General features: G+C 38.6%; 1 protein-coding gene across 2 annotated transcripts; it reads left to right on the plus strand.

Annotated features, from left to right (window-relative positions):
• Nucleotides 1-773: 773 nt before the first annotated feature.
• Nucleotides 774-18,875, plus strand: MFAP3L (microfibril associated protein 3 like). 2 transcript variants are annotated; one of them, XM_079306178.1, is made up of 3 exons: nucleotides 774-1,084; nucleotides 12,461-12,862; nucleotides 15,652-18,875. In XM_079306178.1, exons 2-3 carry the CDS (start codon nucleotides 12,580-12,582, stop codon nucleotides 16,512-16,514), a joined length of 1,146 nt encoding a protein of 381 aa, XP_079162304.1. In that variant the 5' UTR covers nucleotides 774-1,084; nucleotides 12,461-12,579; the 3' UTR covers nucleotides 16,515-18,875. The 2 variants fall into 2 exon arrangements, with proteins under 2 accessions (XP_079162304.1, XP_079162305.1); XM_079306179.1 differs by lacking the exon at nucleotides 774-1,084 and adding an exon at nucleotides 1,119-1,647.
• Nucleotides 18,876-72,089: the final 53,214 nt, after the last annotated feature.

Consider the following 72,089-nt stretch of genomic DNA (forward strand, 5'->3'; position numbering starts at 1 on the left):
AGTCTTAACCCAAGCTTTCCTGGTAGTTTCAACAAATGCTCTCTCATCTGATTACTCTTCCATGAGCAGAGGAATTCAGCTACTACTCCCTGGAAGCAGTCAAGACCAAGGTCCAAGCCTGGCTATAAAAGTACTACAAACATCTGGAAATACAGACCTCCATGGTTTAACCCACTGGCCTTGCCACTCAGCTGAAGGACGCTCTGCATCCTCCTCTTCTGAGAGTGGCACAGGACAGCATCGGCACACACCAGGTCCCTGCCACTTTCCTGCCTGTCCACATACATCCTAATCCCCTTTTTGGCAGCTGCATAGTTAGCACAATCAAATCCAAGCACATTTGCTCAGGTTAAAGACAACTTTATCCTCTGTTGACAGACCACTTAGACATCTATACTGTGTCAGCTTCTCACAGGCTGAGACCTCCTCAGACTGAGCTCAAACCGGAGTTGGGTGCTGCAATCCCGTTAGGAATAAAGCCCTAGGGGGGAAGCACGTGTGCCATTTCTCATAAGCACAGCATTTTGGTTCTCGAGATTATCTAGGCGTGCTGGGGTATTACCCTTCCCGCAGCACTTGTTCCCGCAAGCGTCTGTGAGCGGGGATGCGGTGACCGGCGGGCTGTCCCGGACTGCCGGCCCGGAGGGGCTCGCACCCTGCCTTGCCCGGCTGGCCCGCTGGCCGCGAACGGCCCCGGTCCGCCTCAGCCCCGGCCGAGGGCTCCACCGCCCCCCGCGGGCCCCGGGGCCGCCCCCCGGCCCGGCCCCGAGCATGCTCAGTGCCTCCCTGACCTACTTTCCCCGCCGGAGCCGGCAGCGGCGGAGCGGCGGGAGCGCACGGCACGGCACGGCACGGCACGGCACGGCACGGCACGGCACGGCACGGCACCGGCACGGCGCGGCACTGCGGCAGCGCCGCGCTCCGCCCGCCCCGGCCCCGGCCGCGGCCGCGGGCCCGGCCCCGGCATGGTGCTGCGCGGGGCGCGCTGAGGGGCGCGGCGGCGGCGGGCGCTGCCGCGGGGCGGCGGCAGCAGCGGCGGCAGCGCGGCGGCGGCAGCGAGAGAGCGGGAGCGGCGGGCGGGCAGGTGAGCGGCGCGGGGGGCGCGGGCCGCGGTTTCCCCGGCGGGAGGGCGGCGGTCCCGGGGCGCGCTGCCCGCCGCCGCCTCCATCGCCCCGCCGCCGGCACCTGCCGGCTGCCGTGAGCGCTGCGCCGGTCCCGGGGCCGCGCCGAGCTGAGGAGCTCCGCGCCGAGCCACGGGCGCGCTGTCCCGCCGGCGGCCTCGGCAGAGCCCGGAGGCCGGAGCGGGTCCGGTGCCGTGCCGGGGAGCGCTGCAGCCCGGGCAGCCCGGCACCGCGCTTCCCCCGCCGCCGCTGTCGCTCGCGTGGAGCGCGGCATCTCCCCGCGCCGCGGAGCGCAGTAATGCTGTGTCCAGCGGGAAAGTTCAGGAGATCATTTCAAATCAGCACCGAGTTCTGAAGGAAAGTGGGTTTCGTTGGTCAAAAAGGGAAAGCTAATGATGCCAAAGCTTTGCTGGAGCCTTGCAGCTCCTGCGCGCAGGATGCTCGCTGCTGTCCCGCCCTGGGAAGGGGAATGGGAGGTGACACCTCAGTGCAGAGACCGCTTCGATGGAGCAGGCTTCAAAGAGAGGTTAAGTTGTGCTGCCTTTAAATTAAAATAAAGAATGCCTCCTGATATTTTGCGTTAATTACCCATTTACTTCACAGGATAGCCTCATAAGCTTGCACTCAATTTCATAAGTGACCTGAGGGAACTAGAATCTTACACTTCAGAGTGGTCTTGAAATAATCTTTCAAATCCTGCTTGAAAATCCTTAACAGAGTCAACTGGAGCAGTATCGGACAAGGGAGCTTAAGAGACCAGAGTGCCACTGAGCAGGCACTTTTCTAGTGCATTTGTCTGGAGAGTCTTGTAAGAGACTACACTTCCTAACAGCCCTCTTTCATTTGTTAAATTGAAACATCTCAAATGGAGCTACCCTGATAACCCCACTTGGGGAAATAAAAGTACCAATTGTGGTAAAATCCTAATTGAGACCTCATTTGACACGTTTGTCTGAAGGATTGTAAAATTATTTTAAAAGGAAGAACACAAAGGATTTAAGGGGAGGGGGGATGTAGCACTTCAGTTCTTCAGAGGCATTAAAACACAAAGAGTTCCTCTTTTCACTGCAGTAAGACAAAATACGGCAGATCTTTTTTCAGTGGAGATGATGTTTTGCATGGCAGGAATCCTTTGTCTGGCATAGTGTGTACAGTTAGCAACAGCACCTTTGATATACTTGCAGTTGCTGTACTAGGAATTCTTTTTTATTAGAAATCTGTCTCATTCAGACTGCAGGATATCAGCATCAGTTGATGCTGAATGCAGCTTACACAGCTGGAGTGCTGTGTACACATTGTACACCCTTTTTTTTTTTTTTTTCTGAAGAATCTGGAGTTTTCAGAGGTCTGGACAAACACAAACAGCAGAACATCCACAACAAACAAAAAAAATGACGCTTTGCGTCCATTGCGTATTTCCTGTCCTGAAGGTTCATAAAGTTTAAAGATAAAATCAGTCACTCTTAAAACATTTAACCCATGGTTGGAGTGTGGTAGTGAATTCTGAAGTGATCTATATTGTACAACAGTTGTCTTCCTGCCCCATCCTGTCCCCTTTGCCTCCCTGCAATTAGACAGATCCTGCACTAGTTTGGAGGAGGAGGAGGGTGGAGTTGGCACAGAACCTGGCTAAAGTGCATTCATTGCTTTAACCAGGGGAACAGAACCCAAACCCAGCCAACAGAGGGTCACATTTGTGGCACAATGACAGGGGCTTCTGAGGAATTATTTAAATGAAAAAAAAAAAAAAAAATCTCCATTTCAGTTCTTGTCTACAGAGTTTGGAATGTGGGGCTGGCATTTCTTTTATAGTTTAAGCTTCTTGCCCAGTGTAAGGCACCAGTGAGATGTGGATGCAATTTACAGCAGGGAGAGTAAGCTTGCAAGCAGCTAAAGCAACCTGTACCATGCTCTGCTAGCAGAGTCTTCTTTCTCTCTCAGCAAAGTGCACCTTCTAGAAGTCTTTGCAGGCACAAATGCCTATGATCCTGCTTTGAGATGTCCTGGATTGTATCAATATGTCACCAGAAAACTGGCATAAGACTTCCTGGAATTTTTCATTGCTGCAATTCTGAGCTGCCATCCATTCATGCAGACTTTTGGGCTTTTGCATGCATCTCTCTGTATCTTTAATTTTGTTATTTAGTTTTGACAATTAAAAGAGTGGCATTTTTGGCCCATGTACAGACCCACCTTAGAAACTTCATTTCCAAGACAATGGAGAGGTTATCACTTTTCACCTATTACTGTGATTAAAATAATCCATAGCAACATTTTAGAGCATTTATCAGAAATAACAACCTCTATACAGATGTGTGTAAATAACTTTTTTGGAGAAGTGCCACTATATTGGAGGAATTTCTTATTGCATTTAGAGTAACCTACCTAGACCAGACCTAATATTTAATTGACATGGGTCTGCCACACTGAGAGTTTTATTTCAAGAAAAGATTCTTGATGATATTTTTAAGTCATGCAGGGGCCAGGGCACTGCAGCAGAGTATGGGATGCTGAGAAAGTTATGTGCCTTTACTGTTACACTTTTTAATAGTGTAGACATAACCAGCACACAAGTCTGAAATTATAGAGGTTCTTTAGTAAACTCTCGAGGGCCTTGAGATAAATTATTGCATACACACAGCAATATACAGTCATGCTTGGAGAGAGTTGTTTGGGTACAGGCAAGATTAAGTTGCTGCATGATGCAAGGCAAACTTGTCTGAATCCATCTTCCTTCTGTCCCCTTTGTTACTTGTGGAGGAAAGAGGTGCAGACACCTTTAACCTGAAATAATCACTTTCAGTTGCAGTCAGTCATGAGCACTTAGATTCCTTTAAGTTCCTCCTCTGACAAGGTTAATCCTGTCCTAATCATGGCATCTATGTGTAACCTTTTTGCCCTGTATCCCAGCAACCAATAAACATGAAAGCAAATCATTAAAAATTATATCCATCTTACAATTCTATAGGGATAGGGAAGAATTAGGCATTCTCTAACATTTTTTCTCTTATTCTTTTTTTCTTTTATGTTATAGGTAATATGGGAGTCTTTTGCTAAAATAACATCATATAAGCTATATCAGTGCATTGAAAACATTTAATTGTTCAAAATTTAGAGTTTAAATAAAATTTTTAGCCTGCAAAGCCCTTAGTATCTTTGGTTAAGGAAAACTTAATTTTTAATTTTGTGTTATATTTAAGTGTCCTCCATCAGGAATTTTCCTTCTTCCTTTGGAAAAAGAAAACAGCTAGATGTGCTTAAGGGATGGCTGTCTTTGACAAACAGAGCTCAAAGGAGGAAGGGGAAGGAAGTGAACAGGGCCACATTCTGCATTGCTATGTTCTTAGCAGAGTCTCATAAGCCTTGGCAAGAGCACATGATATCCATTGCATTGGCTGACTTTGGTTATTTAAACTGTTGGCAGAATAATGCTTTGAGTGCTGGAATAAATAAAATATACAAGGTGCATAAAGAAAATGAAAGATACATAGAACCTGGGAAGGCCAGGCAGAGCTCTGATGCACATGGAAGTGTGGGAGGGATTCCCTGTGTGTCTTCATTGTTCCTCCTTTCTCAGCAGAGGGAACTGTTAAGCATTGATGCACCTGCATTTACTGCAGCAGCAAACCAGCAGCTATACTGAAAGTTTGCAAGAGACTCTTAAAGCCATACAAGTATTTCTGGAATAAGAGCTTTGTATACAGAACTATACTGAATGGTAATTGTATGGCCCCTAAATAAATACAAAGATGGAGTAAATCTAGATAATCTACATAAATAAAAATTTTATTTTTTAGAATAAAATTCTTCAAAGTATTTATGCCTAATCAAACGTAAGATGGACCTTGAAAAATCTCCAATATCGATAGTGTTGAATTTGCTTTATGATCTGGGTAACCTACAACTCAGTAGGACATTTTTACTACAGTACCTGCCTTGATGAAAATCAGCAGGCTTCTCCACTAAATATAGAGCTTGGCTTTTGCTGCAGTCATTAAAATACCACATAGAAAGAAAACAGATTTCTCAGTCCATATAAGAGTGCACAACAGAATTGCAACTTTTTAATGAGAAGTTAAGCATCCAAGTTGCCTGAGTGCTTTTGTTGCTTTAGTGTATTTTGCAAAAAGCTGATTTGACACAGCAGAGATGATGGAATTACATGATTTTCCAAAAGGGGATTTTCCAGAGGTTTGGCATTCTTAAGGTACTTTTAAATAACCTCTCCAACAATTATCCACCCACAGTCTTCATTATTTTTTAGGTTAATGCATTAGCATCTCTGAGTGTTCGTTGACATAAGGAGAGTGCACATCAGACCATTCAGAGACATGGTTAAATCAATGGGTCCATTCAAATATTTAAAGTGAAGTTCTAGGATGCCATGTGCTTGATGTTTTTACTTTTTTTTTTTTTGCAATAGTTTTGCCATACTGAAATGTGAAGTAGAATAAAGATAATAGAGACATGAAGCAGATAAAGACAAACATGAAGCAGATAAAGAGAAACAGAGGAGAAATTTACAGTAAAAAAATTCTAAAACATTTACACACTGATAAAAGCAACATGAAAACTCTTTCATTGTACAGCTGCTGAACAGATAGCCTTATTTCCCTAAATGAAAAGCATTAATTTTCAATTGCACTTTATTGCTGCTCTCTTGCTGCAGTGTCTTGTTACACTATGGAACTCTGAAACTAAGAGAATTATTATTATGATGCTTCTTTGCATTGTTACCCCCTGTAGTGTTGTGTGTGTTCAGACCTAAATAATTTTAGAAGACAAAAACTGATAATGGCTAAGTTTTGATCATGTTCTGCCATTAATGGTAGAATAAGCTACAGCCCTTGATTGTCTTGATTTTTCCACTTTTTTTTTTTGTTGTTATTTATCATTTGTCACCTTACTAAACAGATTGACAAATGTTTGTCTGTAAGAACTAACCAATGCCTGCAAAACATACAATTAATTTATAGCCCTTTTTGTTATAATTTCTTTAAGACAGGAGTGCTAGAAAAGGTCTCCAGGTTGCCATACTGACAGCCCTTCCTGTTCACTGCCCAGGGTTATACACTCAGAGGACAATGCATATATGGAAGTTAAGTTCCCCCATTCATCATAGGCTGTCATAATCTGTAAACCTGTACTTGTACATTATACACAATCTCTCTCAAATCTTAATAGATTCCCAGCCCTCTTTTATCCTGTGTCAAGAAATTGAGACAATCACCTTGAGGGAGATGCTTCTCCTCTCTCCTTGTGAGACCTCACCTGGAGTACTGCATCCAGGTCCGGGGTCCTCAGCACAAGAAAGATGTGGACAAGGTGAAGCAAGTGCAGTGGAGGGCAACAAAGATGCTCAGAGTTCCTTTGGCTGGAAATACGTCTTCTCTAAAGAGATGTACGGTTCTTAACATGTAAATACAATGCAGAAGGCCACTTTTTTTTTTTTTTTTTTTCAGGCTGTGGTTCACATTCTCAGCTGTCTTATTGTTCTAAAACGCTTTTACTCAAAAAGTTATGAAGGAGATCATGAAGACAATTTCCTAGCATCCTATATAGCAATTTTTAAGATCAGACATATTTTATTCCATTGTCTTCCCCAAGACAATTCTTGTATATGTGTTTCTGGTGTATTAGAGTTTCTTTAGGTTGAGGGGGCCTCTGGAGGCATCTGATTGAACAGGCTTTTCAAAGCAGGGCCAGTGTATACCAGCTCAGTTAAGTTTTGAACTTCTCAAAGGATGGCAATTCCATAGCCCATCTGGGCAGCCTATTGCAGGGCTAGACTGACCTCCTGCATAAAAGTTTCTTTCATAAATATTCATAAATTATGTTGTTGCAGCATGTGTCCCTTGTCTAAATCTTCCACAGCACATCTCTCAGAGGAGCCATGTCTGTCTTCTCTATACCCTCCCACCTGGCTGAAGGCAGCATGACACCAAGTGACTGAGCACACATGGCCAGGGCTCAGCCCTCTTGGGAGCTTTCCTAAAGTTCCCAGGCAGCTGAAGGCAGCTGAAGATACTAAATAAGCATATAGCTGGGGGCTGCTGCCCAGTTGGGAAGCCCCAGTCTAGATGTGCAGAATGAAGCTCTTCATCTTACAAACATGACCAGCAGGTGACCTATTCAATATAGCCTGGGAAAGCTATGAAGCCATGAAGCTATGAAGGACTGAAATCCCCCACTCCAGGAGAATGAACAGAGCAGCTCTTCTGGAACCAAACATTAATATTTTATCAACTGACAAATAAGTAGAAAAATAAGTCAGAAATTTTCTGCTAGTTGTAAATGAGTGACATTTCTTTACATCTGCATGTCTGGATCCCAATAATTGGACCTTTTCAGTAGGTGGTTCTCACTCATAAGCCTATGAACTGGCAGTGAGCTTCTCACCTGTGTGGCTTCAGTTCCTTAATTTGCATTTCTGTTTCACTTACACCTGTTCACTTTTACTTTCACCCACTCTTAAAAGACATTGCCTGTGGAAACAAAGAAAAGTAGCAAGTAGTTTTTGAATAATAAAAAATCTAGCGTTAATTTTGTTTTGTAACATCAGCCTTTATACTTCTTTTAGACAAGTGAGAACTAGAATGAAAATAATTTAATTTTCTTGGTCACTTACAAGACAAGGAAGATAGCATTGAGATGTTAAAGCTGTAGGAGTACAATTTATGCATTATGCAGTAAGCTGGCTTCTTGTGCTTCACTTATGAATTGAATAACCTCACAGTTAATAGGATTACACATTATTCCAAGAACAAGAACAGGCCAGTCTTACAGATGTGAGCAAGCCAGGAAAAGGTATGCATCATTGCCCTCCTTTTCTGTTTTTTTGTGCACTGTCATCACGTTGTTCTGCACAAATGCAGCACTTACAACCATGACCCTGCACCCATAGTAATTTTCTTTGGTGCCAGTAGCATGGGAAGCAAACACATCTAGGACGTGAAAAAATAAATAGTCAGAACATGTCTCTGATTAATGTTCCTAGTCAGTCCTAGATGTATCTTCTGTTTAGACTGATGCCTGATTTTGGACAGAAAAGTTGTAACTGCAGCTTTTGTCCACATTTCACATTAATAAGGATTAAAACTATCATACTGCAGGTCCGTTTTTTTCTGGAGCACATTCCAGGAGACTTCACTGGATAGAAATGCATAGAGAGCATGCTAGAGCTGGCTGTCATGTCACTTAGAAGAAGAGCTTGTCATGTGTTCTCACGTGGCTTAAGTCTTTCCTTGGAAGTTAATCTCACAAGCAGTAAATCTGTTACTTTAATATTTTCAATTTACACCATTTGGGTTGGGGAATTAAAACACAGAACTATTTAATCTATGGGCCACTGGCAAACATTGTTGAGTAGTAAATGTTGCTTCAGATACAATACAGCAGGAAAGTTTCCCATATACATATTCTAAATGCTGGAGGAGAATTTCGAGATTCCTTTAATTCCATCTTCAGAGGTAAGCCTGTGCCTGTCTCACAGTTTTGGGTGGAAAACAAAGCTTAGAATAGTTAAGAGTATTCTTTTGCCATTTCATGCACCACAGATTAAAAAGTTAAAAAAAAAAAAAAAAGAAGAAAAGTATATGTAAATATTATATTATATTATATTATATTATATTATATTATATTATATTATATTATATTATATTATATTATATTATATTATATTATATTATATTATATTATATTATATTATATTATATTATATTATATTGACTTTTATTTTTTGTAAATATTTTAAAGGTAGTTAATATGCTTTGGTGATTACATTCTTTCCATGACCAGAAATTATCTCTTTGTTTATAGTGACCTTTTCATGGCAAAAATGCTCTGAGACTCAATCTGTTCCTACAAAGTGAGTCTTGGGATTGCAGATGTCCTCCTTCTTTTAGAGTACTGTGCTACTCTCAGTCTTGAGGAGTTATTACAGGAATCTTTGTTTCAGTCTAGTCAATCCAGCTTTTTCTGACCTAGGTCAGATTAAAAGGTTACAGTTTTGGCTGCCTTCAACAGGTTTATCATGGGTCACAGCTAATTGCTGCCTCTTGTGGCCAAGATCCTGGGTGACAGCACTGTACCCACTTCTCCAATACTCTGGATTCTCTTGCAGTCCTATTTTGGTCTCAGTCTTCTCTCCATTTCGTCGTGTGATTAAACCATAACTCATTGTATCACTTATGTTTAGCCAAGCAGCTGGCTCCCAGATCTGTGTTCCCTAATATCCTCAGGCTGCCTATGGCAAAGTAGGAGGATAGGAACTCTCAGCAAATCTTCCTTTGCATCAGTGTCTGGTTTGAGCACATTTTCTACCCTTTCAGTTCTCTTTCTGCTTCTTCCTGCTTCCTCACCTGACTCTAGCATTTTTGGTCATGCCCAGCAGGTTTACAGAGAGTCCTGGACATTCGGGTCCCAGCATGGCCACCCTGTAACTTTCTTGTGTCACCTTCTTTGCTTTCTTCCATCTCTTTTTGTTTCCTGGTAACATTGGAGAGGATGCCCACCAAAGGAAAGATTGCCTACTGCTTTGTAGTTGCCCTGGGAACATTGGTCTAAATTTTTATTTTAAAACACCATTCTTCAGAGAGATCTGTCTTCAAACTTCCCTCCAGGTACTTCCCTGGATGGCATATGAAAGCAGCAACCTTCATTTCCAAACATTTAAACCTACTGCCTGATTATTCCTCATATTAGCCATCAAATTGTAGTTATTTCAAATAGAAATGTGTCTACAGAGGTATTTAGTGGTTTGTTAATATTCTACATTCCAGGAAGATACATGAGAAAGTACATTCCAAGGAGTAAGAAGGAGTAGGTAAGAATCTTACACAGCAGACATAAATTATTCATCTCTATTTCCTGAAATTTATGGTTCAATTTTGGGCCAGAATGAGGTAGTCACCGTTGCCTTCAGACAAATAATGGCCATGCTGTCACATTTGCTATCACTACACAAAGGTACAGTTCCTGCTTTCACGCGCTCTGCGTTCAAAACAGGTAAACACGCAGAATAGGCAACGCCCTGCTGCCATCACACCTTCCAAACTCTGCCCACATCCCTGAGCTCTGTGGAATCAGCCTTGAGCTTCCTAATACACTGTTGGTCCCTTCTTTACAGGTTTTTGTTTTCAGCTGCTGGGGAGATGCTATTTCACTTCCCTCTGGAATGCAGATTGCTCTCCACAATAAATACTTTATTTTGATTGCTACTGATTTTTCTGCTGTAAAAATATGTGATAGACACAAACGCAGTAATAACAAGCCCCAGACAGTAATTGGAGCACAAAGCTTAATCAGTTTATATTGTTATCTTTTGCCCTTCCCATTGTCTTAATCCAGCCAGCCTCTGTTCCTGCTCCTTTGCCAGGAAGTGTGATTTCAGCTTTTGTGTATGGCGCAATGCAGATTTGTGACACTGTACAGAAACATTTTATAGACTGAATATGTGTAATCATGAAGAATGTCAGTCTCCAAGGTTAATGGAGTAGTAGAAATGAGATGCCAGTAGTTACTGAAGTGAATAGGCAGAACTGAAGGTTTTTTCCAAACTGCTGACTCAGACAGAGTGTACCTTCAAAAGCACAGACTCTACATGCTTTGCATAATTGGAAATAGATTTCTGAATTCATTGTTTATATAGCTTTTTATGACAAATGAGATTTGCATATTAATTTAAAGTTAAAAATTATTCTCCTCTTCAAAAGAAATACTTCCACATTCAGTAATTATAAAAGCAAAGCAAAAACAAGAACAGACTTGAAGCTGGGACAGACCTCTAAATCATGCCAGCAGTTTATCTAAAAAACATAGGTTTTCATTTCTATTAACGATTCCTCCTGTAAAATGGAAGAATTAATTTGCTTTTTCAATAACACCTGCATCTATTTGTATGAAAGCAAGTTATTGCTTTACAGAGAAGAGAGGATGCATAACAAAACAACCTAAATCAAATATTACCAGTGAAAGACAGTAATGTTGCTTTCTTTCCTTTTTAAATATATAAAATAAGGAAGGGAATTTTCATTTGTTTCTTTTTATTTTAGTGTTTCCTTTATATATGCCAACAGTTATTTTGTATGCCAAGGCAGATGAATTACCATAGGTCAAATGTATATTTAAGGAAATATAAACTTTTTGAAATTGAAGTGTTCATTTGGGGAAAGTTCATTAGATACTTTCCTGTATTTGGATTCCAGGTAGATTCCTCTGTCTAATAAATTTCACTAAGTTTAAGTTATGTACCTTAAAAACACATGAGTAAAACCAGTATAGTTGGACACTCTGTGATTTTAACATGATTTGTGGCCTTTAGACTCTTGAGTGAAATTTTCCAAGGTGCTCATTTTGAGGCCAACACTGTGCCCTCAGTACTGAATGCCAATTGTGTTCACTGGGAGCATAATGAGGCCAATAGAGAGCACATTTATAACCCCCCCCCCGCTGCTGTCCAGAAACTGAAATCACTGCTTCAGAAAGGCCTCATTGTGGGTGATTAGTTGAGGGAAAATACTGAGGGAGAGTGTGCAAAAAGTACACAGGCAAAATGCTTAATGACACATAAGGAACAGAAAAGTCCTAACTTCATTTTTATCTCAAAGGAACATTAACCATAATCATGTCACTAGCAAGTACTCTTCTTTATGAATCTGCTCTAAAAATAACAACACTGAAATTACTTTATCAAGCATGAAATACCCTTTTTTAAGAGTAGTGTTCCAGGCTTTGTTTATCTCAGACAGCAGTAGCTTATGAAAAATGAGTGGTCTAAGATGTTTTTGCTGTATGTGCTGCTGTGTTTGAGAAAAAAATGTGTATGTCAAGGATTCCAGCTTTAGATCCAAAATCCCTTCCTGGAATTGTTCGTTCTTACACCACGTTTCACAATTCACCTAAGACCATGCACGTGGTAGAGTTGCAGCACCAAACTGGCAGTAACAGCTTTTAATGTTATGTCCCTCCATTTTTCCTGTTGATTTTGCAAATAGTTTTTATAAGAAAAAGAGAGCAACCAAAGAAAACCCCAAAAAAAAAACCTGTTGAACTTTTGACATAAAACTGTGGCTGCTACTGTAGCTAAACTGCTGCTAAGTGTGCTAAGTGTCTAGGTGATAAAAGCCTTCTCCTACGCCTGTCACTCTGAACAACACCATTGTCAGGAAAATGTATGCATCTTTTTCCAGTAAGGATAAGGACTGTGACAGCATTAGCATTTAGACAAGACACTGTGCTGATGATTGTGAAATGCATTAATGGATGCGTCACTATTTTAAAAGAGCATATCTAATGAATTGTTTATACGTGCCATCTCTCTGTACTTATTTATTTTATAGGTTATTTTAAACATAAAATTGCACAGATCAAAGTAGAACTCTCCTGTGACCTGCTCACTTCAAGGACCCACATTCGACAGAACCAGTTCCCAGCCAGTGGTGTACACCCCTGAAGGAAAATGGACATACTGAACAGCCGCCACTTTTTGTACTTTCTGCCTACCACACGCCTTGTCATCTTATTAGCAGCTTTGAGCACTGCTGAGGATGTGAGCAACAGCACTTTCAACCGCACTGACACACACACGGGGGCCGCGCCGCTGGTGACCTCCCGCATCGACCACATCATCGTCAAGGAGGGCAGCAGTGCCTTGATCGACTGCAATGTTCAAGGCAGTCCCAGCCCACATTACAGATGGTACAATTCCAATGGCCGCCTGCTCCAAGAGGAGGAGAATAAAGGTAGGATCTCGGTAATAGCACTGATGTAGCCTGTCCAGAGACATTTCTGATTTCAGCAAGCTGACAAATAACCCGAATTTAATGGCCTGGCTGTGGTATTTTCCTGTGTGAAAATAAATGAAAGCCTGGTGGCAGTTATAAATTTTTTATGCACACCTTGGAAGAAAACAGTAACTTTTTATGTGTTATTTATAGCAACACATAGCAAGAAGCTGAAGCAATTAACAGAAGGTGTAGACAGGCCTCTTTTCATTGGAAGACTTCGGGTTTATTTCTGTTTCTCATTTTGTCCTCCTTTGTTCTTCTCTGGCACCCAAAAAAGATTAAAAAGCTGTTTCCCAGCTCAAAGGAGCATTCTCATGACATATGAACTCAACAGAGTTAACTCCCTGACATGCCTGCTGTCTTTATGTGCAGTGACATGGTAGTGTGAGACATGGAGATGCCCTAAACAACCTAGTGCAGAACCTATATAGGGCAGCAGTCAGAAGGACAGGCCAAATTTGAGCCTTCTGGCTTTAGTTAAGACTCTTCAGTGCCATTTGCCAGAGACCATAATTACACAAGCTTATTTTCCTTAAATGGAAGGTTTGGGTGATAATCCTAGTTCTACTTCTAGGGAGTTTTTGAGGGGAGTGTGGGTATGTAAAAGGTGTTTTTCTTACGTAATCCTTCCATAGTGACTGCTTTGTTCATTGCATGCTGAAATAAACTCCTAGTTGTAAGATAGCATGCCTAACTAATGGCTGACCTGACAGAGAACTCTGCTGTGACGGGAGAAACTATTGACCCAGCTTGATGGGGAACAGCAGTGTGTAAGAGCTTACTGTGTAATTGGTTATGTTTTACAGTACAGCAAGTTAGCATTTTCTGAGTAAAGCTAGAGAAAGGAACTACTTGAGCTACTAAGCAGACTTTCAAACATTTGTGTGGTTGTGTCAACATACAGTGATTACTGTGCTGGAGTGTTTTGCTAAGGTTCACTAATAGAAGTTTTCCCCATTAGTCAGGCATCTAAATTTAGGTCTTTGTGTAGTCAGCTGAGAGGTAACTAAACCAACATTTAGGTAGGTGAGCAAAAATTTTTATCAAATCTGTAAAAGGTGGAGATGTAGTATTAAGACAACATCACTTTAACTTAGAATTTCAACAATGCAATACTTCTTTTAAGAGAATGTCTTTCTGTAATAAATGTTTCCTAGCTTGAGACCTTTCTTTGTGGTGTTAATTATGGCATTGAATTGTTATCAAAACCCAGCAATGATACCTTTTCTAATTATTGTTTTCTTATGTGGTCAATATGCCTGTCAGGATCCACTGGCACAGACCCAGTCACTGAGTCACAGTTCAATGCCATTATGTCATTTCTACAGCTGGGGCCAGGATACATCACAAGGCATCTTGTTATTTCACAATTAATAGAAACCTGTTTTGCAAAAAGGACTAGCATTAAAATTCAAAGAAATACTGAGCAGCAAATATTCAGCATTTTTTGCTATGCTGGAAGTGGAAGAAGTGTTATCTGTTACAGATGCTAATATTTCCTCTCTAAAGGAGTTTTCCTCTGAATTTGCCTAACTTTAGCAGAAGGATTTTTTTTTTTTTAATGTGAAAGTCTGATTTAGATTTTACTTTTATTCTGCATTTTTTAATTTAAGATGATTCAGCTGTTTTCAGGAATTATGCTAGGGTAAAAAATATTGTTTCAGTTAAGTTAGAATTTCTAAGAGGATAAAAATATGTAATTAAGAGCTGTCTGCACACATGAACTGAGGCAGGGATCTTGTGGGAATACTTTACATAGGCTTCTGCTGGAGATAATGTAAGAAAACTAATTTGGGTAAGCCATGCTTAACTAGAAAAACTTTGAGGAGCAAAAGTCTTCATTCATTACCAATATATAGTGGCAAATACAGTAACTACATGCATCTTGAATCACTTTAGCAGTAACAGGAGTGATGGCTTTTTAACATGTTGTTTCAAATGCAGTTTCATACCTAATCTGTTCTGCTGTGCCAGGTTCAAAGATTATGAAGTGTTCATGTAAATGAAATGTATATGTCCATGTAGTGGACAAACTTATCAATTATTATTACATTGATAGAAATTACTTTAAAGGTAAAAGAAGTTCTGTCTTTTTGTGTAGAGGTTTTTACCAAGAAACAAGGTGTTCCCTGTCATGGCTCTAGTCCTCCCCATCTATTTTACTCTTCCAGTCCTACTTCCCTCTCTTTAAAATCATGCTTTGAAATCAGTTTCTCAACACCTCACAGGGCAGGCAATGTAGTATATGATGTCTGAAACCTTAGGGTTTTTGAAATTTCCATTAACAGAATTATATGAGATACTGTAACAAAATGCCAAAAATAACCCAATTGTAAGCAAATGCATTGTCAGGGAACAAAACAGGTAGGGTTTAAGTAGGTTTTTCTGCCTCACAATCCCATTGATCCTGTTCTTTGAAGAGGTGTGACCTGTGTTTGGGAGGCTCTCTGGAGTACTCCTGTCTTTGTAACTTAACTGACCACAAGACTGAGATAGAGGTGATGCATATTAGCATTTTTTATGAGACCCTTTTAGGGCATGCTCTGGCTACCCAGAGTTGGTGTCAGGGATTTGATAATAACACAGCTAGGATGTCAGGCCTTTATGATGGTAAATTCTTTGTCTTCTTGTGAGCATTATTCTGTTCTTCCAAAACCTGAAGCCAGTTTGATAAAGCTGATATTTAAGACTATGCTGATTGTGTGACAAAATACTTCTAAGTTACTCTGTTTGCTCTCCAACAGGAAAATGGTGGTTTCTTGACAATGGGCTACTAAACATCACCCGCGTGTCATTTGAAGACAGAGGTAAATACACGTGTGTCGCATCTAATAGGTACGGCAGTGTTAACAATACTGTGACGCTGAGGGTTGTTTTTACCTCTGGAGATATGGGAATCTATTACATGATTGTCTGCCTTGTCGCTTTTACCATCGTTATGATACTGAACATTACTCGGTTATGTATGATGAGCAGTCATCTGAAGAAAACCGAAAAAGCAATCAATGAATTCTTCAGAACAGAAGGGGCAGAGAAACTTCAGAAGGCCTTTGAGATTGCAAAGCGTATCCCCATTATCACATCAGCCAAAACGCTCGAGCTTGCCAAAGTAACCCAGTTCAAGACCATGGAATTTGCTCGCTATATTGAAGAGCTTGCTCGGAGCGTACCTTTGCCACCTCTCATCATGAACTGCAGGACTATAATGGAAGAAATTATGGAGGTTGTTGGTCTGGAGGAGCAAGGACAGAATTTTGTACGGCAGGCAGCAGAAGGCCAGGAAACCACTGAGACGGATGAGCTTTATATGATCCCGAATGCTTTGACTCGCAGTGAATCTCCCACAGCTGACTCAGACGCTTCATCACTGCATGAGCCACCTCAACAGATTGCAATAAAAGTGTCAGTTCACCCATTGTCCAAGAAGGACTGCGTGGATGGTCAGTCACAGGAAAGCGTGCAGTTGGACACCAAGGAAGAAGACACTCTTCAAACACCAGCACTTCCTGCAGAGCCCCCTCCTGAGCCTTCTGTTGAACTCAGTTCTGATGACACAGCATTGGCAAATGACAAAAATACATGTGTTATATATGAAAGCCATGTATGATAGTTACTCCTGAATCTATGCATAGCAGGAAAATCAGGTGGAGCTCTTTTAAAAATACATATTGTACTTGCCGCTAAGCCTTACCTGGAGACTATCATAGCAAAAGCATGTAAGTGGATTATTTGGCACTTTCTTCTCAGTTTGAGTTTAGTTTACCATGATGTATGGCAGAGTAATTGCTATTACATTACTATTAATTGCTGGTTTTGATTAGGAGTATTTCCAAGAAACATTTACCTCAGCATTTCCTAGGTTGGAGTCACCTGTAGTGGCCTCGTGGAAGTAACTGGTAGTCTTTGATGTAGGACACTTGAACTTACTAAACATAAAACTGATTTCCATTTTCCTCCTTCACTCTCTTTATCTCCATCTATTACATTTTTGCAAATATTAACATGTGAATTTGAAATATTGCCCAAGAGGCAGCACTCCAGTAGCCAAATAAAATCCTAATAGATCCCATTTACAAAACCTGTTTGCTCAGCTGCATTGTGATTTAGAGTGCTATTAAAGAAAGTTAAAATGTTTCCATTTCATTTGAGACCACACTGCTTAGCCACATGGGAAATAGTTTTCCCTTTTTCATGGAACAAAGATGCCAACGATCATTTGTTTTGCATGAAGAAACAGCTTTGAGGTATATATTACAGATGAGAAACCTGTAAAACATCTTACAGAAAGTTGCAGTTCAACAGCTCTGCAGGGTATTTTTGCATACATTTGAGCATTTTTTATGTTGCCAGAAGTTCACATGGCAAACAGCTGCAAATATGCAAGATGTCTTGTTTTGAAGTAACTTGGAAGCAGTAACTATGTACTAATTACCAGAAGATGTGCAGGTTCCATAACAGTCCTGCAAATGCTGATAATCAGTTGATGACAAGGCTGAAATGGCAAAATACCCTTTTATTTGATGTCTTAATTTTGAACAAATTCATATATTCTGAAGACCAAGCCTAAATATAAGCATCAGTTTGAGAGTGTTGTATCTGAACTGGAAAAAAAATATAATCAAGTGTCCTATAAAATTACAAAGACAGTCATGTAAACTGTTAAATATATTATATAATTGTGTTGAGATTTTGGGACCCTCCTACATGTAGGACGTTCACTGCTGGAGTACATGTGACTCCACCCCAGTAAAGCTTTAATGATTGCAGCAATTGTGGCATTAAAAAGATCAACATTTCTGCCAGGAAATGCCAGGAGTGGAAGGCAAGTGGCCATTTGTCTTGCAGGTAGACAATAAAAAGGACCTTCTCTGCAGTGAGTCTGGGAACAAAGCACTTACAAGGAGTTTGTGTAGGGTTAGTAGCATATCACTTAATTACCTGATGCATTTAGTTTGGAACTAATGAACAAACTATCACCTTGGAGTGTTTAAGAAGGATTGTAGTATAAATATAGATACTTAAAATAAATCTGGAATCACATATATGGTAGAAAAAGAAGTCTCTTAGGTCTGTGGGGAGATGTATGGATGGCTCTTTGGACATTTTTAACGAAGCAGCCACATCTCCATAAGGTGTCTTTTGGAGGCAATCAGTTATATTAACTGCACAGGTTATCAAGACCAGACAAAGTCAATGTTGCAGGTACATAGAAGAGCCCTTGATAATGAACTGAGGTCTTATGTCAGCTTCCTCATATGAAAGCTTAGAGCCTCACCAGCAGTGCAATACAGGAATACTCCATGACTTATATAGGTGATGCAGAGAAGGCTCCATATTTATCTTTCTGTGGTTATTTAAAAAAAAAAAAAAAAAGTTTAATCTTCAGATTTTACAGCCAACTTGTGAGAAATGGCAGTATTCCAATGTCTCATAATTTTTTTGTGCTCACCACAGTGGCAGGTTTCTATACAAAATGCATTTGCACATGCCCAAAAGGAAACATGCAAGGGCAAAGTTCCATTAGGAATGTGACTGGAAATATTTGAGTTCCAGAGAAGCAATATAAATGTAAGACAGAAGTTAGTTTAAGGGAATACCATAAAGAACCTCACTTCTGACCAGTGTGATTGACAATAGTATGATGCAAACATGCAAGTTAACTACTTGTCTGAGTCCAAAGGATATTTCTATTTAGTGTTCACATCAGTTTTTCAAGTTACTTGACTTGCTTCTGATATGAAAACAGACAAGGGCAGAAACAAAAGCAGGAACTTGCACTAAATCCTTTAATTCACCTTAACCTTCTGAGAAGAGGTATGTTGAAATTTCTGCCTGTCCAGCATTTACAAACAATGCCCATGCATTCTAAAGTTACCTACCTGGTGCCCAACTACGATTGCACAGATAAGCAAGGATATTCTCCTTGAAAGAATAAAAATAACTTCTAAGTTACACTTTAAATATTTTTTTAATAAAAATGTTTATTACATTATTTTAATTTTAATCTTTTTAAAGTATGAAGTTTTACAATAGAGATCAGACCCTTATTTCTATGGTGTTCTGATTCTGACTGCTTCTCACAGACTGTTCTCCAGCCTCTTTATTATTTATTTATTGAGAAACATTTGAGAGCAAACAATCCCCATGGATTTCTTCAGTATCACTGTGTAAACTTCCTTGAAGATAAAAACGATGTTTTTCCCTAGAGGTTGCCCACAAAGGGCTCGTTTGAAGTACACACCAATGCACAGTGCAAACCACATACAAGCAACAGGTACTTGGATTAGATACATGCAATACATGGAGTGCTGGATTCCTGCTGTTGCAAGGTCAAAGGGAACCCTGAATTTTCTAGAGCTGGAGTCACTCAGAGCTGAGAGTTCACAGGCAGGACTGCTCCAACCAGTCTGAACATTTAGCTTTGTGTTATTATCACAATAAAAACTAAACAGCAATGTAGCTGGAGAAAATACAGATTTTATACAGAACTGAGGCTTCTGGTTTATGTGGATTTTTGGTGGTTTTGTGTCTGCTGCTCAGTATCTTATGCATCCATTATATGACACTTCTAAGCCTAAAGATTTTATATACTTTCAGGAACTTCCTTTGCAGAAGACAGATGAGAAGCAAGACCCAAACCTGTCTTTCCTATTCCAAAATTTCAGGCTGTGCTATTATAAAGTATGCAATTATGTCTTGCAATATTTCTTAGCAAATGGCTACTTTATGGTCCAAGAACACAATTAACAAACATAAAATTAATAATGGCTCTAAGAAGACATTAATGCTTGCATTGTTACATATATTCATGCACCTTAAGCACTTCAGGGGCATTAATCTGTTCCCATCATTGGACTATGCACACTTTTTTTAGATTTTTCTATTTATTGTACCACCAAACACTAATGGTTCTTAAAGCACTCAGAATCTGAAAAATCCAGCCCAACTGAAATTGCATTCTAAAAGCAAAGGAACGCCAAGCCAGGCTTAACAAGGAAAAGAGATTTGCACAATATATTTATACCATTTTTAAACATTTTTGCCAAACTTCATGAAAGATGACTAGATTTCTGCAGCAAAATAGATCGGTGTTGGATTTGAATTTTACACTTACTCATTTCTTGGTAAATATAAGACCATACTAATCAGATTACTTAAACATAGTATTCACTATCTGTTTTCTCAGCATTTTCTGTTTGAGTTGCATTTGTTTGCTGCTGATCCTTTTTTTGTTCTCTAATTTGAGATGTTTTTGATGAAACTTACCCTTCAGTTACTTGTTGTCTGTCATATAAAAAAGTTAAAAGAACCCATAGACCAGCATTTTTGTGCAGGTTTGTTGGTATTTGGTAAGGCACAGATGTGCACTCCTGTGCTTAAAAATTACTGTATAATCATAAGACTTGCAAATGGCATATACGGGCAGATGTTGATTTTTTTTTTAAATCAGTGCCTGTTTTATTCTAATGTAGATACTATGTCAGTTCCTTAATTTGCAGTTACCTTTTGACAAAAGTACTGTAACATATAACCAGGGCTTTCTGACTTTCAGTTTGGTCAGATTAACTAATTCTAGAAAGTGTTAACAGTATCAGATTTTCAAAGTTCTCATGGGATGTCTTGGCAGCATGCTATTTTAAGAGTTGGCCTCTTACTTATGCCATATTTAGTGGGACAACTGAAAGCTTCTTAGATGCAAAGGAAATGCTTGCACTAAAGTATTGTAAGTTATATTTCATTTATTATGAAATCCTTTTTGATTTTACAAGAAATGTAAGACAAATATGAATGTGTTCTTTTGAGAAGCGGTTGCTGTATTTTGATTTAAATAACTGTTATGATTTTATAGCTCATAGCTGTAAACCACAAGGAGAAAAGTTCATGCTGAAGTGGCAAAATGAAATGTGATGTAGCTTGTACATTGATCATTGTTTCAATAAAGAATTTGCACAGAGTATGCTGAGTTGGTACACATTCAACAAAATATTTACAGTGCTGCAACACCACTTTCCCACAGAAATGGATATTTAATAGGCTACATCCTCCACTAATTTTTGGAATAACTAGCTGAAACCTTTTCTATGTCCATTTTTTTCTCTCCTTGTCTTACCTACCTATACTTTCTTCTGTCCCCAGCAGCTCTGCTGCGCCACTTCTCAAATGAGAACAGAATGAAGTTGGTTGTCAGGGCAAGTGCTTCTGCACCCCAGGCACCTCTGTTCCAAACTGACCTTTTATATGTCCCCAAATGGATTTTTTTCCCCGAGCTGTACCAGGCTCTAATGCTGTGTACTATATTTAGTTCTCTGTCTCCCAGGCCCAAACTGAGTCATTTTACTCTTCCAGTTAAGGCTAACTTGTGAGTCTGTGGTATCACGTGTAAGTCTGTAAATTGGGCAAAGACAGTTATGTAAACTGAAGCTTAGTTGCCAATTTCTTATTCAAAATCAGAATGTATGGCAACAAATGATAAGTGTGGCAGACTTGGGACACTCAAGTTATGTTGTGAGAAGCCCTTTCATACCACAAGATAAGGCAAAAATTAGAAAAGCCAGCCATAAAGAATGCATGTAAAACCTTGCTTATGATTGGAGTGGAAATTTAGCATCACTATCAAATAATTTTTTCATTCTATATCCAGTTTCTTTTTTGAGAACAGATTTCTGTTACATCCATCCTAACCAGAACCTTTCCTAGGTGGCCAAGGACCTTCAGCAGGACAGTAGTATCAGTGTTATCAAAAACAGCCTTTTCTCCCTTACCTGACATTTAAAAATTGTTCTCAGTACTATTTAGCTATGTATCAAATGCCAATCACAGACTACCACCCTGTCCTGCTGTGGACCCACACAGTATGAGGTGTCATGTTGAAGATGCAGAAGCTGGACCTTCTGAAATGTATTTGCCTTGTTTTGTATAGGTTTTGATTTTATCACACGATAAATCATTCTTATTTACTAACAATTCAGGCCCAGTCATTCTCAATTGATAAATACAGAGAAGTAAAACAAATGCCAGAAAGATTTCCTCCTTTCTGAGGCCACTTACTGCCTCTGCCTCAAGATTAGCACTGATTGACAGACAGCCCCTGAGTTGCCTGGGTATCGTTTAACTCCTTCCTGCTGGTGAATACTATCTTAGTCAGGAAACTGAACTCCAGAAAAAAAATAAATACCAGCCAGAAAAAGAAGCTCCCTTCTAAGGAGACACATATAGATCCTGCCTATTTAAAATACTTTGCTATCCTTCTGCCTAATATGTGCAGAGTAAACAGCCTCAGGAAAAGGCAGTAAAAACCTTTAATTTAAGAAATTTAAGATTAAGATGAAAAATATTTTTTGCTCACTGAAAACATCCAGAGGTGATTTATCTTCAAATCATATTAAATTCTAACTTGTTTTATGACAAACATACTCATATGAAGAAAAGAATATTCCTAAGAACAATGACATTTTCACTCCCAATATCAAAATAAATTATCACAAAACTATGAAACACATTTCCCAGTCCTTCTCTTAGAATGCCTTTTATCAGGGAAGACACTTTCAGTCCTTTTTATGGTTCTGTCTAGGTGACTGCAGCTTCTTTATGGGTTTAATGGAAGTGCATTTCTTTTCTGCTGTCTTCTTGGTTAAATATTCTCTACCCTGTGTGATCTCCTTTTGTGAGATCAAAAAAGAAATCAATATTCTATTGAAGATTTATCTTCTTGTTTTATTTTCCCAGTCCAAAACCTTATTTGTGTTTTGTTTTACTGCTTGGACTTCGTTTTGTTTGCCTTAAAATTCTTCACATTTTAAAATTAATCAGAGGATTCTAGTGGTTTTTTTCAGTTAGTTGCCGGTTTTGGGGCTGAATTGTTCACACCTATCTCTATAAATTCAACTTTAATTATGCAGACATACAATTAACTACTCCCAAGTTGGTGCAAGGTGAACTAATCAACAGACTGCAGCAGATTTTTTGTCGAACAGTATAAAGAGAGCAGTTAAATCCATAATTCCCAAGACAAGTGGAATAAATATCATCATTTCTGAGCCTATGGGCATGTTATGTTCTTTTGTGTGTTCATTTGAAAGAAGAAATATATGGTAGATCTCTGCCTTAACACCTTTCTTTTCCCATCATGGATGGAATAGCACATTTGCATCATCCATACATCAGTTATCCACTATCTTGATTGGTTTGTCTCATGCGTTGGGTAGCTCGCCGAGTGCAAGGGCCTCTCTAATTTTGGTGTTTCTGAAGAGACTGCAGACAGCTTCAGGACACTATGTAAATTATATGGATTTCCAATGAATTGATAAAGGCATTTCTACTTTTTTTTTTTTTTAACTGAAATGCTGTATTTCTACATAGGCTAATATTTACTCACTGATAGGGTCTGGATTTAACTAAAAACTCCAGTTTTCATAAGCATGTAGTAAAATGACAGTAATCTGCTGCTGAATAAAACTGCTTTTTGTAACTACCGTTTCTACATTTCATAATCCCCGTGTAATCTCTCTTAAGCACAGAGCTCATTCTTTAATATATGTGCCCCAAATGAGGTGAAAGGATCCAAATCTCTTATTCACGTAGACCACATTAAACTAGTAGTTATTGCATACAAAAGACCCATCCCAGCACTGCAACTCCTGTTGCAGTTACCAGAAATAGCCCCAGAGCATTAGCCAAATGTTATATGATACACCACCACTGAGAGCTACATTCCTACTCTGCACCAATTCCAGGAAAAAAACTTCAGAAAAAACCCATCTCTTCCCAGCAGGGAAGCAGGGAAGGAAAGCCTCTGAATGTCTTAACATTTCACATGTTTTTTCAGGGGGAAAAAAATGCAATCAAAACTGCAGGACATTATTGGGAACCTTGTAAAATTGATGCAGGAGCTAAAATATCCCCCAAGAGAGGAGGTCACTGCAGCATGGAAGCTCTTCCCAATAGGCAGCTGTCAGGTGTCAGATGGTACCTAGACACGTCTCAGGGTAATGCATGATATTGTAAGAAGGCTAACATTGTCATAGATCATATAAATCAGCATCCAGGGGACTATGGACAGTGTTGCAAGATGCAATTCCCAGACTGCTCAGGTCATTGTGCTGCATCTGAGACTCAAGCCCTTTTCCTGACTAGAGATGGGCACTGGGGGCATCACCAAAGACTCTGTGCTGTGGTGGTGGAGTCAGACCATTGCATGAGAACCCTATTCTTTCCTTCTGACTTGTTGTGACCAAAGTACCCACGCCTTTTTTATTGCTGTAGCACTACATTATAGTCATTTTTCAAGGGGGACTAAAGATGGTTTCTTCAGTGAGGCAAGTGCTAAAGACCCTGTGAATGCACGAGGAAAGCTGTACTGGCAGGTGTGAGCTTACCTTCATACTGTACCAGACAAAGACTCTCCCAGAGGCCTACCAGTATTCAAGTGGAAAAGGACTGTGATGCTGTGCATCTGGACAAACCTGATGCAGACAAGAATAGGTGGGTGGGAGTGAGCTGGAGGCAGCCTAGGACAGTCCAATAGACACGGAATTAAGATGACCGTCCCATGCTTATTACCAGAAAACACCTCCAGCAAAATCATCTCCCTGTCTCTATCCTCTCTATTCTAAATAAGTATGTCACACTTAGGCAGCTCAGCAACAGCTCCTTGTCCTACCTATTCTAGTTCTGACCTACCAGTTTTCACTTCTTATTGAGCAGCTACAAGGTTGTCTAATCCTAATAGGTGTTTGCTGTAGCTCTTCTTGCCCTGTCTCTCCCTATACTAATTTCTAAGGAGGCATTGGATTCACTTGCCAGCACACATGTAAAAAGCTGGTTCTCAGAGACCTAACAGACTGACTATGCTCTTCCAAAGGAGGATGTGCAAAAGCTAGGCACATAAAGATGAATTAATAGATTTAAAGCCTCTGTCTGGTTAAGCCCTATGTGTTTATTCATCTTTTCATTCTGTAATGGAAAAATGCTGGCCAGATTAACAAAGTACAACATGACCTATTGCTGTGTTTTAACAATGTTCTATATTTTTTCTTTTAACCTGTAAAAATTGAGAACTGAAAGGTTAAGAGAACACAGATTCCAGACTTAATCACAACATTTTCTTCTCACCATGACATAAACTCTATTCTGTGTCTATTTGCTATTTGCAGAACAAAGACAGGATATCCTAGAAAAATCAATATTTTCTCAGTGATGGTGCTTGTTCTCAGCTTGCCTCCAGGTAACAAAATAAAAGATTTTAAGAAACTCAATGGGCAAAATTGATAGCAAATGCTTTTGATCAGGTACCTTGTTTGGAAAGTGACTACAGTAAGGATTCCCATTTTGTAAATCAGGTCTGTTGACTTTATATTGACTTACCAAATAATGGATTGTAAAAAGCCAATTTTACTGGAGCAAAATTACACAATCTTTCACAAGCCTAGCCTACTGATGCACATTTTTTCATTTTCATATTGTAACAGTCTGCTATAGGATATACTACAAAACTTCATTGCTTTTCCTATGCAATTAGAGAAATTTTATTGAAATACAGAATCATAAATAGAGAAGTCTTCCCTCATATTTTTGTTTTCAAAAGTTATCATCAATAACTGTAGTTTGTGTCACATTGTAGTCACAAAAATATGAGACAGATGCTGATAAGTTTTCTGTCCACTTCAGCCTAGTCCGTGCCACTTTGTAAGTGTTGACAATTTTCTGGCTTTGGAAAGGCCAAAGCATGTATTCTCAAGGGGCTGAAAGGAAAATGTTCCACAAATGCCAAGCTGAAACTTGGCACCACAGTCATTTGGCAGACGAACAGCACTGTACATAAACAAGTAGAGAGAGAGAGCTTAAATTCTAAATACCCTCTTGAGAAAAGATAAAAAACAGTTCCTAGGAACAGTGAACAGAAGCTGTCAGAAAAACTAAGATAATTGATTTTTGTCTTGAGTGACTTATGATTATGGCTGTGTAGTTAGGATGGGAATGGAAGATCATGCAGTACAATGTACTGTGTTTTCCATTCTTATGAGAGATTCCACTTACACTCATTAGACAAGGCACCGTGTCACATTTGTTAGATCGTGGGGCTTAAATACTGTATTTTACTCATTAATCCAATTATCTTTGTGTTTCACCACATCTTTAGATGACATTAATGTATCACCATCAATTAATACAAACTTTTCTGTTTCTGTTCATATCTGTGTAGAGGAAGATACACAGGCTGTAGAATAGCCACTGACTTTCCACTCGAATGATCTGCCTCAAAATGAAGCTTTCCAAGCTTCAATTTTATTTCCACACCTTTCTTACTTTTATTATGCAACACAGAAACACTTAAAGTAAGAATATCTATGGCTCAGAGTTTAGACTGCCAGCTGGCCATCTGACAAAAGAGCAGATTAAGCAAGGTAGCAGGATCTCTGATCCAGCAGATGAACAGGCTGTATTCTGCCTTCTGCATATTAACACTGTTGAGATCTGAAGGGGATCTGCTGTGACCCACGTGTGCTTTGGCTCTGCTCTGCACAGCACTCAGGATATTGAGCAATCTGTTACTGCACCCCACACCCTTGATGTCTTTCACAGTTACTGTCCAATACCAATTCAGGGTTTCATAATGCACTCTTACAAAAGCTTTCAAAATCTTACTCTGCACTGAAACAGTAGGCATCCTTCTCAGAGACCAAAGTATAGCCTTGCTCTTTATTTCAGAAGGACTTTAGTTCACATCCAGTCCCCTTCTCTTAGAATACAGCTAAAGATTAAAAGAAGGTAGAAAACAAACCTTCAAACTCATCAAATAAGCATATGCAGTTTTAAATAGCACTAAACTACTACTGTGTAGTAGCCTTCTGCTCTCTTCTCTTTCCCAGGAATTTGCAACTTTCCTTTACAGTCCATGTCTTTCTCTACATAGGCCTGAACTACACCCTAAAAAACCTATGCTTGTATTCTGCTTTTTCTTGCACTTACTTTTGGCTTGAAAGAAATCCAGTCGTGCAGTTAGGCCCAGATCCAGAAAAACACATGAGCACATGATTTATATACATGAATAGTACCATTGTGCAGGATGCAGGCTGTTTCCCAATATTTGCCATCAGTCCTTCCACTGCTATTACCTCTTTGTTCCCTACTATTGTATGTGGCCTTTCTGTTTTTTCCAAGATTTTCCTGTAAATTCAAAACCGGGTACAGTCGATGTATATGATCATGTTCAGAATGGAGAGGAGTGGGGTCTCAGATGAACTGAGACATGAAATACACATACTGTGTTTAAAATGAGATGTCAGAGAGTTCTCAGCACCACTTTCCATCTCAACCAATTAACATGTACCAAAACAACTGCTGGATATCATGCTTGTTCAACTTGAACTTTGGGAAGCTCATTCTGGTAGCTAATTTATTTAGGAAAATACCATTAGAGAAGAAGTAATGAAGGTTTATGAGTTACAATATAGTGGTATTCTATATATTCTAAATATTCTAAAAAAAAACCTACATAAAACTAAATAGTGTGGATTCTGTGATCTGTGAACTTTTAATATTCTTTCACTTATGAGCAGTGGTGTATATTTCAAGGTGAGATATCAATGTTTCAAACAGTCCCATAAGTAAAACAAACATTTATAGTTAAGTATTAACAGAGAATGATCACTAACATTAATTCTCCTGGAAATAATTTCATGTACTCAAGTAACTTTAATTGTTATGCTTTTGGCTTAGGAATACCTCTTGGAGATTCCCACATATTGAACCAGGCATTTATAAGTGCTGCTGTAGTATTTACTCTAGAATGCCAGATGTGAACTCTTTGCAGATGTGCCACACTGGATGATTTCAGTGTGAAGGTGCACCAAGGTCTGCTATACTTCTGATAGTATAAGTAGAGCAGAAATACCAGTGCTGGTCAAACACTTTCATAAACCCTAATGGGAGTTAACAGCATAACTCAGGGAGGTGTTCACAACCTTCAAAAGTCAAAGTGTTGGTATTATATAGCAGATTTCTCAGCTTTCTGAGATTAAAATCAGGGCAAAAAATTGAAAGTTGAAAGAGCAATTGAAATTAATTTTATTGCATTAGTGACTTGTAACACATGCAACATCATCAGTCTGGTTCTCAGAGAAAGGGATAATGGTTTTGGTGAGAAATTTTGGTTCGGCAAGGCATACAAGTTTGAGAGTAAGAAGTTGATATTACTGTAAAAGTACACTCAATGCTTTTATCCTAATAAAATTAATTTCTAATTGCTCAAAGCCCTATAATTCGATATTGCTGGGATATTTTGAAAAGACAGATGATAAGCTTTTGTGTTAGAGCTCATTCAAATTGAATCTTAAATCAGCTAATGCTCTGGCACTAACAATTTACTAAATGTTTCCAGGCAACAGAAAGAAAGTAGCAAAAGGTAAACAATTCAAATATGCTAAAGAGGTGCAAACTGACACAAAAATAAAACCTCCTTCTGTATGAAACTCCTCACTCCTAAGCAATATTTACTTCTTCTCTGTTTCATGCATTAAGAGGAAGTAGAGTCCCACAAAACAAAGGTCAGTATTTTGCAGAGTTTTTTCACTGTGTTATTTCCTCAAAAGTTCCTCTGATTATTTTCAACACTTCAGCAGAAAATTGCTTCAACCCATGAAAACCACTACAGAGTCTCCATAAGCTTGATACATTTACTGAGGTTGATTGAATGTCTCCCTGTGCTTTACATACCTCTGTTGTGTGTGTTGGGGATTAAGTGTTAAGTGTTTCCCTGCCACTCCTGTGAGGCCTGCATACTGGGTTGTGGAGTCTGTATTTTGTGCCTTGTGATACTTGTATTTTTTACAACTCTGGCAAACCAGAGGTGCTGAAATTGCAGTTTGTGCCAGCTGACAGCAGTTGCTGACTGTAGTGAACTCCCCTTGGGCCAGGCAGGGTCTAAAAGTGATCTCCAGTATTTTTCTGATTGTCAGTGGGTTCTGCCATCAACTCTAACCCATCACCAGAAAACCCTTCTTCTTTAGACACCAGTAATTCATGTTCTCAACCTGCTGCCCTTGGGATACACTGCAAAACACACAGGAACTCGCTCCAACATGTGTGATACCCTGGCCTATAGGTGTGATGGCTTTAGGGGTACCAGCATTCTGGATGTGGAATGTCTCCTTATTACTCAGCTGCTTCAGAATCACTCTTAGCACAAAGCAAGTTAAAGATGCACATAAAAGTAAGTTTCTACCTGCAACTTCTTTCAATTTAAGTTGAATAGCTTGCAGAATTTTCTTGCAAATGGTTCCTCCTGCAGAGACACAGACATCTTGGGTAACCATCATTAAAAAGTGTCTAATCATGCTAGAGAATGATGCCCTCTAAAAGTCACCTCTCATATAAAATCCTGCCAATGGTCATAAGTCTTTTTTTTTTTTTTTTTTTTTTACCTTATTCACCATATCAATTGACCATTTCCTCTTTGTTAAAATAAGTACTGTTTAACTCCCTTGGAGTGGAAAAACATCTGTTTGCTAGACAAGGTATCATGTCCTATGCTTGTCTGCCTATACCTAACAGCATGTATTGGGTTACATGGCAAGATTGTGATAGCAGGGGAGCTACAGGGGTGGCTTTCTGCAAGAAACTGCTAGAAAGATCTCCTGTGTCCAATAGAGCCAAGGCCAGCCAACTGTAAGATGGGCCCACTGCTGGACAAGGTCAAGCCAATCAGTGATAGTGGTAGTGCCTTGGGAACAAAAAAATTTAAGGGGGAAAGTTGCTGTGAGATTTCAGCCAAGAGGGGACAGAGAATATGTGAGAGCAAGAACCCTGCAGACACTGAGGTCAGTGGAAAAGGAGGGGGAGGAGGTGCTCCAGGTGCCAGAACAAAGATTCCCTTGCAGCCTGTGGGGCAGCCCATGGTGAGGCAGCTCTGCCCCTGTAGCCCATGGAGGAGCCCGTTCTGGAGCAGGTGGATGTCCAAAGGAGGCTGTGATGCCATGGAGAGACTGTTGACTCCTAGAAGGAGTAGCAGACACAATGTATGATGAACTCACCATAATCCCCACTCCCCCTCTATCTGCACTGCTGATAGGGTGGAGGTAGAGAAAATTGAAAGTGAAGCTGAGCTTGGGATGCAAGGATGAGTGGCAGCAAGGTTTTTGAAGGTTTGGGTTTATTTTTTTATTACTCTACTATGTTTTGATTGCCAATAAAGTAAATTAATTTCACCAATATGAGTCTCCTTTGACCCAGATGTAATAGCTGAGATCTCTCCCTTTCCTTATCTCGACCCAGGAGACTTTCATCATATTTCCTCTTCCCTGTCCAGCTGAGGAGGGGAGTGACAGAGCCATTTTGGTGGGCACCTAGCATCCAGGTAGGGTCAACCCACTATACAGTCCCTTCTATCAGCAAGGGGTAGAATTCTTCCTTTGTCCCTGTTGATGACTCACTACATTGTTCAGTTTAAAGCATTTCTCAACTGAACTTCATGGTCCATGTTGCATATTTGTAGATTTTTATAATAAAAAATAACTATGTAGTTCATTACTAGCTTGATAGGGCAAAGATAATAATAAAGTCACCACTGGGCTCACAGTGGGCTTGGTATGATCTTTCCCACCTTCTGTGTTCAAAGCACCCTGTAAACTTACTACACTACGACAGGAAGGCATTTTTCAGGAGGCTGATTTGACATTTCAGTTCCTTTATTAAATGGATATGCTCTTGCCCAACTTAATACACTTTGAAAAGGAGTTAAGCCAAAAATGAGAGTCATGCTAATTATAGAACAAGAATACCCACATATGGAGTTACTCAGAAATAGCCATTCTTCAATAACATTGTATAACCAAGCACGAGGCATATTTTTTTCTTCATAATCATGGTAAATAGAATTTAGGAATTCAGGGTTTTTTACTTTGTGTTCCTTTCCAATTTTTTTTTTTTTAATTGGGTTAACATGGCCTAAGTTTTTGGTAGTGGGGGATGGTGGGGCGTGGGGGGAGAAAGGCCCCCAGAGGTGAGTTTTGTGAGAAGCTTCTGGAAGCTTCCACTGTGTCTGGAATAGCCAGTCCATGGTGGTTCCAAAGACAGACATGCCCCTGGCCAAAACTGGGCCAATTAGAAATGGTGGTAATGTCTCTGTGGTAACATATTTAAGAAGAAATCAAAACAAAGATTGTGGTGCAGTTGTAATTTTCCAGACAGAGAAGAGTAGAGTGAGAATATCTGAGAAGAACAGCTCTGTAAACACCAAGGTCAGTGAAGAAGGAGGGGGAGGAGATGCTCCAGGTGCCTTAGCTGAGATTCCTCTGCAGCCCACGATGAAGACCATGATGAAGTGAACAAAATCAAAAAGAAATTCATGGAACCTGTGGCACAAAATTTGCTTCAGATAAATTGTTGAAAAAGCACAAGAGTGTTTGTATCTCTAAATTCTATTCAAAATTTCAGTAAAAGATACCTATTACCATGCAACTAGAACCAGAAAAAAAAAATCCACATTCCTAATAACAAAAAGTCATAAAATTTTAATTTTACCAGGTTATATTAATTCAGTATGTAATAGGAAAAAAATTCTGGTGTCTTCTGTTAGCTTGGTGACTCAGGCACCATGGCAGGATTTCCTTCCCTCTAAAAATTCTTTAATTGGAGTGGATGATGAGGCATCTGTTGCCACTCCTTTGGACCCGGTACAGCTGTCTATGGAAAGACACAACTGTTTTCATAAAACAAACAATGGGAAACTTTTTTGACAGAGTACAAAAGGCCAACAAGCAGTAGAGCCAAATCCATTCCTGAGATCCCTGAAGAATATCAGTGGCATCATGGCAGAGATTATTGGATACTCTGCAACAAATGGAAAGCACTTGGAATAAGCTCACAAACCTGATCCACAGAAACAGTTTGGGACATCTGGCTGTGGGTTAATGTTCTGGTTCTTCTAGGAGAATGTTGCTAACTTTTTTCTTATGAAGACAATTGACTATTTTGCCTTAATCTTTATTTTCCTGGCCCTTCAGAAAAACTGGGTGCATGTCTAAGGAACAGGAATATATTGTTGCAATGATATTGCAATATAATTATTGTTTCTGGCAAAAATGGGAAATAATTTTAAAGAAAGACAACTTCAATTGTGTATCTTTCTGTCCCTCTGTATGTGCACAGAGTAGCACAGGGGAGAGAGCAGGAGTGCTCTCTTTGAAAGCACTAAGGAGCACAGAAACAATCTGACCATATGTGTAATGTGTGCTCATTAGAAAATTTTATTAAAGATATGAAATATTTCAACTTTCTCACATTCATGGTCCAGTGATGAGCTAACTGAAACTAAGGAGGAAAAGCTCCCCATGCAAGTGCATGCACACACCCCCACCCCCATGTACAAGCACAGGAGAGGAGAATAGTTCTAAGGGAGGAGGAGGCACACTCACTGTAAGAGCTGCCTTCCATTACCTACAACACACTGCAGTGCTGACCTTGCCAGGAACTGCTGCAGCAGCCAATTTACCAGCTCAGAAATCACTGAGGGGTTATTTTGCCAAGGACTCTGAAGCATTTTAAGGAGAGGTAAAATGCTTCTGTTCTCTTGTGTTCAGAAGAGACAAGAATTCACACATGCACATTATGAGGCCGCCCAATAGAGACTATGAAATCATCTCCCTGAGATGATCAAAGATGTCTGTGTTAAAGACACCTTGTATTTTTGTGTACTAAAATATGGAAATGTATGCATTCTAGTGAAATCTTGCATTGAAATTGGCAATAAAAAAGGGAGGTGGGAGTGTTGAAAAACAGACACATTTACAGACTGGTTTGCTCCACATTAGCTTTTTTCTGAACATAACAGTGCTGTTTGGAAGCTATATTAAAATTATTTCAGTAAGAATTTACTCTCAAACATTTATTGAAACCATTTATAATCACAAAGTGCAGGACAAATATACATAATATTCAGGATCCTGAAGTCATAATCCTAAGGATAAATATTTTTGAAAATTCCCGAGAAAGCCTAATTTTAGCCAATTTTTCAATAAAAAGAGATAAACAGAGAGCAAAGTAGAAGACAAAAAACCAGATCCATGCATATTTTTCCATCACTGCTATTGTAAGTACACTGAGGGATTAGACTGCATGGGATTTCAAGCAGGAGAGGATATCTGCAATATTATTCTCCACATCCCCCATTAGGAATTAATGATGCTTCTAGTAGGATTAACTCTTATGAATTTTGTTCTACTGCTGCTACACAACTATTGCAGCATCCTGGCTTCTGCCTAGGCTGTGCTCTTAGGGGAAGAGATCTGCAGCAGGAACAGAGAGGCACTGATTCCTCAGGGACATCTTACTGAACTGCACATCACTCAACTCCATTAACCACATAACTGGGATTCCCAGGCTTTAACGTTCCCACAGAGTGCTCCATCATCCCTAAAGCTCTGAGAGGACAGCAAATGTCAGCTGAACCTCATGAAAACTCATGCTTTGCTTCCCTTCCCCTGGGATGTTTTTTTCTGGGGTACAATGATAAATATGTATTTGCCTACACCTTTAATTGAACCTATATTCATTCTGTCAGCAAAATATTTGGCTTATCAGAATAAATGAGTGGGAAAACACTGCAGAATTAATGGAAGCACTCAACCTTTTTAAATTATACACTGCATTAAACTTTTATGAGAGAAACCATATAAAGATGCTTTGCTATGAGTGTATTCTCAGAGAAGCTAATTTAGTTTGGTCAGTTGAACTGATCAGGCAAACAGAAGTTTAATCCAACAAAGTAAAAATACTCATGCAAGGGTGTAATCCCTCATTAATCTCTGAGCAGAACAGAAACAAAATTGAAAACCTATTGCCCACTTCAAAAGGTAATAAAGAAATAGTCCTGTATCACAAAAAAAAACATGCCAAGTCTCAAGCAAAGGTTGATCTAAGGCATTGTTTCCAAGCATACATGCTTGTCTTTTGTTCATTTTATTTACCTGCCTTTGATGCATCAGCTGATGCTGGATTTCATTTATATTACACTATTTATTTCTTCAACTCAGTTGAACATAATAAAACATCATCTTTGTTTCAGAAAGCAATGAGCAAAGGGCTACACAGACAAGACAAGCAAATTGACAGGGAAAAGGAAAACTCAGAACACCCATTTCACGTGATGCACTTGAGGCACAAGATTATGATGCTACACTGGTAAATGGTGCAATGTTTCATTAGTGGCATACATAGGGATAGGGTTACATTTTACATGTACCCAGGGAGACTTGGAACATACATGGCAGAAAGGTCAACTGAGCCCAAGTCTGCTGCACACTGTTCAGAGGTGCTGACATTCTTTCTTTGACTGTTCACCAATACAAAATACGTTTCATAGAATCATGGACTCACAAAATGGTTTTAGTTGAAATGGTCCTTAAAGATCCTCTAGTTCCAATCTTCCTGCCATGAGCAGAGACACCTTTCACTAGACCAGGTTACTCAAAGCCCCGTCCAACCTGGCCTTGAACATTGCCAGGGATGGGATAGACACAACTTCTCTGGGCATCATGTTTAGAGCGAGGTGCCTCACCTCTCTTACAGTTCAGAATTTCTTTCTAATTTCTAGTCTAAACCTACCCTCTGTCAGTTTAAAGACATTTTCCCTTGTCCTGTCATTATATACCCTCTCTAGATACTGGAAGGCTGCTTCTCTTCTCCAGGCTGAATAACCCTGGTTCTCTCAGCCTGTCTTCAAAGGAGAGGTGCACCAGCCCTCTGATCATTATCAAGGAGTTTTTCTGGACTCATTCCAAGAGGTCCACATTCTTCTTATGTCGGGGATCTCTGGACTCAATACTCCAGGTGGGGTCTCACAAGAGCAGAGCAGAGGGGCAGAATCCCCTCCCCTGCCCTGCTGGTGACATTGTTTTCAATGCAACCAAGGATACAACTGGCTTTTTGGGCTGTAAGTGCACATTTGCTGGCCTATGTCCAGCCTCTCATCCTCAATATCCCCAAGTCCTTCTCCTCAGGACTGCTCTAAATCCATTCTCCCAAGCCTGTACTTGTGCTTGGGATTGCCTCACCCCAAGTACAGGACTTTGCATTTGGCCTTGTCAAACTTCCTGAGGTTTGCATGGATCCATTTCTCAAGTTTCTCTGGATAGCATCCCTTCCCTCCAGCTTTAGCATACAGCTTGGTGGCATCAGCAAACTTTCTGAGTGTGTGCTCAGTATCACAGTCCATGTCACCAACAAGGATGTTAAATAGTGCCAGTCCTAACACTGACCCCTGAGGAACCCTGCTCAGGGTTTTATTTTTCCTAACTTTATCCCTGGGCTGCTCAGACAATCTCCCTGTGTTCCTCCCAGTCTGCCTGTTCTTGCTTCCCTGCTCTGAATGGTTTCTTTTTGTGTTTGAGTTTGTCCAGGAGCTCCCTGTTCATGCACACAGAACTCCTGGTGTTCTTGCCGGATTTCCTCTATTTTGGGATGCATCATTTTGTATGAATCTGGGGTGCATACGCTGTTCTATAGAATAACACATTCATTACATATGCACTTTATACTCTGTATGGAAGATAACACTATTTATGACAGTGTATATGTCATTTATACAGTACAATATACATTATGCTTCCCACAAAGGATTAGCCCAACAACCTCAGAGCAGTTTCCTCTCTGCTTGATGCTTATTATAAAAACAGTCTGTGGCATTGCCCAGTAATTTGTAGGTGTTAATACCTGCTGGTTGCCTTTTGAGAAAGAGATAATTTCATGTTGCTGATTTTGACAGACACTGTTATGTTGGTGAGTAGGCAGCCACCCCTCCAGGTCTGTGATTTCAGCTTTTGAGAAATAGGAGGTGTGTGCACTAGAAGAGAATGTGGGCTAAGCTGATCTGACCTCCATAGCCAAATTTAGCACACAGGGAAGTGGCTTTGGAGTCAAGGGGTGTCCTGCTTTGCCAGCATGTGTTGTCATGCTGGGCAGGTACTTTCAAAAGTTTTTCAGCTTGACAGCTATTGGAGGAAGGCAGCATTTGCAAGTGTGTGATGAAGACTAGACCTGGATGGAAAACAGAGTTTTGCCTAATAAAATATGGTGATATTTCAAGTTGGGAAGAAGCCCTTCAACATTTTCAAAATTCTATCCAGGACAACTTTCTTTAAACAGAATAACCCCCACATTTCTGTGCTATCATTTTTGTTCTTGGGGTTCTTAATACAAGATAAGAGAGAAATTGAAATATATATATGATTCCAAACAACAACACAAAAATCCAGCAAATCTTATTATTCTAGATGATCAAAACTTTTTTTCCCCCAAAATTAACATTGACAAAACCAGCCTTTTAAAGACTTCAAAAGTCAGTATCAACCCTGATGTCTTGCCAATCAGTTCTAATAAATATACTTACTGTTGTATAATTCTTTGAGAATCACAAATGAGAGGTTGTATATACACATAGTGAATAACAACAACAACAATAATAATAATAGACTTCATAGATAGATATAGATTTAATACTTTTTTTTGAGCTAAGCTATAAATTCATAACAATAAAACAAGAACTCCAGCAAAATAAAGCTGACCTCTCATGTGGGATGTGATTGACACTATTTAGTTACACTAAATACTACATTAAATGCTGCTAGTCTGAATCATGATCTTTCACAACATGTATTGAATTTTCTCCGATTCCTACTGAATTTTTCTTTGGAAAATACTCATCTGTTGATAGCTTTATTGTATGTATTGCAGCAATAATTTTAAGGGATATATACTGAAGCTTCAAGTCATATTTTGGAAAAATATATTCAGGCTTACATTCCTAGAAATCCCAGATCAACATCTGATATACTTGTAAAGGGATAAACACATTTTCAAAGGGAAATGTGGCAGTCAGTACAGAAACTACGTCAAGATCTTTATCTGTAGCATGTAGAACCTCAGTCTTGATGATCATGTTGTCTTTTTCTTTATTAATATTCTTTCACTCATATATCATGTTGGAAATTGCTTAAAATGAAAACAGCTGCTTCATTATTGCAAACTTTGTTGTATTACGCACAGTCTGAATTTTGTTTTGCAACAGCATGTGTCATCCTGCTGAGAGCAAGCAATGACTAGCAATTCTTTGATGCAAACTTTGTCAACTAACTTTACTAGCTTCTCTGTGTGATTTAAGGCAAGTGGCCATGGAAAATCTAAGAAAACAAGCTGTTTTCCTGTTCTGTGCCCTCCAGAAATGTCTGGTTTGCCCATGTGCTCAAGCTCTATAGCATGTAGTGCTTCATGGTTCAGATCCAGTAGCTGTGATTACAGATATATGCTAACCTTGTTTAGGAAGGAAGGCAACACTTTACCAGCTGATAAAGTGTAAATTTCTACTTCATGACCAATTCAGAATTTTCCATTGCTACTTTAACACACAAGAACTCAGTTTGAATGCCATAGCTCTAGCAGAGTGGAATATAGAGCCCTGAACCTGAGCTTTGTAACTGGTCTGGTGAATACACTAAAATCCTCCACTTTTGGAGCCATCATCCATACAACAGGGAAAAGATGATCTATCCATGAGAAGTGTCAACAACATACTACTAACATGATACTGAAGTTCTTTTATGAACTGGAGTTCACAAAATGAAGTCTGGATCCTAATGCTCAATTTGCAGGTCATATTTTGCCTGCCTAATGTCAAGTCTGAAAATATCTTCAGCACAGGCTGTATGTGTGAAAGGTAACACACATACCATTCTTTTTCTTCCAAGGCTTGTAATATTTCCTCTTAGGATTAAAACAATAGCTATTGCTTTGGGGTTTTTTGTTGAATTTGTTCATTAGAAATCACTCATGAGTTCAGAGCAAGGGTAGGGTACACCACCCCAAAGGGAAAATTTGTGAGCAGTTAAGAGTTCCTAAAGTGGAACCACAAAAAAGAAGACCCTGTTTTGTTTTAATCCTTTGCTAGTCGTATAGCCATAGCAAAATACAGAAGACACACAGTGATCTATGTGACCTGCTATTGTCTATATAATTCAGTGCTTTTATCTAGATTTTCTCCTATAGCTCAAGCACTCATTTTCTAGGGACAAATAAGTGTCATCTTGTCACACAGAAAGCATCTCAGATATTAAAATATGTTCTGCCTGCATTAAGACAGCAACAGTTTATCCTAATTTCACATGATGATATAATTAGAATGGGAAAAGTTTGAAGAAAGATCAGTCCATCAAATTAAAGAGTTTTCATTAAATCCTCATGGTGCAGTGCCTTTAACAATGGACACCTCGAGCTTAATCACAGGTTAAAATGTGATTTTCTTCTATATCCAAGTTTATCGTTTTAATTGAGTCAGTAAAATATTTTTTTTATATACATAAAAGAGTTATATAAATAAGTGTTATTTAAGGACTACTTGTACAGTTTTAGCATTTCTGTGACTCCAGTCCAACCTTTAAGAACTTGCCAATGCCAGGAATCAGAGTTTACAAGAGAACAAAATGTACTTTATAGAGAAATTAGTAGTAAAAGCAGATGAACTTGATCCGGAAAAGGTTTCAGTATGTGCCCTTTGAAAAATACATGCCCCACCATTTACAGCTACAGTGAGTCAGAGAGCAGAACTGGGCAAGGCCAACTCCTCAGAGAAAAGAATGACTCACCAAAATGTGTTTAGTCGCAGCACCCTGGTCCTGACTTCCTTATAATGAGAAAAAAACACTATGGAAGACATGGAGGTGGTCAGATGAAGAAATATTTGATCCAGTGGGACCATTTTTTCCTAGCCATTTATCATCTGCCTCAATTGATAACTTCATCTTCATATATAAAGCTATAAGATAAATAATTCTGATCTCACTGAAAAAGCAGACACTTTTACAGGAGGATAGGAATGATTCAAATGCAAGTAGATAAAGTACAGATAAAATGAAGGATAAAGTTTCTTGAAAAAATTAAAAATGGTCTTAGAAATGGTCTAACTTAGAGAGAACAGAGTTTCACATGTGGCCACTTTTGTAATTACTAATCTTTTACTCTGTATGTGATCCTTTTTTATCAGAAAGGCTAGAAGTCCCCTCACTGTGCTGCAATCAGAGATGGCCAAGGCTGGTCCTACATTTCTATCCCCAGCTCAGCAGATACATACTCATGGCAAAGAGCCCTTCAAAAGCCTGAATTATCAAAGCACTCAAACATAAGAAAGGAGTCCTTGGGGATTTAGCAGTATCACAGAGTAGGACTGGCAGGGAAATAAAATGAAGAGATCATTCTAATATCCTACTTTGTGGAGTAATGCACACTAATATCTGTAAAATGAATACCCAAAAACCTCTGCTCTAGAAAGAGCTCTGGCACTGTTGGGTGAGGAGCTTGATGGTGGGACTGATGCCCAGGTGGGTCTTTGGCTAAATATTGCATTGAACAGAGCTGAGCTCTCTGACATGGCACAGGTTTTTGAGTCACCACAGGGGCTGCCTCCAAGAGCAGAAAGAAAACGTTCACTCCTTCCCAGGACATCCCACCAGGGCAAACATGACCATCCTCAACATAAGTGGGTTTAACCGGTCACTAGGAACAAAAAATGATCCAAGAATTTTTGTTCACACTTTTTATAAGCTTTCTGTCCTATTCTCTGTCTATAATGAACAAGCTGTTGGATTTAATTATTTTATTTTAAATAGTACATGGTTAAAGAGCATCTCACAATTGCATATTAATCTTTCTTCATACTAGTTTTTTTAATACTTTAGTCTTGGTGAAATCCCATTCTTTCCAAATACTTCCCCCAAATAATTTTTCTTGGGACTTTCCATGTGGGACTATGCTTCTTCTTGATAGAAATTATTTGACAGTAACCAGAGAAAAATTAATTCTTTCATTGTATAAAAGGGAATAAAAGCAAAGTTGCCATTCAATTTAGTGGCAGAATATTAGTGACAGGCTTCCATAAGCTCCTGAAACCATGTTCTGCAATGAAATTTAATTTAATTTGATATGATCCTGGTCATCTTGAGAAATGCTACACATTTCAAGCTGCCAGTCAGCCCCAGCTAAAACCCAAAACTAGCCTTTCAAAGCACTTGGGTTTTATATAACAAAATGTATTTATTTTGCATGGTCTGAGGTTTCTGTGGGTTTTTTTTTTCCTGAAGCAGTCAAAATTATTTATATGTTGCTTTCAGAGTTGACAGGCAGTTCATTTCATTATCAGCATTAACCATACTTCTAGAATTTCCTGTCATTTAACAGCACCCTAATTGATTACAAAAGACAAAAAGAGAATACTGAGTGCCTCTGCAGGAGATTGTGAAACTAATGACAGATATCGCTGAATTTCAATACTTCTCTAAAGAGATTCACACAGACAGTGCCTGAGGAGAGCAGAGGGCTGAATTGAAAAGTGTTTCTCAGCTTTTTGCCTAGTTAGTCCCCTTGTTTAGAGATCACTTTGTTCAGAGGTCACCTGTGATACTTTTTAAATTCACAATTAAAAATTGTGTTACATCTCAGTAAATATTTGAGTAGAAACTGAGACAACTACAAAATTACAAATCCAATAAAAGTATTATCAAAAGAAAATTATCCTCAAGAAATACATGTGACTTTACAATCTATGTATAGATATCAATCACAATTAAAATGTGCTTTGATGTGCTTTGATGCAGGATATGAATATCAATTGTACCTCTGGAAATTCATGTGATTCTTGATCCACTTTTTCCTTGCCCTCTATATGACAAATAGCTGTCATAAATCTATTAAACTAACTGTACCAAATAATCTACTGTCTTGGAAGCTAAGAAGGAAATGAAAATATATCAGCCTGCTTATTCAAGTTTACTCTAGAGAAACCAGCAAGGATATTCTGCCACCTTGGAAAGGCTATTCTTCCTTACTGCTGTATGTAAATATGCCTTGATAAAAAACGTTCTGAAATATCAAAAATTTAAAAAAGAAAATCAGCTGTTTATGTCTGATAGATACACATTTTTGATTTGAGATGTGAAGGTGAGAAGTCTAGGACAGCAAAGTATGTTGTTCTGTGACAGAACAAAAGGAAATGGTCTCAAGTTGTGCCAGGGGAGGTTTAGATTGGATATTAGAAAAGCATTTCTTACTGAAAGGACTGTCAAGCGCTGGAACAGGCTGGCCAGGAAAGTAGTATAATCACTGTCTGTAGAATCAAAGAAAATCATCTAGTTGTGGCACTTAAGGACATGGTTCAGTGGTGAAGGTGACAGCGCTAAGTTAATAGTTGGACTGGATAATTTTAGAGGTCTTTTCCATCCTTAGCAATTCTATGATTCTATATATTCTACTGCAGCTGGGTATTGTTTAGTTTTAAAATAAAATATGCAGAAGATTCATATGAGGAAAGGCAAAAAGGAAAAATTGCTTTGTTCCCTTCATTAAAAAAAAGTTCATGGAACAAACTTCAAGCTTATAATTATAAAACTTTTGTTTAAAAGACAAATATTTTTTGACATTCAAGTACAGTCTGCTTTAAAAAAAGGCATGTGTTTCAATTTGTGAGCTCAGCATCTTTACCACCCTCAGAAGAGGATGAAGAGCTCATTCTAGACCTGTTTTTGAAGCTGAGTGCTGTGAGACACATAGCGTGACACATAAGGTGTCTTTCTGGCTATTAGACTTAATGGCAGTGACTCACACCAGGAAGCTTAGTGGGGAACTCAGCTCTTCAAACAGCCAAAGGCTTAAAGGCCAACTTACAGTCATCGTTTCCAAGTATGCAGAACCAGAAGAGCTTCAACCAGAGAAAGCATTTTTGTACCATTTGAGATTCTCCTGAAATAGCACTGGGAAAAACTCCAGGGAAACCAATGAAATTACACAAGGGGTTCATCTGTTTGACAAGCATCATCTCTGTAATGTTCACCATAGCAAACAGAAAGACACTCTTAACAAAAGTAAAAATATATTTTCAACAGTAAAAAAGGAAAATATTAGCAGACCATCATAAAAAAGATCATGCAATCTCAAAGTGAGCAGATTTTTGATAGCTTTTTAAATGACCTTCTGCTGCCAGGGCATTTGCATTCACAAGCATTCAAGCTTCTCTTTATGTAGGAAGCTTCCTTCTTCACAGTTCCTATGGCCAGGATCTTTTTTAAATTAAAAACAAACACTCCCAGGCTGTATATAAACCAAATGGATTTTACAGACTGAAAGCTCAGCAGTGACTCTGCAGTGCCTGCCTAATCCACATAGCTGGGTTCACTTCCAGTGAAAACTGACACAGAGAGGAGAACGTGTGCCATAAGGTCTCATCCCAGCATGGAGCTAGGGTTCCTGCACAGGTCCCGGAATTAGGAAGTGCTTCTCTCAATAATTAATAGAAGAACTACTGCATCTGGTAACAAAGTATTTCAAATCTCAGCCTCCAAGGTGACAATTTAAGGAAAACATGTCAAATTAGGTAAAATGGTGATTTAAGATACAAGCAGACAATACTCAAAATTACTGGTTTTTTGCAATATTTTTATGGACTGTGCTATATATCTATAATGTGGAGGCACCTTCTAGGAAAGTGACAGCCTTCCATCAATTTTGGGCAAGCAATTCCAAGTCTACCACCAATTATAAACATCAGAATTAGAGTAATTTACTCTAACAAAACTGAAAACCAAGGGTGAACAAAGCTGTATAATTTAAGTTCCACATAATTTTCAATACTTAGACAAAACTCCAGTCAGCTCCAGTGAAAATATAAGACCATGCTGTAAACCTTAGGAGATACACTAAAGCTGTGTGAAGAACTTACAGCTTTTTGTTGTCAAAATTTTCACTAAAATTATTTTTTCCAAGCGTCAGTTACTGTAGTATTGCAGTAAAAAACAAACTGTTTAAAAACAAATCAAAACACCTCTGTTTTTCCTTTGGGTGCATTGTATGCTGTTCTTCATTCAGTAAGCCATATCTGTTACTACCAAGCTTTGTGCATCATTAAGAAAATTGTTCATGAAAATGGTGTTGTACAGCTTTCTGATTTCAAAGAGAATGAGGGTTATTTGAAAGACATAGAAATTTTATTCAATCACAATTACAGCTATTGGTAACTGAAGCATTACTTCTATGTGTCCATCTTCTACAACACCTCAATAAAATATCCAATTAAAATGTTACAGCTTATGCTCTTTCCATCTATCAAGCAGCCTGCACAATTATATTTGCCAATACTAACTGGCCTCCTGAATCAACACTGTAAAATCCCACTTTCTCATACAGGCTGTTATTCAGCCCTGATAATTCTTTTTGCTTTCAAAGACACATCAAAATTTAATGAAAATGTGGAAACTCTTTTTGATAAAAAGAAAAACTGTCTATTTTGCTCATCTTGTTATATTCTAAAACTGCACCTTCTTGTCCTGAGGGTATAGATGAGGTATCCAACATTACTAAAATTTAGCAAACAGCTGTCACAATTCACTGTTCTGTTGATCAGAATAATTTGCAAATGTCCAAAAAGAACGACATTAAAAAAATCCTTATCTGAATTCAACACAACTGCAATGATAAAAATATAAGATAAATAAAAAAGAAACATAAGAAAAGAAAATTAAAGAAAAAAAATTATTTTCTTCATTGTTTTGGAAACAATGTTTTCTAACATTATTGCTCATTTCCCACGCTTCCTTTATGTGCGGCTACATCAGTGCAGCTCTGGTCTAGCTTGGATCAACAGCAGCACCACATGTCATATGGCTGTGGCTGAACACCACAGTATTTGGTTTTATCACATTGAGTAAAAGCAACTTGACCACTTCTACCCTTTACCCTAGATTTCTGCTCTAATCTTACTCTACAGAAAAAAAATGCATTGAATGAATATTTTTCATATAGGTCTTTATATATGCTACCAAGTATTACAGGTAGGAAAGGTAAGTGTAAGAATTGTATATATAATGCAGGGCAGGGAGGTTTGTGTCAGTCTAATTCCTGTGGCCATTTAGTGTCATGTGTGACAGCCCTAAAACATATCTGACATCTAAACATGAGTTTTACCTATAGAGAGATGCATTGTGTCAAGCAAAGAAGGCTAGTGATGATGATCTTTATTTAAAGGTTTTAGTTAGCTGTTTAGATATAACATAGAAAATGTTGACTACCAGGAGTCAAAGGAGTGATATAATTCAAAATCCAGTGGGAATTTTACCAGACAAAAAAAAAGTTGAGTGTGGCACTGATGATCTGTGAGGCAGAATAAATTTCTAAGTAACATTCTGTGTTTTGTGGTGCTTAAGTGTGGCAGACACCCCAGACATACAGCACTGTTGTAACACAACTGAGAAAGTATAAAGGTGAAAATAATTGATGCCACTTCAAGATCATGTCTTTTAGCTACTCACTAACAACATGGGCTTGCAGATGGGGATAAATCCCTGATTTCTTGAAGGATCACAAAAACTGCTGTACAAAAAAAATATAATTCAATTGTCTTCCTACACTGAGTGTCTTAGGCTGTGCAGTATGTTAGTCTAACACCTTTGTCTCTGTTCCAAATAGAGAATGGAAGTATTTATGTAAACCACATTACTGAAATTATTAATAGCTCTCATAAATGTAAATAAGAATAAAATTCCACTTCACAGGTGAACACACATCTGAATACAGTGCTATGCTATGTATAACAGTCTCTCTAGTTACTACAGTTCAGACACAAATTGTAGTAATTCTTTCCCCACCGCCCACCAAATGCAAAAAGACACAATGAAAGGAACACATTTTGACCCTCCTGCCAAGGAAACAGCAATAGATGCATATTGAAGTAGGAACAATGTGCTTCACTTTTCTGGTGGTATGCCAGTAACACATCAGCTGTGCTATGGAACAAATTCTACAGAGCCTGAACATTAGCACTGGGGAAAAAAATAAAAAGAGAAACTTGATATTTAGGAAGACAACAATGTGACTGAAATGTTCCATACCAAGCATGAAGTGCCCAGCCCAAGTTCCTCTGAAGTCAATAGTAAAATTCTCATAACTAAATGTTATGAAATGGGGTACAATGAGATACAGCCACTTTTAGGGCACAGTCCTCTTTGATTTTGGTTCTTGTTGAAAGAGAATAAAATACTATAAGAAAATGAAAAAATACAGTATGAAATCAGTTTTGACAACATTAAACTATCTGTTACACATCAAACAGCTGATATTGCTTTCACCATATTTTGTCAATCTCTATGCTAGTTACTCATATAAAGTTAGGACCAACACACAAATACTTGCTTAAACATCTTTACTTCAGCACAATGATTGCACAAAAATGCTTTGGTAGCCAAAAATAACTATTCTAAGCAGGTTTTCTTTACTGCTTTTAAAAAATTTCTACATTTCTTTAAAGCAAAACTGGCAGTTCTTCAGGACTACATGCTGCTGCCTCTCATATTCTCATCATTTATTGAAAATCTGCCTGAAGGATGAATTCACAAGCATGATAGTAGCACTATTTATTTTCTATCCCTTTTACTCTGCTAGTAGACTTTTAGCAGTGGCACAATCTAAACAATTTATAGTGAATGGAGAATCCTAGCTCTTCCAAATAAAATGTGACTGAAAGCAGGTAGTATATAAATGGTTTACAACCCACTAAGAGGGTGTGACTAGTGAGTGGCTGTACTATTACCTGTTGCTGGATAGAATTAAAACAGTTTGCTTTATTATCTCTGGGCCAGAAATTGCTGGCTAGACTTATCACTTAATCTGATTTCTCTACGTAAATATTTCAGGGAATCTATCTATCTATCTATCTATCTATCTATCTATCTATCTATCTATCTATCTATCTATCTATCTATTGGGTTTAGGGAGATTTTTTTTCCCCAGGTTATTCTATTACTGCATCCAATAATACACAACACTACCTTTGTGTTTTGCTTTGTGTTTTGCAAGGAGTTCCAAAGGTTCTAAAGTCAAGGAATAGCTGATCAGGAGTGTTGATATTACTGTGTACAGACACAGTTCCTGAGCACTATCCTCCTACAGAAAACTTAACTTAGCTGGGACTGTAGTGAATTGTTTGGATCCTGCTTTCTATTTTAAATTCTGCTAATCCTGGGGAGAAATAAAACCCTGCCCACTCAAGTATAGCCCTCTGAACCCTCTTTTTTTCCTATTATTTGAGCTGCTCATAAGTTAACACAAAATAATAGAATACTCAGGGGTAGAAGGGGCCCAGAAGGATCATCAAATCCAACTCCTAAGTGAAGGGCTCTTAGAAGGATCAAACCCAAAACCCTGGCATTTATCTGAACAATGCTCTAACCAGCTGAGCTAATCTCAGTGGCATATGAAAGTTTCCATAAAACATATATAAGTTCCCCTCTATCCATATTCTGTGTTATCTTCTAAAACAATACCCACTTTGAAATTTCCAAGCAACTTGGATTTTCTCTTGTTTTGTATTCTACTGACCTTCAATGCATTTTTTCAAGTACATGGTGTCATTTCACAGATTCAAGGTCTCAACTGGGCCCAACAATCTTCCCACTTTCTAGTTACTGGGTTTTTTTTCCTTTACATTAAATAAATATGACACTGACTATGCATTTCTTATACTGCCTTTTTCAGTGATTTACATCAATCAATCCAACTTACAATTTCTGATAGAATTCACATAAGCTTTCGTAGCTATGGCACACTCTTGTGAAGCATGTGAGACATTAGGCCTTTGTTTTTGAAATCACAGGTTGGAATGGGCTGCCTGGATAGAAAATGTCACCAAAATGCATAAATATATCTGCATTCAACATCATTTTACATTCTGTCAGAAACATAAGCAACATGAAGAATGTCTTCACTTAGGAGTCTTAAGCTGTGTTCAAAATTTGCTCCATTCAGCTCTTCTGAATGCCTAATATCAGCAATGACACATAAACCAAAAGTAGGCTTGGAATCAACCATCTTTAGTAAACCTAAATAAATATTCCAGTTTTGCCTTAAAGAATGCCTTTCAGGTGCTCTTTCTCCAAGGCTTTAAAATTCTGATTCAAATTGAGCACATTGTGGGGTTTTAGTTCATATTCACCCTTTCTCTGAAGAACATCTGCATACATCATTGCCTAGCAAATTGCTGCAAGCAGATTATTACGTACCTCAAATTGCAAAGCATTTAAAATAACAAGTCTCTCCAAATAGCCTTTAGACTTTTTAGGTAATAGGAGACAATGGAATATATAGAATATGGAAAATGTAGAATAGCCAGAATTTCAGCAGTAATAAATGAAATATCAAAAATCAAATGACTATTAAGCAACATCTGTTCTGCTTCCTGATATCCCATTATCATCTCCCCTTCATCTTTTTCTTATGCATTTCTGTCTCTTTCATTGCCAACCAGTACTTGCTATTTCAAACACATGAATGTGGGTAGGCAAAGTGGAGGTGTCCCTCTATAAGTAAGGGGAAAGTTTGGATGTACAGCCCTTGTAGTTACTGATGCTGTGTCTGCTACTGATTATTTGGCCATGATGTAAGCATTGATTAGTGATTCTATATGCAATTAGGATAAATTCTTGGATTGGTAGCTCTGGTCCTAATGAGAGATTTCACCTTCCCAGACATCAGCTAGGAATAACACACTGCTGTGATGAGCAGGTCTTGGAAATTCTTGAAGTTTGTAGAAGATAATTCCTTGCCACAGATACTCAGTGACAACTAGGAAAGATCCCTCCTAGACTTGCCTTCAGGAATGCAGAAGGAGGATATGATTGTAGGTGGCTGTTTTGGCCACAGGGAAAAGGAAATGGTTGAATGCATGCACAGCAATGGCTACACAGTGGAAAGAGAAGACAGAACATTCTGGGACAGAATAAAATTTTCCTCCAAAAATACATTTTGCCTTACAGAAATCATTGCTATTTCTTGCCAAGAGTATTCTAGGTTAACAAAAGTGGAAATTAAATGCACAAAAATAAATCACTCAAACCCAACCATATATATCTCTATAGGATATACAGAGAATGGATATGCATTACAATGCTTAATGGCAGAGTTTGAAAATGAAAATTAATTACAGGCTACAGTTATTTGCATAGTATAAAAAGTTACTCAGATGCTTGGAGCTTTTTTTATAAATAAAAGCTGCGGTTGACTTTGGAAGAAAAAAATAATATAGTATTTCTCATCTTTAATCTGTATTTGGTAAAAAAATATTCTATCTATTGATGTAAAAATACATAATAAAATATTCAAGTAGGACAGCTGAAGCAGCACGCTAGTAATCTGTTCTTTTCAGTTTAGATGCTTCTTAGATTACGCATTAAAAAAAATTATTTTTCCAAAACTACACTTAGAACAATCCATTAATAATAAGAGCACTTACAGCAAATACTGTCTATGTGCTGTTTAAATCATTATTCTTGTTTATATGTGAAAAGACAATTGTTTTTTCTATTTTATGAAGTGTGAAAGAAACAATTGCTTCTGTTATATTAACTCATAGCTATGAATTAAGGGAATTGGAGAGGGACAGCTAATGGTAACCTATTCCATGTCCAGCTCCTTGAGAACACAGGTTTCACAGAAAGGTTCCATTTTTTCACTTAATAGCCAAAGACAAACTCAAGTCCAATACAAAACACAACCAGGTTACAACTTGTTCCACATAATTACATAAACCCATCACTGTTGCTGAATACTTTTTTGTTGTTCATATACTGCCAAGCTGTAAATGTGGGCTATTTTTTCATTCTTTTCAACTAACTAGTCCACCGAAAAATAGTAGACACTAAGAAAAAGAGTGTCTCTAGCTCTCCTGAAGACCCTTGTAATTATGGGAAATTTTTTCTTCCCACTTTGTTGACCAAATTGAGTTATTCCCAAAGTCAAATCATATTTTCCCTTCAGTTCGTAGTGTCAATACTTCAGAGTAATCCTGTAGATAGTTTTAATATTCCTTTAGACTATTAAATTAGTGTTTTAGGCACTGAAGCTTATTCTGAGTGCGTACATTTTAAGGAAATACAGTAGTATTGTCTTTGCTTTTTGTGATGACTGGCTGTAGAAATATTCGACAAAGAAACAGATAATATTTATTGGCACTTTGAAACTATTACCTTGTGGTTTTTTCAGATGACTAAACTTTATCCAGATCATCCAAGTTAAATTAAAAGAGACTTTCTCATATAAAATCTGCAATGAAATCCTGTCTGACAGTTTTTATGAGCTTCCATTCAGAAATTCAAAACCACAGAAAAACACCTCTGCAATCACAGACTAGGACATTGCTACACGCTAACAGGTTTTTTTGCCTCTTTATGCTTGAACATGAATCTGACATTCATTAAATTATTCAAATGCATGATAAAAAATATCCACGTGCCAGGCACTAGAAAACCACTGACCTGAAACAGAATGAAAAAAAACCACAGTCTCAGAAAAAGGGATATGAAAGTAAAAGAAAATTAGTAATTCAAAACCAGTGAGTTATCAAGCCTAAACAGTGTATGTGAGAGTGCAGAAGCAGTTTATATATAATATTACTGAATTACCAGAGGGATTAAAAAAAAAATTAAGGGGCAAAATGTCACATCACACCAAGTTACTTGAATTTGCACCATCCAGAGAAGATTGTTAGAAAGTGCCAAAAGACCAGAAAGTATCACAATAGTGTAATTGAGTACTTATTGTGCACCTTGAAGAGCATACACATTTAAGAGAAATATATAAGCCATGTGAAATTTAACTGCATCCAAAGAAACTTGCATGTTATTACAGAAAGTAAAAATAAAAACTGCATTTAAAAACACTGGAGACAACACTTTTATGTTTATCAACAGTAAAGCCTTATTGGTGTATTCTGTGCAGCACTGAACACCTATTCTGTAAAAATATGAATCAGAATGAGAAATGTCTGGCTGTTGACAAAGAAAGATGATGGGATGCTTTAATGACTTCTACCTTACATCAGGAAAAGGACTACTAAGTGACATCAAATATATAATGCATATAAATGAATAGAACACTGAGCAGCTATCGTCTCCGAATTGTGACAGGATAAGAACATATACAATCAAACAAAAAATAAATAAACTCCCAACTGATCATTGTGTCTTTATCCAAACAGAAATAAAACCAAGGAACTCACTGACAAAGGCTGCCAGATACCTACCAATGTGCTGATTAGATGGAAAATTTGCATTTTACCAAAGGTGGTAACATAAGACCGATAAGGACCTTAGAAAGGTCATTAAACTGGAAACTTTATAGACCTGGTCAACCTCTAAATAGAGATCAGAAGCCTTAGAACTGGAGTCTGCTGAGCTCCTACAACTTTCCTTTTAAGGCCAGGCCCTGTTCACTCATTTGATAAAAAACTAACTGACATTGTGCTCAAATCTAAATTACAGCTCCTGTATTCATTAGAGGAAAATCAAACTTAAATAACTGTCTAAAATTCTTAATTCTGTCTGTAAGGCACACCCATGGTCTTGCAGTTTGACACAAGCACAGAAGAATAAAAGAAATAGAAAAGAAAGAAACAGTCAGCAAACAAAATATATTAGAGTTTAGAAGTTTTGGTCTCAAGAAAGGTCTGATTTAGGTATATCACCAAGCCTAAAGGCTACAGGGTGAACTTAATCAGCATTAAATATTATTCACTACAAACACAGACAGTGGTCTGGTGACAAGGTTGATCACATCTTTTGTCTCAGTATTCAGCTGAAACCAACACAGTTTTATTCCTATGAAGACTGAAGGACCAAGACCGCAATGATTAATTTACAAATATGATTATGAGAGCACCTACATTAACAGAAGAGGCTGTGAAGTGTAGATCATTACAGCTGTTACACTGCAGCTGGAATTGGGATTATAAAGGAGAAGCAAGGTCAAACTGAAAAGCTGTGTGTCCTTTCCTCCTGGACTAGTCCAATCCTCCAGCAACATTGCTTTAAGAATTATCACCCTCTGCTCTTCAGATGATTTGTGTTTTGCTTTGGAATGACCTAAAGAAGCCAAATGGAAAATACTTCAGAAGCACTGAAACTTTGAACATTATTCTAATTCCCTGATGAAACTGATTGTAGTTATGAGCTTATAGTCACATCTATCTTGATGTGCTTGTGCACTTCCTTCAAGCTGGCTGCTTGTTTAGTCTGTTTTCCCAGTAGTTTTAGTGTTAATTAACAAAACACTGCATTTCTATGACCTGTGAATTAATTTGATTTCTTCCCATGTCTTCAATCAGCCACAGCTACCCCTCTTTTAAATAAGAGATAGTAAACCAAAGACCTTCAGTGCTCAAGTGAAAAAGAAACAGAAAAATCAAACCCGAAATAAAACCAACATAATTCAACACCAACACCATCTTCCTACCAGCAGGTCAGAACTGGCAGCTCTAAGGTGGAACAGTAAGTAGCACACATACCTGGGCTATGCTCACACAATAGAAGGCAATCTCTTTCAGTGAAGAAACATATTTCAGCTTCAAACTGTTCAAGGATTGCTCCAAGAAAATTTTTATTTTGAATATTAAAAAAACTAACTCCTTGATGCAATCTTTTGAAACAGCACTTTTTCTCAGTGCAGCCTGAAAAGAATATGAGAGAAAGTCTCTACAACAGCATAAGAAGGGGAAAGAAGAAACAAGCCTAAGAAAAAAAAGCCTCAGAGTATAAAAATCCCTCAGATTAGAGCTATCAAAGAAGTGGCAGCAGAAAAAGCTGGCAGGCAGAAAAGGAATTGACCCACGGAGAGATGCAAAACACTCATACTACTGATAAACCAAGAAAATTAAATGCCAGTCACTGAGTTATCAAGTCCTGTGGCTCTTTAATGGTAGTTTTTATTGGAGTCAGTCTTGAATTCCAGCAATGCAGGCAGGAGGGAGACCCACTATGAGCAGTATCTCTGTCAACTGGACACACTTCTTTACTTAATCACCTGATGGGATTTCATTCCTTAATTTTATTTTACCTTTTGCATTTCAGCCTTTTCTTCTAATCACCTTTACCAAGGGCTAGGATGAGGGTTCTCATATTCTCCACATAAATAATAATAAATAATTCAACAAATAAATAAATAAATAAAAATAATTCAAGGGGGTTGCAATCACTAACCAGTAAGGGAAAAGTTCAGAAGAAAAGGAGAAGCAGGGGTACAGTACTCGGTGTTGGATCTGTTCCAGAGGAATCCTCCTGACTCAGGTTGGTCTCAGTTTGAGAACTGCTCAGAGAGGTCACAACAGAAGGCCAGGCATAGATTTACTGGACATAGTAAGTTAGTTCCCCTCTTTAGAGGTATTTTCCTTCCTTTTCACATTACATCTAGAAAATCAAGTTTTCTTGTTGTTACCTGGGACAGAAAGTACACTTTTTCTTGAAGAGCATTTGACACCTGAAGGTTAGGAATTGTGTACTTCTGTGTAAAACAGGGTCAGAATATTTAGTGATAATTAGCAAAGCACCCATGAAATCATACCACCAAAGATATTTTGTCTGTAAACAAAAACTAAAGTTTAACAGCAGAGTCTATTTTCTCTTTTGTCATCAGAAATTGAAGCGTGATTTTTTTCCCATGTTGGTATGATGACCAGTTTTCAAACTTAATTTCTTTAAAAATGTATGCTGAATTTGTGAAATGTGTTCTCAGTTTATCATCCACCAAATACATAGATGCTGTTATCTGTTATTTCATTAAGCACATCTTTCAAGACTGCAAGGAACCTGACTGCAGGGCAGTAAGATGCATTCATGTAGAAATTTCTTTGTTCATGGGTTTCATCTTCTCACCCCAGGGAGTGACATCTTTGTAAAGATGGCAGCCATCACCCCTCCCATCTGCATCCTCTTAGATATTTCCCTAGAGACGTGCCTGCCAGTTACACACTGCCTTTCCAGGAGCAGAAATATGCACTGGAATACAATCCCACGGTTTCACATGACAAATTTTGCTGTTATCACCTTAGTATCAGACTAAGCAACCAGATATCTGGGTGAGTTAATCTTATTGAGAGTACTGTGAAGATCAAGCTAAGGCTCTGGGAGAAACAATGTAGAACAGATGCACTCCATGAAACTATTTTTAATATTTTTTTAAAAAATGGCTATAAAGTCATAGAAAAATCAGAATCCATTACAACTGAGAAACATACAAGATCTTCCAAAAAGCAAAATATTTTTTTTAATTACTGATTTTCACATGTACTATAGATTTCAAGCTTTGAACTTGAATATTTTTCTATTTTTGGATAACGAATTATTCAACTTATATGGGATTGCTGATGTTTAAAAACTACTAATGGAATTTGAATAGCAGCTTTCTGAAAATCTGAAATAGAATTAGATTAGTTATGAATATTCAGCTCTCCGATCGCAGATTTATTTATTATTATTCTTAACACCCACATTCTGTCATTGCTGGTTTTCCTACTTTTCTCTGCATCTACCCATGACTCATTTGTCACTTGCAAATCTGAAGCATTTAATTTTAGACATTTGTCTTCCGAGAATCAGTCATAAATACTATAAGAACTGACAGTCTTTTAAGACAAAAATGTCATCTCCCTTCAGAGATGTTGAACCTTTCTTATCTTCCTATCCTTCCACTTATTTCTGCAGAGATAGTCTTAATTCACATCGTCTTTATTGAAGAATCAATTAGTTAATTTCAAGGCTTAGCAAAGTACACCAGTTATCTAGAAGCAATGGATTCAAAATCCTCATTTGTGCTGTAGCAATGTATTTTCAGCAAATACTATTTTAAGGAAATTTTCACCTCCTGCAGTAGAAATAAATGCAGACCAAAGAGAAAATATAAAATCAATATTACCCAGTTTTACATTTTTAGAAGTAGAAGACTTTAAGCAGGGATTAAATGTGTGTGATGACTGCTCCAACCATTTGTATCATTTGTCTTGTAAATAATTTTAATTTTTCCATGTTGTTTTCTTTCCCCTGCTTTAAAATTGAGCTGGTGAATTCTTGTTTTGCTGTGATATCGAGGAAAAACCTGCTGGAATATCACAGCTATTGTGGAGCTCTGCCAAATAAGTGAGCCCACACAAACTGGCATGGGTCAAATGTTACCATATCAAACATTCTTGGGACCTTTTAAAAAGGTACATTTTAATAATATTGCTCATGACTATTTGCACATGGGATTTCTTTGACTGTATATAAAGGTGGTCAGGCTGGGCCTGTCTAGAAGGAACAAAGCTGCATGAAAACCAAGCCGAGATCCTACTCATCCTCACAGAATAGCAGAATCACATAATCATCTAGGTTGGAAACGACCTTCGAGGTCATCGAGTCCAACCTATGACCTAACACTACCTTGTCAACTAGACCACAGCTGTGAGTCCCACATACAATCTTTTCTTCAACACTTCCAGGGACCATGATTCCACCATCTCCCTGGGCATCCCATTCTAATGCCCAATCACTCTTGAAGAATTTCTCCTGATGTCCAGTCAAAACCTCCCCTGGTGCAGGTTAAGATTGTGTCCTCTTGTCCTGTCACTGGGTGCCTGGGAGAAGAGGCTGACCTCCCCCCAGCTGCAACCTCCTTTTAGTTACTTGTAGAGTGTGGTAAGGTCTCTCCTGAGCCTCCTCCAGGCTACACAACCCCAGCTCCCTCAGTTGTTCTTCATAGGACTTGTGCTCCACTGCCCTTCTCTGGACACACTCCAGCAGCTCAATGTCCTTCCTAGTTTGGGGGGCCCAGAACTGGGCACAGGACTCATAGTGTAGCCTCACCAGTGCTAAGCACAGGGGAAGAATCCCTGCCCTCGTCCTGCTGGCCTCACTGATGGAGGCACCTTTAGTGATGTTGGCCTTCTTGGCCACGGGACACCCTGCAGGCTCATGTTCAGTCACTGTCATCCAGCACCCCCAGGTCCCTTTCTGCTTGACTGCTGTCCAGCCACTCTGCCCCCAAGCTGTAGTGCTTCATGGGGTAGCTGTGACCAAAGTGCAGGACTCACCACTTTGATCTGTAAAACCTCATATTTTTGGATTCAGCTCATCTATCCAGTCTGCCCAGGTCCCCCTGCAGAGCCCTCCTACAACAGATTGACACTTGCACCCAACTTGATGTCATCTGCAAATTTGCTGCTGGTAAACTTGATCCCTTCATCCAGGTCATCAATAAACTAGCATATCACAGATTATCCCATCTGATATTATACACATGGATTTTTCTTAAGGAAACATCAGTGCCTCTACAATTTTACTTAACAATTGAGTAAGAGCAATACTTTGAGACCTTAAGAAAACAGGGGTTTTTTGAGTGACTTACCTTTAGAAAAAGGTAAGTCTTGAGGGTCATGGAAGACAAGAGATGAAAAAGAACAATATCTGAGGAACTGAGGAAATGGCATCTAAGTGCATCTGTTGAGATGTCTTCTACTATTCCCAGATAGCTACAGATGTAAAGATATTGAATTCGAAGTGTTGACAAAGGAAGATAGACAGAGACACAAAAGAGTGGGAACAAGGGAATATGGGGAAAACCAACTGTGGGCCTAGGCAGGAGTACATAAACAAGCAAAAGAACTCAAGACAACAGGAATTAAATGCCATTAATGAGGGATAAAGCAAAATTCAGAAAGAAAGGCAAGGAAGGAGAGACTGGGAAGGTCAGCAAATTGCCCTTTATATTGAGAGTAGCAGGAACGCACAAAGCTCAGAGATGTGCATGAACCAGCTGGTAATTTTCACATTAGGGCTGGTAGGCAGATCATCACAGGTGACAGTGCAGTGGGCCTCTGCTACAGCCCTCTTGTTCCAGAAGTAGATGATGTGTTCTTAATGTAACTGGTTGTTAGCCCATGTGAAAATCTGCGAGCTCTTCAGAGGCCCTGGTGTGTAAAATCTTGCAACAAGAGTTGCACATACATTTCCATCTTAGTCACCAGTAGTGACTGCATGAAAGTTATAAAAGTGATGACTACCAAGTACAAAAATAGGCCTTTTGTTCTTGTGCAGTAGTCAGGCACACTACAGGCAGACTCAGACCTGTTCCAAATGTCTTTGCAGCCTTGTGGGTATCTTTCCACTCACTCCAGGAAGAGCTGAATAATAAATATTGCACCAAATATGTGCAAGGCAGGCTCATCTTGCAATATATTCATAACAGTGACATTTGACTGAGCTGCAATGGGCCATGAGTCATGTACTGCTAGATGTAACAGTCTGATAACAAAAAATGTTACTCACATAATAAGGAAAGGGGGTGGGATAGGAATGCTGTGCAGAACGAGTAAAAGTTATATGCCTCCAAAAGCCACAGAAACTAAAACATTATCTGACCAGAAATGCACTCAAAGGTCTGAAAGCAGTGAAATTTTAAAGACTCAGTAAATCAAGAATACAGGAATTGCCCACCCAGTCACTTGAGGTAGTTAGGTGATACCTAACTATTCTAAAGTTAAGAAATCACAGCCCAATAAAAGCTTCTTGTTTTTCAATAGATATGAGTGTTATCCATAAGTCTGCTAAGTACTGTCCCAAACAGATTCAATTCTCTGCTGCCCATGAACAAGCATAGCTCTGTAGAAACTCATTAACCACAGCCTCATGAATTTAACCATTAAACAAAATCTTTTAGTTACCAGAATTGAACTCCTCTGCCTCAGATTTCTTTTTAATACTTCAGAGACTGATTCAACCCAACATCCATGAGCAACATCCCTTTGTCTACAGGAACAGAAGCTGAATCCAAGTTTTTCTGTCTCTTTCTGTAGACAGTTACAGCAGTGTACAGTAAGGTCTGGTTGCTTCCTAAGGGATGAGAAGGTGGAAGCCAAGCATGACTTCCAGCCAGCAGGTCAGGTGTCTTGCCACTCAGGGCCCAGCTCCACAGTACCCAGACAAAGTGAACAGGGCAGGACAGACCCAGAGATGGCAGCCATGCTCAACCAAGAATGCAGATCATAATGAAAATTCCTGGTGATGAGGCAGGTCTGAGGTCCAGCCATGCTTTCATGGCCTGGAAGGGCTGTGGCTGGTACGGCTCAGGGACTGGAGGCCCTGGGCTAAGCTGAAATCAGGCTCCCAGACCCACGGACAGAGGTGTAGACAGAGGCCCAACGGGAGGCTGGTCAGGACATAAAGATCATTGAAGTCCACGCCCTGTTAAGATCCTTCACCAGCAGTAATCAATTGAATGATTCGCCATGCAGTTAAAAACTGTATGCAATGAACATAGACCAATATCTGCTGAAAACATTTGGTTAAAGGGCTAAAAATTATCAGTATCATTTCAGCTGTCATTTAGCAATGACAGATGTGGGACCAGTTTTGTGACTATTATTACTTGAGACACAAATTTATATTTCACAAAGGTCATTATCTTGTGGTCTTTTTTTTCCTGTTATATAATATAAACCACTATAAAATATTATGACCCACTACACATGAGAGAATTGCAGGTTTTACAATAACTGCCTCTTATATTCTTAAAGATAATCTGGAATATGTATCAATTTTTATTTTGCTACTTCTGTTGAAATATAAATGTTCCATAAAATGCTGACCCTGTTAAAATCAATGATGATAATTGTAATTGCCCCTTTTTAGAGTTATGTTTTCAGTTTTTCATTCCTCAATACTTTACTGAAAATCAGTGGTTAAAATAAGCAACACTTTCCACATTGACATCTGGCTCAAAGTTTCATTAAAATATTGTTAAAATGTTGGACAGATGGATTAACTGAGACCAAACATTACCCCATATAAATTAACCCTACAAGTATAATGAAAGCCCTCTTTCACACATGCTACTATAAAGCTTTTGTTAATAAGATTTCCCCTTCTTGGATACTCAAAATGAAGTATTGTTCATTGCCATATGGCTCACATTAAATACAAGGAAACAAACAAAAACACAGTAAGTCTTTGACATTTTAATGACTGTGGATCAGCTACTCCTACCAGAAGCTGCTCTATTGGCTAATTACACTCACTGGTAAAAACATTAATTTCAGCTCCTGCCTTTTCTGCTAACTTTAGGTTCAAATCTTGGTGCTGGAAAAGGTTATATGCATTATCAATAGCCCTTAAAGACCTCATCTGAGATGAGGGTTCCTTTGGCATTTCATGATTAGAATATGAAAGAAAGCTTTTGAATAAGAGTGATTACACAAGACAGAAATAGAGAAATGCTAAAAGTGAATGGACATAAGGGCATCTCCATTTTAGGATAGGGAATTTTCTATTGTGGGAGAAAAGGCTTTTATAGGATCTATGCTGGTGGTCTAGCTGGCTGCAAGGGCCAGCCAATAAAATTTTGAAAAAGCTTCCCATTTATCTTAACTTTTAGAATGCAGGTGGGTTCCTGAATGGTGCCAGCTTCTACTGCTACCAAAAGCATTTGTAGGTTTGCAGTAGTTCATGGGATCTTCTCTCCATCTCCATTTGAAAAGCACAGATTTGCTATTGAATATAGATGAGACAGAAAATATATTTTCAGTACATATCTTTTCAGTATTGTGTTAAATGTAAATTAGTTCTCTTTAGAAGGAGAGACACGGTGATCAGACTTTGGAATCACTATCTGACTGAAGATTATATTGGCTCACACAGAATGAGAGTAATTAATTTAAGCATATGAAAGTTAAGTGAAAGACTGATGCATATGGTAAGAACCAAAACACCATTGGACTGCTGTCTACCATGATGTTAGGGAACTACTTTGCACCAGAAGAGATGTCCAGTGAAATGAGGACAAACCCACAAAGCAACATTATCATCTAATTATGAACATTCTCCTGGGATCAGGCCAACCATGGCTGGCGCCTTTGCTTATAGTCAGTCCCATACTATATGGAGGGAAAATAATAAACCTTTGTGAATAGAGAAACTGAGCTTAAGTGTCATGGACTTAGGGAACATATCACAGGTACAAGGAAATGGAGTACCATTAAAATATTTCTTCACTAAAACACTATCAAAAGATAATATCTTGAGGCTCTAGGTGATCCCATATAAATATTTGGAAATATTAAAATGGAAAAAATACTCTGTTTTCAATGGCATAAAGCCGTGGAAGGACAATGATTTTCCTAAATATCAGTGTTGAGAAAACAAGGAGTAGATGTCACATTAATCTGATGGTGATGAAGATAGCTGCACAGACACACATACTAGGGCTCCTAAAGGCTCAGACTCTGGGTAATGTATCAACAATTCCAACATGGAAATCTGCCCCCATCGTTCTCTGTACCCACATACTCACTCTGATAGATACAAACACAGAGAAAAAGATCTATTAGCTGTTTCCTTGGTCTCTACCGGAAGATGATTTAGCTGGTTTTTTCCCTAAACTTAAGAGTATTTTAAATAAAACCAATGGAACGGGAAAAGGTTACATCTGTACTTCAGAAATGTATTGAAAAGATAAGCATACAATGCCAAGGCACACAATTACTTTCAGCACTGACTTGCTCTGCATGGAATATTACTTGGACATGATGAAGGAAATGAGCACAAGAAGTGCAAGTTAGGTAAGAAGTGGCCTCAATAGAACATAATGATATGTACTGTAAGTAGAACTACTCATCTGAGGGGCAAGTCTTAAAGGAGATCTTCAAGCATCCATTTGAAGATGAGACTTTTCTTAGTATTTTCACTGATGATCTGGACACAAAATATTACATGTATTAATTACTGTTTGCTGCTGTAAAACTGTCAAGCAGCAACAGTCTGAGGACTACAATATCATACACAAAGAGCTCTATGACCTTGAGGACTGAAGTAATATAAACTAGATTAAATTTTAATACTGCAAAACACAGTGTTATGCCCTTGAGGGCTGCTATGAAATACAGACAACTGGAGGCAGTATAGAAAAGGATGGTCATCATAGGATACCCAAGACACCCATTTGATACAGCTTTGAAAAAGACACTGAAATGATGCATCAGGAAATCTATTTACAGCAAAGAAAAAAAAGTATAAATGCTATTTGTATAAAGCACTTCTGGTCTTGCAGTCTATACTTCTAAAAATCCATGTTAAAAAAGATAGAAACTGGATCAGTTGGAGAGAATTCTTCAAAGATAATCAAAGGAATAGACAGCTTCTCTGTCTTTGGAGGGAAGACTTAGAGACATTGACATACTTACACTGGGAAAAATAAAATTAAGCCAAATATGATACCACATATGCATTCAGCTTGCAGATCAAGATTTTAATAGTGGTAGGGCTACAAGGGTGCCTCCTGTGAGAGACTGCCAGAAGCTTCCTCCATGTCCAACAGAGCCAAGACCAGCCAACTCCAAGACAGACAGGCCAGTAGCCCATCAACGATGGTGGTAGCACATGGGATAAGAGATTTATGAAGAGGAGAAAAATCTGCAGAAAGACCAGCAGCCAGAGAGAGCAGCTCTGCAGACACCAAGGTCAGTGGAGAAGGAGGGTGTGGTGGTGGTCTAGGTGCCAGAGCTGAGGTTCCTCTGCAACCAATGAGGAAGACCATGGTGAGGCAGCTGAGCCCCTGAAACCCATGGAGGTCCACAGTGGAGCAAAGATCCACTTGTAAGACCATGGCAAACCTGACATCAGAGGAAGAGGAAGCCCAGAGGAGGCTGTGGTCCCTTGGGAAGCAGGCTTCTGTCAGGACCTGTGGACTCATGGAGAGAGGCAACCACACTGAAGCAGTTTTGCTGGGAGGACTTGTAACCCTGTGGGTGACCCACACTGGAGCAGCCTGCTCCTGAAGGACTGCACCCTGTGGAAGAGATTCGTGTTGGAGAAGTTCGTGAAGAACTGCAGTCCATGGGAAGAACTCTCATTAGAGATGATCAAGAAGGGCCTTCTCCTAGGAGAGATATCACAGCAGAGGAGGTGAAGAATGTGAGGAGCAACCACACACCCCACTCCTTGTCCCCCTGCACTGTTTTGAAGGGAGAAGTAAAGAAAATGGGGAGTGAAGGTGAGGCAAAGAAGACTGGGGGATTCAGGAGAGGTGTTTTAAGATCTACTAAGATTTCTCATTATTCTACTGATTTTTTTGGCAATAAATTAATTTCCCCGAGTCAAGTCTGTTTTGTCTTTGACATTAGTTGGTGACTGGTCTCTCCCTGCCCTTATCTTGACCCATGAGCTTTTTGTTATATTTTCTCTTCCTGCCCAGCTGATCAGAGGAGTGGTAGAGCACATTGGTGGGCACCTGGCATCCAGAGTCAACCCACCAAAACATCAGATAGCAGAGCACCAGCAAGGAGAGATCAATCTAGGCTAAAGAATACTGGCAAAAGGACAAATGGATTCATAATGGCCACAAATACTTAGGCCAGAATTAGGAAGAGGCTCCTCATTTAATCAGGAAAATGCATTTTTGCAAAAGCCTTCCAACAAAAGTAGTGAGCACTAGAAATATCACTTAATGCATCTTAAGCTGTCCATTAAAGGGGCTATAATATGTTCTATGATATGATTTCTGAAAACAGCTGGAGGCTAAACCTAGTGACACAGAGATCATTTCAGTCCTCTTCCTATTTTCCTATGACTATTAAACATTTAATCCATACATATGCACATGCTCCACCTTTACAGGAGAGATTATGGACTATGCTTGGCATCATAGCTGGTGCAGCTATGAAAGAAATAACTGTGTTGTTCCTACAACTTCATTTGACAGGTCAGCTAAGTGAGATAAAGGGATACCTCTCACCAGCTGACATTTAATACTTGTTTCTTCCCCCCAACCAGAAGTCTCAGCCTATTTCAAATCACTTTATTGAATGAACACACATACATTTCATCAATTACTGTTTTCTATAGCTTGGTGACAAAAAACAAAATTACAACACTTTGAAATAAGTAAGTTTTGTGTGAAGGCCAGCTCTTCTGAGTGCTGCACTTAGCTCACTGAACAGAAAGCTAGATGACATTAAAAAAATGCAGTAACAATTCCTAATGACAACAAAATTAAATTACAATCTTTGTAAATTCAAAGGTCATTTGCAAGGTTTCACCAGCACCTTTTACAATCTCTACTGATGCAAATAATCCAGCCTTTTCAATATCAGGAAGAGGGAATAAAAAGGCAAATAAAATTTCTGTGTCTAACGGAAATTTCCATGTCTAATTTTCATGTATTGCCAGAATATTCTTTACAAATAAAACTATATCAGTTTAACTTTTTTTAAGAAAAAAGAAAAATCAGCTACTTGAGGAACATGTTTTCTTACAGATAATCTGTTACAGATGCAGAATACATTTTTTATTACTCTAAATCTGTTCCGGCCTTTGTGGTTCTGCCTCTATCATGGGATCTGAGAGCATCTGTTATTCCCTGGGTACAAGTGAGTGTGCCTGGGTGCACACCAGCATAAGCATTACTCATTTTCTGTGTTTTGTTTCCAAGGAGAAAGACGTTTAAAGGAATGGTCTGGAGGACAGTCATAGAATATTCCTCCCTCTCTTGGCATCAGAAACCTAAATGTGCTTAACCTGGCCTTCCAATTCAGGGACTATTTCCTAATCATGGGAAAATTAGTAGAACCAATGTTTGAAATTGTGGATTACTATCCTGCTACTTCTAACTCAGAAATATAAAATTTCTGTCATATGTATTATTGCACACATACACACACACATACACACACACACATACTTCTCTGGCCAGTGCAAATGTACAATGATACAAAGCACAGTGATAATACAAGGTAATGCTAAAATAATTTTATTGATGCATTGTAGAAGTGAATTCAGAGAACTTTTGTGTGACTGCCTTAGTACTGCTATATAAAAGGAACACAAATACTTTTTGTCATAGTAAAAAAAGTATCACTTCCCAAGACATAACAATAAGCCAAATATCTAGAACTGGTGAGTTCTAAGAGCTGCTAGCACTATGACAGTCTAACAAAGGGAATTCATCAGTATAGACAGAGTTGCTGAGCCCTAAGATTCAGGTTGAGACATGAAGTACCTATGAAATGCCAGTTGTGCTGTGAGCCATCATACAGCAAAAAGGAATTATGACAGTGGTAACAGTACGTTACCAACAGATTCCAAAAGACACAATTTCATAGGCTGCTTTCAGATGACCAAATATAAATGGGCAAAGGTCATTCATATTAGGGATCCATATCCATATCCATATCAGGGTACTTGGACTGATCAAATAATTTATTGCATATGCTCGTAGCTACAGAATCTGGTTTGCAGACAGAAAGGGACATTGTCATATGGATCTTGACACTGTAAATGTAATCAAGGGATTGAAAGGAAAGTGTGAAGATAAGAAGCTCTAGAGCAAGTGAAGTTAAAAGACAAAGTGCAATTTTACCTACTGCTATTGTAAAAACACATATTTTCATCAGACTTTTAACCTTGCATGAGATTTATTTCCCAGCTAGTATGCACCAGGTGTTGCAATAGTACAGTCCATGGGAAGAGGACCTGACTGCTGGCATACAAGACAATTCTGCAAGAAGATTTTTACTATGACTGGAGTCAACATTTATTTCTGCAATTCAGAAAAGGTAAGGACTAGCATAAAACAAGAAAAGCAGCAATAGAAGTACCTATTTTCTCCCACTTTTGGGGAAGTATTTAGCTTAATAATTTATGAATATTCATCAATTCCTTAGATACTGATTAAAGATCAGAATATCCATGTCTCAGATAACTAAAGTGTCAAAGCCTAAGGCTACATTGCTAGCAACTTCCATTGGCAATATTGAATTCAGGGACCACCATTAAGTTACTGCTGCAGAAAGAATAAAATTTTAGCACAGCTTTTTTTGGATATTGACAGTGACAGAATCTTTCAACAGTACATCATAATTCAGAGCTGCTCCAGTAGTATGAATTTAATTTAGCAAAAGCTAGCCTCTGTGAGATGAATATCATATTTCAAATATGACAACATATGATATTTTAAGACTGAACAAAGTCACAGCTTTCCTACTGATAGGGAGTTCAACAAATATGAAGTAAGCTGTATCACTCCTTGAGACATATTTCTTAAGCATCAACTCCCACAGAATACTCCTGCAGTGCTTCCTCATTCCTAACTCCATGAGCCAAAAGGATATCTCTTCCTAGAACAGTGGTCACCAGAAACTAAGACAGGGAATTAGAAAGTGTTGGAGAGCCTGAGTAAAATTTGAATTTATGTAAATTATATTCAGTTACTATATGCCACAAAAGAGCCATGTGAATTTTTACAAACACAATCAAGTTTTGCAAGACACAAGTAAACAAAAGAGATTTCCTCCACACAAATACTGATGGAAGACACAAATACATAAAGCCTTTGCACAAACAGACAATCAATTATGCAAATTTCTTTACATTCCCAGCCCATCATAAGTTTTTCTTGAAAACACTGTAAAGATAACATATGTAATATAAAATCCTGATCCCTATAAGACAGCAACTGATTTCCTGCAATAAACTGACAGGCTACAGTCTAGGACTTACTGCTGTGAAACACATTTTAAACTTTTCTTTCTTATCACCCAAATCATTTTGACCCAGTTTATGCAGAAGTTATTATAACTGCAATGATTAAAATGCAAACTCAAACTACATGTTTTCTTCATTCTCTTCCAACACTCAGAAAAATTATTATTATAATTCTTTCCCAGTTTGTAAATAGATATGAAATTGTCTCAGGCCAACATTGTACATGGTACTTTTTATGGAAAACAAATCATATGGCTATCCCTTACTTTTTTTTTTTTTTTAAATTGTTGAAGGTCAAAATACAATAGTGAATACAGATAGAACAACATTCCAAAAGGACAGTCTCTTCTTAAGACATGCAAACCAGTGAAGGATTTGTGGTAGAAATAGCAGTATACTTTCCACAGTAATGATTCAGTCATTATATGACTGTGAACTGCTATTCTGCTCACATTAGTGAATTATGCTGCAGTTAGAGTCATTCAGTGGCTGTATCTGTCTTGGGGGACATTTATTTCATGTCAGGGCTATTACCACAATTTATATAGCAGACATATCTGCTTTTAGCTCATTCAGATAACAAAGCAGTCTTTAAACAGGTTTCTAACCTGAAACAAGCATCCATTCTAGCACCTAAACCTTTCATGTGCAGGACTAAATACTGTATTGAACTATTTTTAATGCTCTGGTGAGAACACCACCTCACAAAATCTAACTGGTTTGCCCTCAAAAGGGCATGCATTTGAGTAAGGACAGCAAAAAACAGACTCTAAATTGATCCACAGTTAAGGCCAAGCAGCAGGAATCCAATCCATTTGTAGGTGAAGTCAAGACTTATATTTTAATTTGATCATGTAAATATCTAGGGGTCTTACAGATGCTTTAGACACCCTATTGGTCTTTGCTCTTTTCAGAGACACAAACACATCTGTATGCAAACCAACGTTCTCAAAAGAGGAACAACTATGGTCGTGGTAGCAGAGTTACCTTACACTCAACCATCATAGAGATTGTTTCATTAATCTTTTAATCTCTGCAGAAAAATTACTTACAGACGTAAACGCAGACTCTCTCTTCACTCTTCCTCAATACCTGTGTAAAAATGACCCTGCACTCCATTATTTTCTGTTCATATATGATTTTTTTTTTCCATTCAGTAAGTATTTGTTTAAAGGAATATTACTTAGGAAGTCTTACAGAGTACCAACCACTTGACTGGATCCACTGATTTGCCTCATGTATGCAGATATTTGACCAAAATTGCATAAGCATAAATATTTGCATAAATTAACTTTGAAGACCAAATATTGAAGTCCATTCTTTTGGAAGCCCTATATATTTTTAGTATTTTTGCTTTCAGAGAAAGGACATATTTACCAGAGGGCACATAAAGGAGCTACAGCTCCTGCTCAATCCCATTTGCTCCACACAGATTGATGTGCTCTCCATGTCATATTACAATGGATGTGTTGTGCTGTTCAATAGCACCCTTATTCACATCCTGACTGCATCCAGTCCTGCTGTATAGCAGTACTGTGTGAACAGATTGCTTTCATGACAGTTTTGAAACTCAGAGGGAGCCAGTTTGAAACGCAATTTTATTTTTAACCATCCTGTAAGGGTTGTCTACAATCTAAAACACAACTGTCTCCAACACGATGCCAGAGTAAATAAGTGGATGCTTCTGAATGGTTACTGTATATAGCTTTAATGGGCAAACCATGATCCTGGAGAGATTCGGAGTCCCAGTAGTTTGAAAAAAAAAAAAAAAGCCTTTTTTCAGTTCCCCATTTTCTTTCTCTTGTAGTAACTACAAAAAACAGGATGAATTCAGGAAACTGCTCAAAATACTTGATGGAAGTAGGCACATTTAGCTTGAATTCTGAATTCCTGGATAACCAGAGTAGTATGACTCAGAGGACTGGATAAGCTTCCCAATCATCCTTTTCACAAAAGTACTTCAAGTACTTTTAAAACATTTTCAACTGCAATTGTGTGATTATTTTAGCCCTTTGCATTTGCTCTGTGAAATGCTCGAATTAAACAAGACCAATTAAGCACATTCTTCCTGTACAGGATGACACTTATCTCAAGTGGTGTAATTGGCACTTTGGTTATGTGTACACTGTGTAATGCAGTGCAATACTGAGATATCCAGTCTAACAGGAAAGAACACAATCATGGTAATTACAACAAAAGTGCAGACAATGTGGAAGGGAGGAGAACTTTGAGCAAAATTAACTTCTGGAACAATACCTTCTTTAGCATCCACACTTGGGCTCCTCTAAACAGCTTTAGAATATTTTTACCAGTGAATAAACCAAAGTGCCATGCAGTAATTGTCTTTGATAGACAAGAAAAAATGTCTGTATCTCATTACTGGGTCCTACTACAGCAGATTCACTTACATCAACCGATTCCAGCCTTCTTTCTGTCAAATGACAGAAACCTACATGTTCCAGAATAAATGGCCACCTGATTACACAGTCTCTATGGCCTTATAGGTCTGTCTAGGTAGTTATCATCCTATCAAGGTTTCCATGAAAACTTTTGTTGGTCACAATGGCCACCAAGTAAAGCCATTAATTTAAATGAACACATTCTGGCTCAAAGCGAGATGCAATGAACTTTCACTTTCCGTCTTATTCTATCTATTCTGAAAGATACTCACAAGGGATTCCCAACTTCTTAGCCACATGTTGTATTCCCCACTGGATTAAGGCTTCTACAAAATGAAATCCACTTTTCACTAGTGGAACAGTTCAGTGAAACCCAAAGATGTTATCAGGACTGAAGAGAAGGGAGGAAATAAGAGAATTGCACGGATATAAGATCACATGCACCAACTACATGTACGTAAGAAGTGCCAGATACCATGTAATTTACCTCCTTTTTTGAAAAAGCACATGGACTAATTCAGCAGCTGTGCTGCATCCCTCTAAAGGGATGAAAGCAAAGAAAGAAAGCACCATCCTGGAGAAGGATTTCTGAGAAACACAAGGAGTTAGCAATTAGCTACAGATTGCTTAATTAATAAAGAACAAATTGTTACACTAATTAATCTGGCAATTATAGACTGATTTAAGAATTGCTGGTAAGTATTATTATTAGTCAGCAATGCAGCCATATCAGACAATATTTCATTGGCTTTAGAAAAGATGAAACTGCAAGAGGTTAATGCTCTTTCTGATTTATGGAAATTTAACTACTTGCCTCCTTTTACTATTAGTATCTATGTGATTAAATCACCTTTCCTCATTTAAAAAAAAAACAAAAATAGAGAGTTTTTTAAAAATTATTTCAATTGTTAATATCTCTCATGACAAAACTCTCCTTTTTTTGACATCTTGGGGTTTTCATCTCATACTACAAAATCACTTACTTACCAATATCAGGTTATACTAAGATGATGAGTGTGCTATCAGCTGGTAGACAATGACAATGGCACTTTGTGCTTTATATTTGTTTCTAGGTGTATGTACACATCATACTAACTATTTAATAATCCTGCCTTTTTCAAATTATGCTTATGTTGGTTCATTTGATTTATTCTGGATTTTAAAATATTTTTCCCAAAATATGAAGCAAAATCAAAACTATTTTACATAGAATGTTAACTTAAATGTCACAAAGATATACTTTCAGGGAGAGAGTTGAAAAAGAGGAAGAACATTAATCATATCACAAAGCAAAGCTAATATATTAATGGAGTGAATATGAGAGAAGACAATGGCAAAGTTAAATGATAGCTTGTTACAAAGTACAAATTAAACTTTGTGTCATTTTCTTATGACTCTAGCAGATGGTCACCCCTCCCATAACTGACTGAGCATGGAGCTGGTTTTTCATTGGAGTCCCTGCCTGCTCTATGGGATGCTCTATTGAGCACGCCCTCAGCAAATTTGCTTGTGACACCAAGCTGCATGCTGCAGTTGACAGGCTGGAGGGAAGGACTGGCATCCAGAAGGACCTTGGACAAGCTTGAAAGGCAGGCCCATGAGAGACCCACAAAGTTCAACAGGGCGAGCTGCAAGGTCTTACCCCTGGGCTGGGGCAATTCAAAGCACAAGTACAGGCTGGGCAAGAATGGGTTGAGAGCAGCCCTGAGGAAAAGGACTTGGGAGTGTTTGTGAATGAGGAGCTTGACACGACCTTGTAAACATGTGCTTGCACCCCAGAAGGCAAATCACATTGGGGCTTCATCAAAAGCAGAGTGGCCAGCAGGTCAAGGGAGGTGATTCTGCCAGTTACATTCTTCTGAAATGCCATCTGGAGTGCTGCATCCAGCTCTGGTGTCCTCAACATAAGAACAGGTCTATGTCTGTTGGAGCAAGTCCAGAGGAAGCCCATTAAGATGAAGAGAGAGGTACCTTTTACATGGGCATGTTGTGATAGGACAACAGGGAAGGGCTTCAAACAGACAGAAAGTAGGTTTACATTTGGTATTAGGAAGAAATTCATTACTCTGAGGATGATGATCACAGGCACAGGCAGCCTAGAAATGCTGTGGGTGCCCCATGTCTGGAAATGTTCAAGGCCAGGTTGGACAGGTCACCTGGCCTTGTCAATTCACTAGGTTTGTCACCTGGGAAGGTGTCTCTGCCCATGGCAGGGGGGACTGGAACTATATGATCTTGAAGGTCCTTCCAACACAAATCATTCTGTGATTTTATGAAAAAAAAATCCTGTTGACCTTTTCTTTAAGAAGACTTAGACAGCAAATGCTTTTCCACAGGGTTTCTGAGATGTTTTTCCACAATTATATATTACCAAAGTGTTAGACAAAGCCTATTTCATTCAATGGCTTAATGCCAACAGGTTGGCTGAAAGCCACACCACTTTGTACGACTGAACAATGGGTCTTCCTAGACCTTTTTGGAAGTACAGGTGCCTGTACATTCTTTCTTAGACAATTAAAATAATTACTGATCACAATGCTCACATACAGTAAATTATATAATAGAATGTTTTAAAATATGTTAGAATTAACTATTGTAACTCAATTTTTCTGGGAAGTCTTATGACATTGTGTAGACTTGAAAATACACAACTGATAACAGAAACTGAGCACTTAACAGATACCAATTTGAAAAAAATCAGTACTGCTTAAGTGGTATATTTAAGTGGGTGGGTGACACTCTGAAGAGACAGAGACTTTTAAAAGTTTGCATTAAAAAGGAGTGGGATTTAGAATATTTTAGTAACATCTAAGATTTTTTTTCTTTACTATTAATGCACCATGGTCCAATTACAGTGAAAGCACAATTAGCAGTAATTCAACAAGAGTTGCCACAAATCCTTCTTGTAACACCCATCCCATTTGCTGGTTTCATTCCTCCTCTTTAATTAGCTCCCTCAAGTTATACAGAATTATTTGACTGGTAGAATCAATGTAAGAAGTTTTGCTATTCTTTTAAGCCAGACTTGTCACTGTAACAAAACAAAACAAGAGAGTTGTAGCTCCCATATAAATGAATGCATTTTCTGAGGTCCCTGCCTATCTTCCTCCTTTTCTTTTTCAGATGAACTTTTACACCTGTCATCTCTTCTGATAGGCAACAAATGGGAGACAAGGTAATTAAAAAAAGAAAATGGAACAATTAAGAGAAAAAATAAGAAATTATGCAGGAGAAAAGCAGTGATGTTTTGTTGTGTTTTGTGGGGTACTACAAATACTTTTAAGTTATGTCCTACTAAACAACCCAAAAGCTTAAGCATTTTTTTGCATTTAGATCTGTTGAAACTGGGACCAGAAAGACAGGGGTTAAACAGCCAGGAAGCAGGTACAGCTGAGACCCTGCAACCCCACAGCCAGTGCTGATACCTTGGTAAGAGCACACTATATAAGAGAACAAGCCTCCTAGTGAGAAAGCCTACACCTTTTTTCAAAGAGTAGCAGCTTTTTTTTGCCTACTTTGGGCTTGGTGGGTTTTTGAGTGTTTTTTTCTGTGACCTGCAATGGTAAGACTTTTCATTGGGAGTGTTTGTTTTCTTAATCTGCTGGTATGTGTAATTTAATAAGAGGGTTTTATTCCCTTTTGCTCTGAGAAAAGTAGAAGAATAAGGAGCTTGTCTTACAATAGCTGGTGTATTTGTCTTTTTGCTGAGAAAGCAACAACTGCTGATTAGCAGAGGTACTAGCTAAGTTGTCTTAAGATGGAGCTCTATAAAGTATGTTTAAAAAAAAAAGTCAAATGTAAGAGACCTGACTGGTGAGATCTGGGTAGAGCTGAAACAATTAGGCTTTAAGCAAAACAGAAAGTTTTTGCCCCCTGAGGCATCTTGTGTGTAGTGCTCCTAAGTTTAGAATATATTTTTAAATAGAAGAGGTAATCATCAAATTGTTTTCTTGTGTAGATACAGAATAACGCACAAAGGGAATGAAGAGAGACACTGTCCTATAATTTTTCAACAATGCAGTATGACTATTCTTCTGCTGCTTTTTGAAAAAGATGGCATTGATAAACTTAAGGCAGTTGTTGGTCTCTAAACTGGAAAATGGATCTCACTGGATGTGATTTGCATTTGTGTAGTCCTGCAGAAGGCTCTTGATAATTTTGGCTTTTTGTGTGTATGGTTTGTTTTGTTTTGTGATTTTTGTTTTTGTTTTGTTTGCTTTTTGAGAGTTTTTTGGCTGTTGCCAGCTGGGGACATTTTTTTGTTTTGAGGTGTTAAGGATTTTTTTTGTGTGTGTGAGGGAGGTATGCAGTATTTTTTTTAAAGCCATCTTGGTTAGCTAGTACTGATGACTGTTACCTGAGGAGTCCCTAGGAGGGGTGCCATTTGGGTTCACAAGACCAAGGCAATGCCTGTGTATTTCTGTCAGTATGTTATGAAAAAAAGAGTGCTAAAAGCTTAAATTGTGCTGGTAAATAAATTAGTGGCATACAAAGATATCAGACTGCTATATGTAGGTGATCAAATGCAGTTTCATTATACTCAAGAATATTCAAAATAGCTGTGAGCATTTGTGGCTTGTGAAAAGTAGTATATCTCAGAGACAAAGCTTAAATTTACAAAATGTCAACTGGGAACAGTGCTGATGCTAAAGACAAAATCCTATTGTGAAAGAAGTACTTGTTACCTTTTGGGACTACTAAGTAAGCCTCTTGAAATTGAGGAAACCTGTCAGGCTCATCCTGTGGTGTGAAACATCTTTTGGACATGCTGTGTTTGCAGCTTCCCAGTGAAATCTCTCCTAGTTGGGTTACTGCACTAAGAGCAGATTCAGCTCTGTGAAAGGAGCAGAAAGCCCAAGACTACAGCATCAAGGGGAAATGCCAAGCTCTGCCACCTCCCATCACCATCCCAGTGAGAGAAAAGTTGTTTCCCAATACTGGGCATAAGTCTGCCTGTCAGTCACTGTCTTTGCATATGCTGTAACCATGGGTGAAGGCTTTAGACAGATTTTCCTGCTGTGGCACTTGTTTATGGTAGCTTAGAGTAATAAGGCAGATGAAAGGTGAATGGGATCACAGAAAACAGAGTAAGATGTTTTCCCAGTGCTTCCTATGTCGTGCAATTGCATGGAATAGCAATTCCAGGTGAGCATCACAGCTGACTGGTTCCTGACTGGAAAGAGTAGAACTGTGGCAGCTCCAGTGTTGCACCTGAATTAATTAGTCATGCTTATAGAGAGAAAGGGTAACTTATTTGGGAACAGACTGTGCTAATGCTATACAGCCCTAGGCACTGAAGCTGTTAGCTGGGAATGGGCACAATGAGAATATGTGGTATTTTGTTAGTAGCTAGCAGAAGTTTACTGTACTGCTACACTAGAAGCCATATGGAGTGGAAACATCTGAACAGGTCTGAGGGAAGAATTTTAA

This window comes from Erithacus rubecula (genome assembly GCF_903797595.1).
Source record: "Erithacus rubecula genome assembly, chromosome: 5".
Taxonomy (NCBI): domain Eukaryota; kingdom Metazoa; phylum Chordata; class Aves; order Passeriformes; family Muscicapidae; genus Erithacus; species Erithacus rubecula.

What these genes read in the sequence shown, in the direction of transcription:
- MFAP3L (XM_079306178.1), top strand. Translation starts at nt 12,580, where the DNA reads ATGGACATACTGAACAGCCGCCACTTTTTGTACTTTCTGCCTACCACA. An exon ending in CCAAGAGGAGGAGAATAAAG is followed by an intron (nt 12,863 to 15,651) that starts GTAGGATCTCGG and finishes GCTCTCCAACAG; the next exon opens with GAAAATGGTGGTTTCTTGAC.